Genomic DNA, 72089 nt, shown 5'->3' with positions numbered 1-72089 from the left:
GTTAAAAAAAAAAAAAAAAAAAACATTACAGTTACAAATAAAATATACTTAGATCATATATATTATATATATACCGTATATACTCGAGTATAAGACGAGTTTTTCAGCACATTTTTTGTGCTGAAAAACACTCACTCGTCTTATACTCGAGTGAGTGTCTGTATTATGGCAATTTTCATTGCCATAATACAGACTGGGGGGAGAGGGGGGCTGGCAGAGCTGTAACTTACCTTCACCGCAGCTCCTGTCAGCTCCCTTCTCTCTCCTCCGTCCGTGCAGCTCCCAGGTCAGCTTCCTCTGCAACTCTCGCGAGAGCCGCGGGGTCAGAGCGTTGCCACGGGTTACCGTGGCAACGCTCCGTGCGGCCGCGAGAGTTGCAGAGGAAGCTGACCTGGGAGCTGCACGGACGGAGGAGAGAGAAGGGAGCAGACAGGAGCTGCGGTGAAGGTAAGTTACAGCTTCCTGCCAGCCCCCCTCCTACAGCCCATCCACTGGACCACCAGGGAGTGAGAGCCCCCCTCCCTAGCCAGCTAACAGGCAGGGAGGGGGGACGAAAAAATAAAAATATTAATAAAACAAATAATAATAAAAAAAAATATTAAAATAATAATAACAAAAAAAAATAATACAATTAATAATAAAATAAAAAAATAATTACCTAAAAAAAAATAACAAAAAAAAATATTAAGATAATAATTAAATAATTAATAAAATGCCCAACCCCCACCAATGCTCTGCACACACACACACACACACACACACACACACACACACACACACACACACACACACTGCACTCACACACACTGCATTCATACACACACTGCACTGCATTCATTATATACACACTGCATTCATACACACTGCACTCATACACACACACTGCACTGCATTCATTATACACACACTGCAGACACACTGCACTCATACACACACACTGCACTGCATTCATTATACACACACTGCATACACACTGCACTCACACATACACACTGCATTCATCATTCATTATATACACACTGCACTCATATACACACTGCACTCATATACACACACTGCACTCATATACACACACTACACTCATACACACACTGCATACACACTGCACTCATACACACACTGCACTGCATTCATTATATACACACTGCATTCATACACACACTGCACTCATATATAATTAAATAATTAATAAAATGCCCAACCCCCACCAATGCTCTGCACACACACACACACACACACACACACACACACACACACTGCACTCACACACACTGCATTCATACACACACTGCACTGCATTCATTATATACACACTGCATTCATACACACTGCACTCATACACACACACTGCACTGCATTCATTATACACACACTGCAGACACACTGCACTCATACACACACACTGCACTGCATTCATTATACACACACTGCATACACACTGCACTCACACATACACACTGCATTCATCATTCATTATATACACACTGCACTCATATACACACTGCACTCATATACACACACTGCACTCATATACACACACTACACTCATACACACACTGCATACACACTGCACTCATACACACACTGCACTGCATTCATTATATACACACTGCATTCATACACACACTGCACTCATATACACACACTGCACTCAAACATACACACTGCACTCATACATACACTGCATTCATACACACACTGCATTCATACACACACTGCACTCATACACACACTGCACTGCATTCATTATACACACACTGCACTCATATACACACACTGCACTCCATTCATTATATACACACTGCACTCATACACACTGCATACACACACACTGCATTCATATACACACTGCATTCATTATATACACACGCTGTAAATAAATATTCAGTTAATATAATTTTTTTAGGATCTAATTTTATTTAGAAATTTACCAGTAGCTGCTTATACTCGAGTATATACGGTATATATATATATATATATATATATATATATATATATACCCACACACACACAAATTTACACATACACGAAGTGTATTTACATATTAATATATATAATTATATATATTAATATTAAAATACCGGTAAAAGGATATTGATTAATATATATATATATATATATATATATATATATGTAAATATATATATATATATATATATATATAATTATAATTATATATATTTATATATATTAAAAAATATGTAAATACGTAAAAAAATAAAAATTTAAAAATAATTAAAATAAATAATTAAAATATATATATATGTGTAATTTCGTTCTAACTGTATTTTGATAATATATATATTCATATCAAAATACACGTAGAACGAAATAATATATATATATCTATATACATGAGTATACAGTAGTAGAGAAGTAGAGGCTGCACTCACGGTCTTTAAATTCAAAATTGAAAAATAGGTTTTATTCCATGTGTCACAATCAACGTTTCGGTCCACACATGTCCTCACGTTTCGGTCCTCACTCTATCCTGAGGAAGGTCCCTGTGTGGACCGAAACGTTGATTTTTCAATTTTGAATTTAAAGACCGTGAGTGCAGCCTCTACTTCTCTACTACTGTATACAACTTCTTAATCCCTATAGGGACGGGCACCCGGCAATTTAACCCACTGGATACCAGTAAGGGATTCTACAAGCGTGAGTGCAAGGAAATTGTTTAATGTGGATATATACATAAGTATATATATATATATATATATATATATATATATATAATCACTATATGTATACCTATATATAAATAAGAATAATAAAAAAAAATTATATATACACATATACATACATATATATATATATATATATATATATATATATGTAATTTTACATATATATTTATATAATAATTTACCATAAATAGGTCCTTTTATTAATTACAATTTGCGCGACCTGCCTGACAACCGAGGCCGAAAGTATAGGGAATTAAATTTTCTAGCACTATATTTAATCCTATAACTTTCCATGACACCATAAAACCTGTACATGGGTGGTACTGTTTTACTCGGGAGACATCGCTGAACACACATATTTGTGTTTCAAAACTGTAAAATGTATTACAACGAAGATATCATCAGTAAAATTTAAGTTTTTTTGCATTTGTCACACATAAACGGCACTTACACTGACGATATTTGTGCTCAGCGAAGTCTCCCGAGTACAACAGTACCCTTCATTTACAGGTTTGATGGTGTTTTCAAAAGTTACAGTGTCAAATATAAGGCTTGTGTTTCATTTTTTTCACATTAAAATTCGCCAGATAGCTTACGTTGCCTTTGTGACCCTATGGTAGCCCAAGAATAAAAATTACCCCTATGATGGCATACCATTTGCAACAGTAGACAACCCAAGGTATTGCAAATGGGGTATGTCCAGTCTTTTTTAGTAGCCACTTAGTCACAAACACTGGCCAAAATTTGCGCTTTTTGCATTTTTCACACACAATCATACACTAACGCTAACTTTGGCCAGTGTTTGTGACCAAATGGCTACTAAAAAAGACTGGACATACCCGATTTGCAATACCTTGGGTTGTCTACTATTGCAAATGGTATGCCATTATGGGTGTAGATTTATTTCCTGGGCTACTATACAGTCTCAAAGGCAACGTAACCAATCTGGCGAATTTCAATTTCAAATGTAACACGCTATATTTGACCCTGTAACTTCCCAAAACACCATAAAACCTGTACATAGGGGGTACTGTTTTACACGTGAGACTTTGCTGAATACAAATATGTGTATTTTATTGCAGTAAAAGCAAACAGTATTATGACATTGACATTTAAAATGTCATGTAGAACTAAAAAAATAACAATTTCTTATTTTCTTCCATTTTTTTCATATTAAATTATGTTTCATAGCTAAATATTTGATATTAAATGAAAGCCCTGTTTCCCCTGAATAAAATGATATATAATAAGGGGGGGGGGGTGCATTTAATATGAAAGAGGTGAATTACGGTTGGACAGACATATAGCGCAAATGCCAGGTTTTGTTTACATTTTGTTTCGTTCACAACTTGTACATTTGGCTGCGGTGTTAAGGGGTTAAGGGGTTACATGTTCTAAAATCATACATTTATGAAAGGAAGCATTGCATTTTAGTAACATTTTTGATATATTGTTTTCTATAAAAAGAATAATTGGATGAGTCTGTTGTAATGCTTTTAATTCTTTCTTCACTTATCCAAACCTTTGAATCTCTGCAATTTGACTTTTAAATTGATACCGGAGAAACTGACGGAAGCCAAGCACAGAGAGATGGACACAGGTTTCTTCAGGAAGGAAGAGATTCTTTATTCGATTCACCGCCCGGGACTCAGAGGGACTAATGTCACCAAAAAACAGCAAAGTCTGAGCCCCGAACATACAGTGTAGGTCCCTTATATAGGCATATAACTCCTCCCATAATCAGCTCCACCCACACGTACTCTTACCCAATCAACCGAACAAAGACTAACTTCCTGTTTGACCACATGGCTTGCCCAGCACAATGGAGGAGGGGAAATACTCGTATATCCTGTATTCCTGCACATGCTCCGTACACTACTGATTGTATCATTGCCACGTGCAACCAACCGACCGATACATCAGTATATGCACGTACACATACCACGTGTTAATCTCGGCCTACTAAATTTATTTTTACCGAGATTCCACCACACTCCCCCCTTTGATGCTTCTGATATTTTCATAATTCCAGATGCATCACTTAATCTGAGTTTGCTTACACCTCAAGTTGCCATAAACCAGACTAGACTTTGCGACTCTCTAAAGATACAAATCCCTCAACATTCTTCTTCCTGTACTTGTTCTCCTTGATTTAGAACCTCATACCCATAAACAGCCATTATCTGTGCAGCGGCCTTTCTCTCTGCTATACTTTCTATAATGCTATGCACAGACCTAACTACCAAAGGAATCAGGCATGGCAGGAGAAGGCATAGCACCAAGATTAGCATGACTCCACCTACCAATGCCTTGAGTCCTCCAAGCTGCTCATACCAGTTACCAAACCAACTACTCGGATTATACCCTTTCCATACTTGAGTAGGCACATGTGCTAGTTTAACCATATGGCTAGTAAGCTCAGCTATTGCTTGCCCTTCATCATCTATTTGAAGACAACAATTGCTTAAATTAAATTTCCCACATACACCTCCCTCTACTGCCAATAGGTAATCCAAAGCTAATCTATTTTGGTAAACGGCTGTCCTCATCCTAGTGTTATGCTTTGCTAGGAGATTGAGCGCTTGCGATGTTTCATTGGTAATTATCTCAACCACTGCCTGTAACCTTATGATACGGTTGAGCATATATATTGGGGTTCTATATCCAAAAGTACCATCCTCCGCCCACGTAGCTGGCCCATAATAATCTATAATACGCTGGGGAGGCCACTCATTATCTTCCCAGGTACCTATCTCTAGAGGTCCTCTTTTCTTTCTATGATTTACATCATATACCTTAACTCCCAAAGTCTCTCCTGTTTCAATTGGCAACAAGAAGAAGGATGGTCTGAGCATACCTAATACACATGCCCCTTCCCAGTCCTGTGGTAACTCCTAATAGGCTTTCTTACCACAGATCCAGTACAATTTTGCCGGGGCTTTCCAACTAGATGTAGCAGATAAGTCAAACCACACATCCTTTAAATTTGTATAACTTGCAAACAGATTAGGTGGTTCTGAGACATTTGAAGCTGACCACCAAGTTGTATCTTTTGTATCATCATCATAAGCTTTTTGCCCTAGACAAGTCAATTCTCCTACAGATGTATTAAACATTATTCCTTTCCTTGCTATGCAAACATAACCTATAATGGAGGTCTTTAATCGCCACTCAGATTTACCTCTAACACTCATTTGATAATCAGTTTGAGAATCTATTAACTGTTCAATTGTCTCAGAACCGGAATACATTACCTCCTTTGCTTCCCAAGGCCATTGGTCTCCCATATTAGTACCTCCACACACATTGGTTACATTAAGACTACCAGCAATACTCTCGGCTAAATCAATAAATAAGTTCTTAGCATTATGGGGGATCTTATTTTCCACACTCATCTCCTCATAAAAGGAATGGAAAACCTGATGAGTTTGGGTGGCCACAGTATCAGTCTATATCCCTATAAATAATATTGTCCCAGGATCCAACCCTGTTCCATATATCTGGAACCCAAATAAGTATCCAAACCTATCTATAAATAGTTCTGGGTCATTGATAAGTATATGGACTGGGTTACACTCCATAGACTTACAATATAGTTTGGTAGGCAACTTAGTAACAATCATATCCTTATCTACTGTCTGTCCCCAGGTTGCCCACCCTACACAGGACCAATACGGATAATAATTATAATCTTTATTTGGGCATTTTGGATCTATGTATTTGTTCTTACTACTGGGGCAAATATACTTATCGTTAGACCCATATGTTCTCTCCCATTTAAGATCCCCACATACATTCCACGGTTTTCGACTAACTGATATCGCCTTACATGCATCAAATAGCAGAACACCTGAAGAATGTACGGTTTCTAGTATGGTCTTATTTATCAGGGTCCCCTGTGAGTCTCCATTCCGGATAGTCAACCAAATTGTACAGGGTTGATACTCTGGGCTAAAACACTTAGATTCTCATGCTCCTAAATGGCATACACTATAATCTATACCTAAGTATCTACACTTAGATACATGTCCTTTACACTCATATTGTGAATGCCAAATAAGGGTCTGAGAAATACGATTGCCTGTCTTCGTAGTCTTAATGCAAACCTCACAGCCTGGTGTGTCGGTACCTCTACCTTCCTGAATAATTAAAAACACAAATATACTCATTATAGAACACATAACTCCTGACATCTTTGTCCTAATTCTTCGACCGTGCGATGGCACCTCAGCTTCCAGGGTTTGAGGGCTGCAGGGAATGGAGTCCTTCCCGATCCTCACTTTCCTTCACAGAGATCCCTTCGGGACACTCTGACTATGTAACGTAGGTAGGTGGTCAGGCTTTATTATGGCCGTCAAAACACCTACTTGCTGATCTTTATGACTGCTCTAAAAGTCCCAATAGTTCCTCGTCACTCCGACTGAGTTGCACGCTTCAACCGGATCTTGCAGGGATTCTCAGGATCTGGTGTAACTTGCCAAGAATCTACTGCTGCTGGTTTAACCCTGGAGTGATGAATCCACGGAGTCACTTCGGCCACCTTTATAGCTTTTGGGGTAGACAAAAGAACAACATAAGGACCCCTCAATTTTGGCCCCAACGGTACACTGTTCCACTCCTTTATCCAAACTTGATCTCCTGGATGATAAGAATGGACAGGTGGATAAATATTCACAGGTAACCTATCTTGTACCCATTTCTGTACCTCCTCCATAGTTTTACTCAACTCTACAACCTGCTGCCGGGTAATTCCTTCTCCCAACTGACTTAAATCCCCCCTTAAGTTACCAAGTACGGGAGGTGGACGCCCATACATAATTTCAAAAGGTGAGAGACCCATCCTTCTGGTAGGTGTACTACGAATGCGCAACAGAGCTATTGGCAAAAGAACATTCCATTTAAGTTGAGTTTCTTGACACATCTTTGCCAATTGGTGCTTAATAGTTCTGTTCATTCTTTCCACTTTCCCAGAACTCTGAGGCCTATATGCCGTATGAAGTTTCCACTTAATACCGAGCATATGAGTCAGTTGTTGTAGGCACTGGTGAACAAAGGCTGGACCATTATCTGATCCTATAGAACAAGGTAGTCCATATCGGGGTATTATTTCCCGCAACAAAAATCGCACAACTTCTCCTGCTTTCTCTGTACGAGTAGGACATGCTTCTACCCATCCTGAGTAGGTACACACAACTACTAGTAGGTAACGATATCCACCGGATTTAGGCATTACCGTATAGTCTATTTGAAGATCGGACATAGGGAGTCCTCCCATATACTGGACCCCCGGTGGTTTCACTGGACCTTGCCTTGCATTGTTCTTGGCACACAACACACATCTTCGTACAATGGCTTGAGTCAAATTGGACAATCTTGGTATGTAGAAATGCTTCCTAAGAGATTCTTCCATACTATCTCTCCCGGAATGTGTCCAATTGTGATAATCCTGGACAATTTCTACGGCTAGCGATGCTGGAATAACTATCCTTCGTTCTTCTAACTGATACCACTTATTCTCCAAGTATTTTCCAGCTTCAGTCTTTAACCACTCTTCTTCTTGAGCTGTATAAATTGGAGTCCATTGGGACAGAGGGGTCGGTATGAGAGCAGCTATATGCTCCACATATTCCTGTAGTCCCGATTCAGCGGCACGCTTAGCTGCATTATCTGCCATCCGATTTCCTTTAACCACATCACCATCACCTTTCAGATGCGCTCGACAATGTATGATACCAACTTCTTTCGGTTCCCACACGGCTTCCAAGAGTTGTAATATCTCAGCTGCGTACTTGATTTCTTTACCCTCTGAGTTCAGTAGTCCTCTTTCTTTATACAAGGCTCCATGGGCATGAGTGGTTAAAAACGCATACTTTGAGTCCGTATAGATGCTCACCCTCAATCCTTCAGCCAATTGTAATGCTCATGTGAGTGCGATTAATTCTGCCTTCTGTGCCGATGTTCCTTTTGACAATGGGCGAGCTTCTATCACCTTGTCTATGGTTGTCACTGCATATCCTGCATAGCGAATCCCTTCTTTCACATAACTGCTGCCGTCCGTATAGTACTGGACATCGGGGTTCTGGATGGGAAAATCACGAAGGTCCGGTCTGCTTGAGAACACTTCATCCATCACCTCCAGGCAATCATGTTGACTCTCAGTAGGCTGTGGCAAAAGGGTAGCTGGATTCAAGGTATTGACAGTCTCAAGATGCACTCTCGGGTTCTCACATAACATAGCTTGGTACTTAGTCATGCGGCTATTGCTAAACCAGTGATTGCCTTTATAGTCTAGCAATGTCTGTACTGTGTGCGGGACTCGCACATAGAGTTCCTGACCCAGAGTGAGCTTATCAGCTTCAGCTACCAGCAGGGCGGCGGCAGCTACGGCTCTTAGACAAGGTGGAAGGCCACTGGCCACTGCATCCAGTTGTTTGGACATATATGCAACAGGTCGTTGCCATGATCCCAAGTACTGTGTCAGCACTCCCACAGCCATCCTTCTTTGCTCATGTACATATAAGTATAATGGACGTGTATGATCAGGTAGACCTAATGCTGGGGCGATCATCAATGCCTTCTTCACATCCTCAAATGCCTTCTGCTGTTCGATGGTCCACAGGAAGGGATCGTGTTCTGTGCCTTTTATAGCTGCATAAAGGGGTTTCGCCAATATCGCATAACTGGGAATCCATATCCTACAGAAGTCTGCTGCCCCCAAGAACTCTCGCACTTGTCTTCTGTTCTTGGGTGTTGGTATTTGGCATACAGCTTCTTTTCTCTCTGGCCCCATTATCCTTTGACCTTCAGAGATATGGAATCCCAGATACTTGACAGTTGGCTGACACAACTGGGCTTTCTTCCTGGACACCTTGTATCCTGCCTTCCAAAGAATGTGCAGTAAATCATGTGTTGCTTGCTGACATATCTCTCTTGTAACTGCCGCTATCAACAAATCATCTACGTATTGTAATAGTACACATTCTCCTGGGATGGACTTGAAATCTAGTAAGTCCTGACTTAATGCTGAACCAAATAGGGTAGGTGAATTCTTAAACCCTTGGGGCAATCTTGTCCAAGTCAGCTGGCGTTTCGAGCCCGTTACAGCATTTTACCATTGGAATGCGAAGATACACTGGCTTTCTGTAGCAATTCGAAGGCAAAAGAAGGCATCTTTGAGATCCAAAACAGTGAAATAAGTAGCCCCGTCTGGAATTAAAGCAAGCAGGTTATAGGGATTGGACACAACTGGATGTATACTTACTACCGCATCATTGACTGCTCTCAAGTCCTGCACAGGGCAATACTCACCTGTCCCGGGCTTTTGAACAGGCAACAATGGGGTGTTCCAGGGGGAAGTACAGAATTTTAGGATACCATACCTTATGAACTTATCCAAATAAGACTGTATGTTCTTCTTTGCCTTTTGTGGAATATGATATTGTCTTAAGCTCACTGGATAAACCCCAAGCTTTAGTTCAATCCGAATAGGTGGGATATTGCGAGCAAGTCCTGGTGGGTTATTCTCTGCCCATACTCCTGGTACATTAAACAAGGATTCATCACTCTTAGGGTTTTGGCTGGTCAACACTGTATAAAGTCGCCACTCTTCTTCCTTTGGTACTGATATTGTCATTATACCTGAGGGTCCATTAAACTTCAAGGACGTCGTTCCGTTAGGCAGAAATGTTATCTGTGCTTGTAACTTCGACAACAAATCTCGCCCTAGCAGTTGGACTGGATATTCAGGCATATAAAGGAACTGATGTTTTACTATGTGGCCTCCCAGTGTACAGAGTCGACTTTTAAGAACCGGTTTAGCGGCACTCCTTCCAGTTGCTCCTATTACGGTGATAGTTCTTCCTGAAGGAGGAGCGACTAGGTCAGTCACCACAGAATGTTCAGCACCAGTGTCGATCATAAAATAACTCCTTTTTCCCCCTATTGCTACATCGACCATAGGCTCCGCTCGGCCAAGGGGGATGGAGCCCGGTCAGTATCAATAGTCCTCCATGACAGTGTCAGCCAAACCCACAAAGTCCCTATCTTCTCTCTCTCTGGGTCTCTGCGCTGCTGGGTAATACCTATCTCCGCTAACCCTACCTTTGTTATTCCCATTATTTCCTCCAGGGCCTCCTCTCCCTCTCGCTCTGCCTCTATAATTATTGCTATACCCTGCCCTTGGTCTATCTCTCTCTCTCTCTCTCTCATGTTGTTCCCTCTGTGGACACTCACTTCTCCAATGCCCTTCTTCCCTACAATACGCGCATTGGTTCCTACTTAACGGCTCCCTATTCCACTTATTCTCACCTTTCTCGGTTCCCCTATACACTTCCTTTTCCCTTCTATCTACGCCTGCGATAGCTACTGCTAGCATATCTGCTTTCCTTCTCATCTTTCGCTCTTCTTCCTTTTTCGTCTCTGTCTCCCTATTCATATAAACCTTATTCGCTATCTCCATTAGTTGAGTAATAGACATCCCTACAAACCCTTCTAACTTTTGTAACTTCCTTTTTATATCTCCGTAGGCCTGGCTGACAAAGGCAGAGTTAACCATCCGGGAATTCTCAGGAGCCTCTGGATTAAAGGGGGTATACAACCGGTATGCCTCCAATAATCGATCATAAAAGGCACTGGGCGACTCATCACATTTCTGCAATACCTCAGCCGTCTTCGACATATTAATCGCCTTTTTCCCTCTGGCTTTCATGCCAGCAATAATAGCGTCCCTGTAAGCTTTTAAATGGGCCATGTCTGCGCCATTGACATTCCAATTCGGATCTGTATTTGGATAATGGGCAGCGGCCCATGCTGCCGGGTTGGCCTGATTCTGAGTACGGGCCACTTCTTCCAGTGCTTTAATTGCCGCCTGATTTATCCGTGTTCTTTCCTCGTTATTGAACAATGTCATAAGCAATTGCTGGCAATCAGCCCAAGTGGGATTATGTGTCTGGATAATGGAGGTAATCAAATCTGTCATGGCTTGAGGTTTATCGGTGTAGGAGGAATTATGGGTCTTCCAGTTAAATAGATCAGTTGTAGTGAAGGGAACATAAACAAATACGGGGTCAGCGTGTTGTAACTGGCCATCACCGTTAATATGTGTCGGGCCTGGTGTCAGTCGGAGTGGCATTTGATAATGTCGGGGTTGGAGGGTACCGGTCAGTCGTCGGGTTAGTATGGGGCTTCGTTGAGGGATGTCGGTTACGGGTTCCGGTCGAGGGGTAGTGAGACGAGGGGAAGGGGACACTTTCTCTTTACTGAAGGGGAGTTCAGTAAGTAGAATGTTCCGGGCTGGGCTGGGAGGAGCCTGACCAGGAACTAGGAATTATGTCAAATCCGGATAGGTGGGGTTAATAGGGGCAGGTACCGGAAGGGGAGGGTTTAAAACAAGAGGGCTAGGCTCTGAGCTAGAGGAGGGGTGGGTGGAGACAACGGGGCAAGGGGAGTAGTGTTACCAACAGCACCTCCTCTTCCTCTTCCTGTAGAGGAGGAGTAAGGGGGCGGCATAGGGATCTCTGTCTCAGGGGGCGTGTCCAGAATGGGCGTGGTCACGGCCTTAGTGGACAAACGAGTTCTGGCTACCATGAGGCAACATTGCTCCTCGTGGCATACCCGGATCCATTTTGGCAAGTCATTTACGGCCTGCTTCCAACAGTCAATATACGGAAACTGGTCGTAAAGTTCAGGCCTACCCGATACAGCCACGTGTACGCGCTGCACCAGATTAGGATCAAAGCTACCACGTGGCGGCCATGCAGCCACCAAAGTAGGCCATTCCCTACTACATAAAGTAGTCAGGCGTGTTGGAGACATCTTTACTCCAAAATCATACACATTATATCCCTTCTTAAAGTTTTTTAACATACATCCTAAGGGATCATTAATCTTTGAATCCGACGCACCCATACTTAACAACGGAGCATCGTTTCCAACAGAAGCAAAACAAACACACTTCCAACGGTCACACCCGTTCCCTTGGCAACAGCACCACGTGGTACAGTTACTAGGTGAAACGCACACAACAAAACATACAGGGAATTCCCGTACACACACAGCTGTTACACCAGTCACTGAATAACTATTACTGTGCCCTTTGGCGAAACTATACAGTCACCCACGCTATAATTCTCAATATTTAAATTACCCGTCTATAACACACCCCAGTAACATCGTCTTTACAAACAGTAGTTATAGTACGGTTAGCATTGGTTAGAGTACAACTTAAAGTCACAGTTCAATTTGTAGTGGTTATGGTGTTAACATACAACATAAACGACAGTTATTAGTAGTTATTTACAGTATCAGTAATTATAATACATGGTTATGGTACCGTGCGCTATGATACAGTTACACACTATTCACACTCTCGCTAGACGGCAGAGCTCACGCTATCTAACAAGATATACACTCTACTACAATCTTTAACACATTTACAATTTCCCAACTAATCTTTTGGCCAGTACCTAGATGGACTTCCTTAAACTATTTACATCCGTTTTGGTTAGACATCTCTGCCCAAGCACGACATATAGCGAACTAGAGGGCAGAATTTACAACAAAACCATTTTAGTCTATATACTCTATCAATAGTCTAGTGGGTTCCAAATTTACACGCCTTCCCACTTAGCCAAGATAGGTTGAGATCTAGTGAACCGAATTTACACAGGCGCCGCTTAGTCTCCCGGTCCCTCCGACCTAGAGAACGTAATATACACCCTAGAACGCTAGTCTAGACAAGACACCGGTGTCCGGCTTGGGCTATTTACACAGGACCCAGCCTGACTCCAATACCAAAATTAAACGGGCTGACTACAGGGCGTTTAATTACGAGCGGTGCGCCTTCGCTCCTTCCCTCCACTGGAGGGGGCCAATTCTATACACATATAACCCCTTATGGGCCTACCGCACAATCGGTATCCAATACCCCTAGTGGGTCCACCGTCTAAAACAGTAGTCGTCTTACCTCCTCGTTCCTGAACCTGAGTTCACACTCATCGACGGGGACACCCCAGCACTTACTACGTAGAGGCCGATGATCTCCTGGACAACAGACCAGTGGCGCCGAGACGAAAGGAGGTCCACGCAGAAGTTCAGGGGTGCAGCCGTAGGGAGCGTGGGCAAAGACAGACCGTCTCACGCCTCTGCTTCTCAGCTACCGTTGAACGATGAGCTTCCCGGCCAATGAACCAAATGATACCGGAGAAACTGATGGAAGCCAAGCACAGAGAGATGGACACAGGTTTCTTCAGGAAGGAAGAGATTCTTTATTCGATTCACCGACCGGGACTCAGAGGGACTAATGTCACCAAAAAACAGCAAAGTCTGAGCCCCGAACATACAGTGTAGGTCCCTTATATAGGCATATAACTCCTCCCATAATCAGCTCCACCCACACGTACTCTTACCCAATCAACCGAACAAAGACTAACTTTCTGTTTGACCACATGGCTTGCCCAGCACAATGGAGGAGGGGAAATACTCGTATATCCTGTATTCCTGCACATGCTCCGTACACTACTGATTGTATCATTGCCACGTGCAACCAACCGACCGATACATCAGTATATGCACGTACACATACCATGTGGTAATCTCGGCCTACTAAATTTATTTTTACCGAGATTCCACCACAAAATCATGCTGCCAGATCACTTTGATATTGACTTTTTTTTGTTAAGAAAAAGTAAATTAACCCCTTATGGGTGTGATAGAATTTATCTTGATTCCAAGGCTCAAGCTTATAGGTGTCATATAATGATATCCTATATTAAAATTGGCTAACTTGGAATTAGGATTGATTGCCTGATGCTTGAACAACACTTAAGACCATATATGTCTAAGTCCCGGGAGCAGAGAGCCCCCACCCAAGATGTCTCTACTCTAATCTTGTTGTTCTCTCTTACCCAGAAACTTATTTGTTATGTATACATGGCGCTCATCCCTATGTCTTATCTGTATTCCCTTGCTATTTTTGTTCTAAGAGTATTTGCACGTAAGCACTTACTTTTTAATGTATAAAACCCAGCTGATGAATAAAAAACGTCAGAGGCTTATTTTGAATACCAACAGGTGTCTGGTGTCTAATTTTATAACATGACAGGAGGCTTCGTATTTGCTTAAGTCTCTCTTTACTAGAACTCCACAGCAGCACAGAAAACAACCAATCAGAAAAAAGTTAGGTACTATAAAACTCCCCTCCCCATGCATCATTTCCTCTTTCTTTGCTGCTCCGCACCAGTACAGGTCAGAGTACCACTGCCTCCTGCTTATAGTGGGTGGCTTTGGGGTTTTTATTGCTTATTTTCAGTATTTTTTATTCTATACTGTAGTTTGCCTTTGTGGGATTTAGCTATATTTGTATATATATAGTCAGTAATTTATTTATCTTTCCCTTGTGAGATTTTTTCTTATGTTTCAGTTTGTCTATGCCCTTGTGTAATTTCATTCTATCAATGTATTTTTCCCTATATTTGTGGGGGTCTTTGGGGTCCTTACTGTGTTTTCTTTGGACTTGTGCCCCCTGTCCGTTTCCCTTTTCTGGGTTCATGCGTTTTCCATGCTATTTTGCTTTCCGCTTTTCCCGCGGTGTGCCTGCCGCTCTGGGACTTCAGGAGGCTGACTCTTCTGCCTCTTTCATCCCCCGAGCTCCGGGTCCGTGGAGTTCCACTCCGGCGGTCCCACGTGCCTTTTCGGTCGCGGGGTACTCGCGTGCGCCCAAGTACCCGGCGGCCGGATCTTTTTCTCCACGTGGCCGCCTCGCCGCGGACGCCTCCGTCCGTGGACGGCGTGTGTCCGACCGGGCGGGGGAGAGTGCGACCGGGGGTGGGTGCGACCGCCCGCGGCCCCCTCCCTCGTCAGTACGCTACTCTTTGGAGGTCTGCCTCCACCCAGCTCAGTGCTTACCTTCTGCACTTGGAGCTGTATACAGGCTTTTGACTGCATGTCAGTTTAGTTCCACTATAGTGACCGATTTGAGCTATGTCTGTGCCCATAAGGACAGCCGACTATGTCTGTGCCCTTTAGAACGGCCTGCTAGGTCTGAATGGCCCGCTATGTCGGTGCCTACTTGAATGGCCTGCTATGTCTGTGACTATTTGCTAGACTAACCGTTCTGTGTCCATTCGTTTGGCCTGCTGGGCCTGCGCCCTACTGACGGGCCTACACTATTGGTACCGAACCCCCTCTTGGCCGCAGGCCAGGGGTAATATCACTGAGGGAATCCCAGTGCCCACCGGTGACATGGAGATAGGCAGGTCTCCAGACAAACACCATTGCCATGGTGTTCAAGAGGACACCAGTATACGGCCATCTGAATATGGTGGGAAGAGTGAAGGCCCTTAACCTCATGCCTGAAGGACAGAGTTTCTTATGAAGACCCCGGACACATCCACGGTTTACTCCAAACCGGCGACGGCACATCTCCAAGGAGAACTTCGCACAGGCAAGGACCGGTACTCAGTGTGTTTCCCTTGTCTTTGCCAGCTACTCCGTATCTGCCGCCCGGAACCTTATAGGTTCAGTTGTTTTTTCCTGCGTCGGGTTGGCTCCTGGCCCTGTCCGGTGGGACTTACTTTTTCTTACCTCCCGGCCTGCTGTTTGCCTTCTATCCGGATAGAATTGGTGTATTTTTCCCTTATCTACATTGATTGTTGCCTTTTGTTTTTCAGGACTTCCTTTTCCTTCGCTCGGGTCGTCGTGAGGCCTGACTTGACCTCCTCCGGCCTCCTGGGCACTTGTGGATCGCGGAGAACGTCTCCAGCTTTCCTCAGACTACCAATGGTCTACCTGGACCCCGCGCGCGCGCACGGGATCCAGTTAGTCGGTTGATAGTTTTTCCATCGTTGTTTCCGAAGATTGCCCTCAGCCTTATGCTGACATTACTATTCGGTGCGCCCTACGGTTTGGTCACCCTGAATCTCTAGGGACTCTAGTTTGCACCACGGGAGGGTGCGGCCCCCCATCTCCTCTATCCGAGTATGTATTTATTTTCAGGAACATGGGGCGATCCCTCTCATGCAGAGCCGGATAATGATTTATTATTAGAGGGCGCAACCCCTCACTCGTCCTCAACCAGATACTGGGCTGGATGCAGAGGACAGATTGGGAGGACCCATTCTCATAGAGGGAACCGATATCGGAGGTAGACTCTGCTGTTGGTTGCTAACGGGCTCGGCCCGCTCAGGCTAGCAACCGGACGCTCTCACGGTATGCGATCACAGTAGTAGAGAGCGCGGCTCTCTCATACACTCGACGCTCTTCAGTACCGGCCATCTGTTCATCGCACAGGCTTGTACCTGTGCAGGACATTAATGACTACATAGAGGGGCGTCCCTCCTGCGTTCAATTGGAGCTGACATCCACGCTACTGACTTCGTCCTAGAGGACTGCCTGGTCATGCAAGAATTGCATGTTTAGACTAGAGACCTCTATTCTATCTCCTGTTATGGATCTACTGGATTTGGACCGCTGTAACACGTACAAAATACTCAGAGGTATAACGGGGGGAGTCTCCCACTTATTGACACGCACTCCTGGAGAGGGTGCGGCTAACGGATGGCCCTCCGGTATTCTGACGGTGCAGGTTTGGCATATTCTCCACCATCTAATACAGGGACTGCTTTCTGTTTTTGGATATCCAGACCATTACGAACAAACTGCGCAGACAGTTTCTCCCATGTCAAGACGTCAGGAGTTACGGTGACCTTCATGGAGAAAACGAGCACTGCCTTGCTCGGGTAACTGGATTCTGGAAGGCCTATTACCCGGTCTGAAGGTAAAACCGTACGTATGGATCACATGGTAAGACCAGAAACCCCGGTTGCCTTGACTTCCCCGATCATTAGGACCTTGGGATTGATGGCAGGCTGCCCCGTCTCCTCGGAGCGCGTGCCGGGTGTACATGGTTCGGAGATAGAGGTCCCTCCGTTTAGGCTCTACTTATCCCTCACGGGAGCCGTTTTGCTGGATTCGCGCTAACCTATTTTTCAACTACCGTTGAGGTGACCTACGAGACTTTATGGAGGAGCTTGGTGTGCCCCGACTCCTACACAGCCATCTCTCACTCTTGGACGGAGGCATCTCTGGACGGAAACCTGCGTTCCGGCTTGCCTTTTCCATTCCTTCGAAGATTCTGGGATTCACTATTCCCAGAGTAGTCGACCACCGTTTCCTCCACACCAGTTCAGTTCGGAACCTTGAAGGGACGTCCTTTGGAGTTTTTTTCTCTACTGCGTCCGAGGATTACACGGTCCATTTGGAATATTGGTATCACTTAGAGTACGGCCGGTTTGGCCACACTCTTGCCTGCATTATGGATTTATCCTCGGATGAGACATCTCACCGGGTAGGACAGGAAGGAACGGAAGACCCTCCTCGGTTTTTTCTTTTGCGATTTTGGTGGCGGTCTTAGGTGCATTCCTTGAGATTGGAGATCTACCTGCAAGGCCGCATCGCCGAATGGGCCTGGCACGATTGGAGGAGCCGCCTTACGGATCAGGTATTGAGACTTGGTGTAGGTTTCCTTCTCGCTACTCTAAGTCCTAGATCGGATTTCGAATTTATACAACTGCAAGAATGTGGCTAATAGGTCAGCTTGCCAGCTCATGGGCCGATTTCTAGGAAACAGGTCGCAACACCTCGTACAATGGATTTACCGACGGATGGTGTTTTTTCCGGATTTGAGATGCTTTGTCGGTTGGCATCTTCTTTGACCCGTCGGCTGTCATTTATCGTATTTGGAATGTCCAATTAGGATTACTCTGATACTTCCTGGAATAGATACCAGCGACACAAACAGCGTTGGATTGGTGATCTGAGCGTTGAAACAGCAAATACGAAGCCTCCTGTCATGTTATAAAATTGTAGATTATGCTAGCTTTAGTGTACCTATAATCTTAATTTTATTAATGACAGGAGGCGAGTATTTCCCACCCATTCTTGTCCCTCCCTTGTTTAATGTTATAGTTTAGATTATCAGGTACGTATGCAACTCTGTTTGTTGTCTCTGCTACCTGTCGATTGTTTCTTATGTCTGTGTTTTTTCCATAAGTAGGGTTGGGATATTTACATATTAGGTTAATTTGGTTGCTACATTGGGTACCTACATGTTTATTCAAAGTTCATTTCATTGGATAATCAACCTGTTCGATTCTGTTTTTCTCTCGTTTCAGTTTACAGTCCATCTACACTATCTAGTTTGACGGTTACTCTCGGATGGTGGACATCGTTATATTCATCGTATCTAGGACTTTGTTTCTTCCCCATGATGTTCTCTGCCTTTTATTCTGTTTTTGTCGCAGCTTGAAAGAGGAAATGATGCATGGGGAGGGGAGTTTTATAGTACCTAACTTTTTTCTGATTGGTTGTTTTCTGTGCTGCTGTGGAGTTCTAGTAAAGAGAGACTTAAGCAAATACTCGCCTCCTGTCATTAATAAAATTAAGATTATAGGTACACTAAAGCTAGCATAATCTACAATTCTCGCTTCTCCAAGTGCACTTGTAACAACAATTTGGGTTTCCTCTGAATATAACAAAGATCAACATTCTGATCCACAACATGGGCAGAGTTCTAATCAAAACAAAGCCTAGACTTTAAACTATATGTCTGTTCAATCATAATTTACCTTTTATTATATTAAATGCACCTACACTTATTAAATATCATTGTGTTAGAAAAAATAGGACTTTCATTTAACATTAAATATTTATATATGGAACTCAATTTAATATGAATAAAATCTAAAAATGTTTGAGTAATTAAGAAATGATTTATAGTCCAAGTTCTGCATGCCATTTTAAAGGACCACTATAGTGCCAGGAAAACAAACTTGTTTTCCTGGCACTATAGGGTTTTTAGGTCCCCCCCACCCTCATGGTCCCACTCCTGCTGAGCTGAAGGGGTTAAAACTGAGAAATTTTACATGCAAAAAAGACAATGAAATCTTAGGTTTGAAGTCCTTATTAAAATATGGAAAAAATATCAGGTTTTTGATGAGCAGCCCTATTTTTGATAATGAAGATCTCTCTACAATAGATCCAGTAATTAGTATTATAAACAATTGGAAAATGAATCTTGAAATCGAGATCCAATTATTGGACTGGTATTGTCAGGATCCCGCGGGCGGCTGCGAGGGGAGGCTGCAGTCCGCTCGCGGCACTCACCCTCCAGCCGTCCGCGGTCCCCTTCTCGTCGTACGCTCGGCGAGCGGCATCCTCCCAGCCTCGGATGCCGCCCGCGTCTTCCTCTTCGTCCCCCAGCGGCAGCATGCATGACGCTGCACACTGGGAGACCGCCCATTTTTGTAAATGCCGGGGTCAGCCACCTGATCCGGCGTTAAAGGCACAGTGCCTCAATCACAGTGGGAGGTATAGATATCTCCCACGTGTGATTGTTAATTCTGATTGGAAATTATCCAATCAGAATTAATCAATGGGTTTAAATACTTACCTTTCCTATCGCTCTCTGCCCTGTTGTGGTATTTGCTTTCTAGTATTGCTGTTCTACTTGTGTTTCTCTCTGGTTACGTGGTTCTGTCTTCTGGTTCTCCTTACTCGGCTTGTCTCCTGACTATTCTTTGTATAATATGGTGTAGTATTCTGCTAAAATGAAAAAAAAAAAAGACAATCACTTTCTTGCCTTGCTGCACTTTTAGCACCCCTTCATTGTATAACCATTTCTTTACTCTTAACATAATGTTTATTCACCTTCATGCCTATTGCCTTACTCTTTCAGCAAAAAAAATTAAATAAAAATTAAAGATTGCTAGGCCTAGACCCACTGGCTTACATCAACTTATGTTGAGCTGGAGCAGCTACATATGGATCGAAATCTGTCTCGTCACTGTTGAACCAACCAAACTTCAATCCATCTGGTCAGCTCAACATGCCAGTCTTGACCTGCAGACCGGGAACATCCCAAAGAAACTTCAGTTTGGGAGATGCTCTGCTAGCACTACACAGCCAGCCCACTGAGCCCAGTACTACTCCAGTCAGTCCTGACTCCTACCTTTTTTTTCACCGGCTGTCCCGGACCCGATCACAGCAGTCAGCAGGCTAGGTTTTCTCCTCCAGGTCCTCCTAGGTTTTCCTCCTGCAGCGTCACCACTGGCTCCCTCTCTCCTCTCTGGCCTGTGTCACCTGCCGCCGCTGCCAGCTTCTTCTTGCTGCTGCCTGGGCTGGTCTGGTGTGGTTCTCTCCCGCGCTCAGCGCTGCGCTGGGCGGCCGCTGCACTGTCCCTCCCCCAGATAGTCCCTCGCTCTCTCTTCGCACCCACCGCACCGCACGCCTGGCACCCCCCCTCCACAGTCGGCGGCGACCCAGCGGCTCGGATCGGATTCGCACAGCCAGCACTGCAGAGAGAGTGAGTGAGCCAGGCAGGGGCAGAGAGCTGCGAGTGCGAGCGCGCCCCCCAGTGGTGTATCCTGGTTTTGTGCTGCCCTAGGCAGGACAAAACTCAGGCGCCCCCCTCCCGCCAGCGCCACCCCCACCCAACCCTTCCCCCGCCACCCCCACCCAACCCTTCCCCCACCTTCTAAATACACACACACACACACATTCGATGACAGATACGCATACACTAGCTAACAGAAACACACACACTAACAGACACACACGCACTGACACACACACTAACAGACACACACACTAACAGGCACACACTAACAGACACACACACACACACACACTAACAGACACACACACACACACACTAGCAGACACACACACACACTAACAGACACACACACTAACAGACACACACACACACTAACAGACACATACACACATACATACACACACACACACACACTAACAGACACATACACACTAGCAGACACACACACACTAACAGATACACACACTAACAGACATACATACACACACTAACAGACACATACACACACTAACAGACATACATGCACACACACACTAACAGACATACACACACACTCACATTTTTAACACATATTTTTTTTTTAATGTAACTCCCCCCAGCACCCTTACCTTTGGAAATGCTGGGGGGGAGGGGGTTCTCTAACCTCCCCGGATGTCCAGTGGCTGCTGGGCGGGCGGCATTGGCGTGCAGCAGGCTGGTGAGGGAGCACTTCCCCTGAGCTGTCTGCTCAGCTCCCTTGCGCGTCGCAGAGTGAGGCTGGGAGCCGGAATATGACGTCATATTCCGGCTCCCAGCCTCACTCTGCGGCGCGCGAGGGAGCTGAGCAGACAGCTCAGAGGAAGTGCTCCCTCGCCGGCCGCCCACCAATGCCGCCCGCCCAGCCTAGCAGCCCGCCGGCATGTCTGTTAGCCGCAAGGCTAACAAGACATTTGCCTTGGGCATTTGGGGGCGGCTTTTTTTGCCGCCCCCTGGAAAATGCCACCCAAGGCAAATGCCTTGTTTGCCTCGCGGCTAATATGCCCCTGGCGCCCCCCCAGATGTTGCCCCCCCTGCACCCCCCACGCTACGCCTCTGCCTGTTCCTGCTCATGTAGTGCATATGACGCCACCACAGCGTTATAGTGGTGATCCGGCATTATGTCGTGGTTTCCTCAATCAAATTGATATCCATTTGGTGATGAATCCTCGTTCCTATCCCACTGATAGAACTAAGATTGCTTTCCTTATTAACCATCTATCCGGGAAAGCTTTAGCATGGGCTAATCCCATATGGGAAAATACGTCCCCTACATCCTTTGCTGAGTTTTTGACAGCCTTTAAACGTACTTTTGATCTACCCGGTAGGGTTGCTTCTGCTGGCAAAGCTCTGCTTAGGGTTCAACAAGGGAACAGATCGGTAGCGGATTACACTATTGAATTCCGCACTTTAGCAGCTGAAGTGGTTTGGAATAATGACGCTCTCGTAACAGCATTCCAGGAGGGTTTGGCCGCTTACATCCTGGATGAAATAGCGTCCAGGGAATTGCCTGTCCTTCTGGATGATCTTATTGATTATATCATCCGTATTGATAATCGTATTAGAGAGAGACGTAGTCAGAGGCGTATGAATACACAGATGTTACCTGCTTTGCCCAATACTGCGCTACTAGCATTACCCCCTTCTAGCCAACCTCCCCCTGCACCCATGTAATTGGGTGCTACTGGGCAAACTGAGGTTGAAAAATCATATTGAAGAAGGGAAGGCTTATGCTTTTACTGTGGGAAAAGGGGACATCTTCTGAGAACCTGCCCTGAATTGCAGGGAAACTTCAGCACCTAAGGCCTAAAGAGGGGTCGGCCTCGGGTGTTATGTCCTTTTCCCCTCATGTCCCCATTGCTAGACCGTTTATTACGGTTACCCTTTTAGTTAGGAATACTACTGTGACTACCAAAGCCTTGATAGATTCAGGGGCTGCTGACAATCTTATGGATGAGAGTTTTGCTAAAACCGCATCTTTGACTCTGATCCAAAAGGTTACTCCCTTGGCCGTGGAGGCCATAGACGGTAGACCACTGGAAAAACCTCTGGTGACCCATGAGACCCAAGAACTGGTTATGTCTGTGGGTGCCTTGCACAAGGAAAGGTTGTCCTTTCAAATAATCGACTCTCCTACAGCCTCTATCGTTTTGGGCTTCCCCTGGTTGATTAAACACAACCCAATACTTGATTGGGTTGTTTGGAGATTCTCTCCTGGGGAAAATCTTGTCAAAGAGATTGTATGACCCGTGTTTGTCCTGTTAGCTTGCTTAATGTGCCCACAGCCAAACCACTTTCTGTTTCTGTGCCTCCTGTGTATGCAGACTTAGCAAAGGTTTTTGAAAAAAGGGAGGCAGATAAACTGCCTCCACACCGTGAATATGACTGTGCCATAAACCTCTTACCGGGTACTATGCCACCTAGGGGTAAGGTATATCCTCTTTCCGAAAAAGAGAACCAAGTCATGGAGGAGTACATACAGGATGCCTTAAGTAAAGGTTTTATCAGAAGGTCCTCCTCTCCTGCTGGGGCTGGTTTCTTTTTCGTTGCCAAAAAGGAGGGTGACCTAAGGCCATGTATAGACTACAGGGGTCTGAACAATATAACGGTTACAAATGCTTACCCTATCCCCCTCATCACTGAGTTGTTCGATCGTGTTAAAGGGTCTAAGTACTTACTAAATTAGACCTCAGCGGGGCTTATAACCTTGTCCGTATCAAGGAGAATGACGAATGGAAGACTGCGTTTAATACGCGTAGTGGGCATTACTAATATCTGGTCATGCCTTTTGGACTGTGTAACGCTCCTGCTGTGTTTCAGGACCTCATAAATGATGTCCTTAGGGATATATTGCATGTCTGTGCCGTGGTGTACCTTGACGACATACTTGTATATTCTCCTGATTTGAAGTCACACCATAATCATGTTAGGATGGTGCTTGAAAAATTATTACAGAACGGACTTTATTGTAAGTTAGAAAAATGTTTGTTCAATCAGACCTCTGTGCAATTCCTAGGATATATAATTTCCGAACATTGTTTCAGTATGGATCCTTCTAAATTGGAAGCCATACTGTCCTGGCCACTTCCCCAAGGACTTAAGGCTATCCAACGTTTTATAGGATTTGCCAACTATTATAGGAAATTCATAAAAAAACTTTTCACCACTTATCTCCCCTATTATGAAGCTGACTAAAAAAGGTCTACACCCCAGGGTTTGGACTCCTGAAGCCCTTAAGGCCTTTGAAACTCTCAAGAAGGCATTTGCCTCTGCCCCAGTGCTACACCATCCTAATCCTTCTCTTCCCTTCGTTATGGAAGTAGACACTTCTGAATCAGGTGTGGGAGCAGTACTGTCACAGAGGTTATCGTATGACGAACCCCTCCATTCCTGTTGTTACTTTTCAAAAAGGTTGTCTGATTCAGAAAAGAATTACGATGTTGGGAACAGGGAACTATTAGCTATTGTGTTAGCTTTTAAGGAATGGAGGTACTTATTAGAGGGTTCTAGACACAAAATTATGGTTATAACAGATCATAAGAACCTCTCCTATATAGCTGGTGCTAGAAGGTTGTCCGCCCGGCAGGCTAGATGGTCTCTATTTCTTTCGCGCTTCCAATACGTTATTACATATAGACCTGGTTGCCGTAATGCCAAAGCTGACGCTATCTCTCGACAGTATGAACCTTTAGAATCTGTTAACCCCACTCCTGAACCTATTGTACCTGCGTCTCAGATAATAGCCGCTACCTGTTTGGTTATTTTGTCTCCTTTCCTTGATAGTATTAAGACATACCAAAGCCAAGCATCCCCTGAGACGCCTGTTAGTAAACTATACGTTAAAGTAAATGACAGAAAAAAGTTGTTAACTTTATTTCACACCGCCCAAACTGCTGGTCATCCGGGGGTTACCAAGACTTATAAGGGCCTCCTTCAACAGTTCTGGTGGCCTTCACTTAAGCGAGACGTGGTGGATTTTGTACAGGCTTGTCGGGTCTGTACGCAGTGTAAGTCTCCTAATGTGAGACCCTGATGCCTCTATCTGTACCCAAGAAACCATGGACCCACTTATCCATGGATTTTATTGTAGACCTTCCTCCTTCTGATGGGCAGACAGTGATATTGACTGTGACGGATAGGTTCTCCGAAATGGCGCACTTTATTCAGCTTAAGAAACTGCCTTCTGCGGTTCAGCTTGCTCAGGTGTTTGCCAAGGAAGTGTTCCGCTTACATGGGGTACCTCGGGATATCGTATCTGGAGGGGCTTTTGTGCTGAGATGGGGGTCTCTTTGTCGTTCACTTCCTCCTATCACCCGCAATCTAATGGTGCAGCCGAACGTGCTAATCAGTCTGTGGAATTGTATTTGCGCTGCTTCACTAATACGCACCAGGACGACTGGTCTCACCTCCTTCCGTGGGCTGAATTTGACAGGAATACAGTGTCTCATTCGTCTACTGGCTTAAGTCCTTTTGTGGTTGCTTATGGGTTTCATCCTTCTGTCCTTCCCAGTGCATTCTCCGACAAGGGAATGCCCGCCTTGGACCTGCACCTCGCTTCTTTGTGGGAGATGTGGGATCAGGTCCATGTTGCGCTGTCTCGTTGTCAGGGTACCTGAGGCCTCTACCTCTAAGGGAGGTAGAGACTTGGTGGTGTATCCGTCCAGGCGAGCTGTCTCCTCCGTTCCTCGCGGTTCATCCAGTCACTTAAACACCGGCCGCGAGGAATCCACGTCCTTTTCTAGCAGGACGCTCAATACGTGACGTCATGACGCTAGCACGAGCAATCTGTCACTCAAGTGTCCGATATCCAATCGGTACTTTTCAGAGGCGTGATTTCCATCCAGAACCAGGGTATTTAAGCTTACTCCTTACTTCAGCTCATTGCCCTGTCGTGGTTCTAGCTTGTCTAGTCACTCAGTGCTCTGGTATTCTAGTTTGCTCTTTTGGTTTTGACTCGGCTCGTTGTACTTCCCTGTTTCTCCGTTATCCCTTGACCCGGCTTGTCTCTCGCCTATCTGTCTTCTCGTTCCCTCGACCTCGGCTTGCCTCTGACTATTCTTTACTCTCGGTACGTTAGTCCGGCCATTCTAAGGCCCGGTATACGTACCTTTCCACTCTTTGTACTCTGCGTGTTGGATCCCTGTCCCGATCCTGACACTCGTTCAGCAGCTGCACAGAAGAAGTTTGCTGATCGCCGTAGGGGTGCGGCCCCTTCTTATGCTCCGGGTGATAGGGTTTGGTTGTCCTCCAGGAACCTACGTCTCAAGGTTCCCTCAATGAAGTTTCCTCCCCGATTTTTTGGTCCCTACAAGGTGTTACGTAGGATTAACCCCGTTTCATACTCCCTGGACTTGCCTCCCTCCATGTGTATTCCGAACACATTTCACGCCTCACTTTTGAAGCCCTTGCTGTGTAACCGGTTCTCTCGTCCCCTCGGACGGCCCATTTCCCCGCGCACTGTCTCTGGTGACGTGTACGAAGTGGCTGCCCTCCTCAACTCTTGTGTTTCTAGGGGTTGGCTGCAATATCGGGTGGATTGGAAGGGGTACGGACCTGAGGAGCGGTCTTGGGTTTCGAGCTCTGATTTGCACGCTCCCTCTTTGGTCCGCTCCTTTCATATCCGGTTTCCTTTGATGCCTTCTGCTTCCCGCCCTCTGGGCGGTCTTCGAGGGCGGGTTAATGTCAGGATCCCGCGGGCGGCTGCGAGGGGAGGTTGCAGTACGCTCGCGGCACTCACCCTCCAGCCATCTGCGGTCCCCTTCTCGTTGTATGCTCGGCGAGCGGCATCCTCCCAGCCTCGGATGCCGCCCGCGTCTTCCTCTTCATCCCCCAGCAGCAGCATGCATGACGCTGCACTATTGGACACCGCCCATTTTTGTAAACGCCGGGGTCAGCCATCTGACCCGGCGTTAAAGGCACAGTACCTCAATCACAGTGGGAGGTATAGATATCTCCCACGTGTGATTGTTAATTCTGATTGGAAATTATCCAATATGAATTAATTAATGGGTTTAAATACTTACCTTTCCTGTCTCTCTCTGCCCTGTTGTGGTCTTTGCTTTCTAGTATTGCTGTTCTACTTGTGTTTCTCTCTGGTTACGTACTCTCTGGCTTGTTTATCTGACCTTGCGACTTTCTTCTACCCTTTGACCTCGGCCTGTCTCTCGTTATTCTCCTTACTCGGCTTGTCTCCTGACTATTCTTTGTGTGCTTAGCCCGGCCACTCTAAGGTCCGGTACTGCACCTTTTCTGTGTGTGTGTGTTAGCGTATTTGGTTCCCAGAATCGTGACAGGTTTAAGATTATGCCGATAGTCAAGAAATCTATACATTGTCTCAATCTTATAGAATTACAATATAAGATTTTGACTAAATGGCATTTGGTTCCTAAGAAAATTAATAAGATGTTCCCCACTTACTCCTCTTTGTGCTGGCATTGTAGCCAACAAGAAGGTTCTTACATCCATATTTGGTGGAATTGTCAAAAATTAAAGCCCTTTTGGGAACTAACATATAATATATTGAAAATCTTGACAGGCATCCATATGATATTTTCCCCTCAAATCGCATTATTACACCATGACTGGCCTAAATTGTAAAAAAAAAAAAAAAAAAATGGATATATAGTTACTCATATTCTAATGGCTGCAAAAAATGTATTGTAAACATCTGGAAGCAGAAGGAATCCCTAACGTGGATAATACTTAAAACACAAATCTCTTTCCAATTGAGAATGGAGAGAGAACCCCTGCCTATAACTAAATATGGTTGGAATATATGGAATAACTTTATTCAAGAGGATTAGTTTATATATATAAAATTGGATGAGAATTCCCTGAATAGGTAGATGATATTCATCACCTCGGGAAGTGCTCCTTCCGTCCCTCTGTCCCTCCTTCTTCCCATGGGATTATCCTGGGGGCCCATGATGTGAATAGGGTATTATATATGTAGAATTAAAATAGGAACCTCCTTCTGGGTTTCTCAATTGTATTTTAATGTATGAGACCATCATGTTTTTGTTTTTGTTATGTTTTTTATGTAAGGTAGTATGTTAAGGTCTCTGAGGAATTGGATTTAACCCCTTAAGGACCAAACTTCTGGAATAAAAGGGAATCATGACATGTCACACATGTCATGTGTCCTTAAGGGTACAGATTTACCAATGTGTGTTTTGCATAATCAGGAAATGGGATAAATGGGTATTGGGAGATTATGTATGAATGTATTGTATTTTGGTGACCTGTGATTGTATGTCTTATTTGAATATATGTAAAATATTAAATAAATATTTATAAATGTAAAAAAAAAACTGGGGCTGCGGTGGGTGAGGGGATGTGGAGGGGGTAGGATGAGAGGAGCAGTGACGGGGGGGAGGACCAGGGATAGGTATTCTGTCTTGTTTGGTTTTGTTTGTCGTGGAGAGTAATTCCTCCCAGTTCATGTTTTTAGCCTTGCATTTGGCTTTGCGTAACAGACAGGGGCTATATCGCTTGTCCAGGAATTTCTGTGAGAACTCTGTAAGGCGTGTGTCAATAGTGATATCGTCATTGACAATGCGGCGAACTCACTGGTTGTATGGAATTGAACAGATTTGTTTAGGTGAATGAAAACTATGTATATGTTATAAGCTGTTTGAATCAGTTGGTTTGGTGTACAGATCAGTGCCTAAGAATCCATCCTTTTTATTGATCTGTACATCCAAAAAATTCACTGAGTCAGTACTCACAACAGTGGTAAATCTGATGTCCTTATGGTACTGATTGAGGTAGGTAAGAAATACTTAAAAGTCAGCCCTAGTGTCCTGCCAGAGCATAAAGCAGTCATGTATAAAGCGTAGCCATTCGGTAGTGTGTCTCTGAAACAACTTATGTTTGTAAACAAAATTCTCTTCAAAGTCTGTCATAAATAGGTTGGAGTATGAGTGTGCCATATTAGCACTCATCGCAGTTCCCTTGGTTTGTTCGTAAAAGATAGACATATACCTGAATAGAGCATTTACAAATAAGCACATTTTATCATCTGTATGCACACTAGACAGTCTCTTAAGCACCAGACCCTCATGATGAGGGATAGATGTATATAAATTAGATACATCTAATGTCACTAGTAAGCCCAAAAGGCCTTACCTGTAGATTTCTAATGTTTACTAGAAAATCTTTAGTATCCTGAATATAGAATTTTTCAGAGGTGTCTAAGGGCTGTTGGAATTGGTCTACAAAGATGGCCAAGGGCTGGAAGATGGAGTCTGTATCTGTCACAATATGGCAACCTGGCAGATGAACATTATCTTTGTGGACTTTTGGCAAAGTATAGACCACATGAGTTCTGGTGAATCTTTTAAGGAGAAAATAGAACTGAGAATTAGTGACTACTTCATCTTTAATGGCCCTCTCAAGTACAGTCTGGATCATTTTAAAAACATGTGGTGTAGGATCACTCTTGAGGACCCTATAGTTATTCCTATCCATTAATTGCCTCATAATCTCCTCATGGTAGTATTTTTTTTGTTTTACTACAATCTCTGGATTCTGGGAGATCTGTTTGAGGGTTAAACTTTCTTGTGATGTTTGATTATGTGTGATATCTTGTTGATTCCAGAGTGTTTTTTCTACTTGGGAACTCACGACATTGCAAAATGTCTGAACCAAGTGATTATAATTGCCCAATCAAGTTCTGTTCATTGGAAACCCAGAAATATATTTTCTCTTTCAGCTACCAGGTAAGGTGTAACTCCACTGATGGTGACTTTGTCAGTGGCCGGCTCCAATTCATCTTTCTCTTGTTGAACTGAGATAGGAAGGACCTTTCAGGAATCCTGAGATGCCTTTGAGACCATCTGACAAGTCTGATGGTGGAAGCCAGGATTCCTAGTAGTTGCATCTACTTTCTTGCTGTTTCCAAGTGAAAATGAAGAAACTGGAAGAGAAAACTTCCACAATCTGTAAATTTGTTCCTGAGATAGGGGATCCTCCACCCAGAAAGGTCATCCTATGAGCTGGCATGAGACTGCTTTTGTTGGTATTTGTCAAGTAGCCAAACTTTATGCTTTCTGAAAGAACTATATCCCTCTGTGCACCTGCCTTATGTGGGTCTGAGGCTACCATAAGTAGATCATCCAGATAATGGAACCAGGTGGTGTCCAGGACTCTCAATATCCCTATAAGCACACATAAGGTTCTTGGGGCTGCAGTTAGGCCAAATGGTAGGGTACTAAATTGGAAGATCTCTAGGACTTCCAATTTAGGACTTCCAATTGGAAGATCTCTAGGACTTCCAATTTATTCCATCCCGAAGGCTCTGTCATTCAGCCTTTTGTTGGCCCTTCTTAGGTCCAGTATAGGCTTCCATGTGCCTTTACTTTTAGCACCAGAAGAGAGGCGAACATTGTCCCAGGAACAGCTCTTGTTAAGGATTCACATCTTCATTCAGAAGGTCTCATACATATTCCTTCAGTGCTATACCTTTGATTCATCTGTATGAATTCTCTTGTTGGTATAGAGACTTCCGTGTCTGAAGAAAAATTCCAATCTATATCAATCTGGGCTTTGGATACCACCCAAGTCTCCAGAATGTGATGAGCCCAGGTATATTTGATCAGAAATAATAAGTACTGGAGAACAGACACAAGTTCATTGCTGAAGAGCAACATTACTGCTTCATAGCTCTATTAGAACCTTGAAAGGCAGGTTAACAACTGCCATGAGTTACCTCTGAGTATACCCAGCAGGGTCAGTAATTCCATGTATCTCAGAAATGCTGGTCACTGGAGGTTCTCCTGTCTGACCCTGAGGTCTCTTGCCGACCTCAGCTGCCTTTTTAATGGATTCATCAAAAGCTTTCCCAAACAGCAGCTCCCCTTCAAAAATAATGGCATAGAGGGCAGCCATGGAGGATGAGTCATCATCCCAGAAGCAGAACCATAATGCTTACCTAGCTGCTATAGATAAAGCCATTTGAACAACAAAAAAAAAGAGTTAGCGTTAATTAACAGATGGGCAGCAACTCTAGAAGGGAGATCCCTCCAAACCCTTTGGAAACAAAGATAGCGAGAAAAATAGAATTAAGGGCTGTGCCAATTCTTATAACAAAATATAATGGGCAGTGAAAATCACAACATAAAATAAGTAAAAATCTCAAGACATAAAATAAGTAAAAAATCCAAATATCAATAAAAAAAATCCAATAAAATGGATCTTACTCAGATCAAATATAGAATAAAGTGCTTAACGGGATTAATATCCTCAGTGTATTATCCAGATGAATCCACACATATGAAAGACAAAAAACAGATAAAAAGAACCAATAGTGCAATATACATGGTCCAATATGTACAGTTGCAAGAAAAAGTATGTGAACCCTTTGGAATGATATGGAGTTCTGCATAAATTGGTCATAAAATGTGATCTGATCATCATCTAAGTCACAACAATAGACAATCACAGTCTGCTTAAACTAATAACACACAAAGAATGAAATGTTGCCATGTTTTTATTGAACACACCATGTAAACATTCACAGTGCAAGTGAAAAAAGTATGTGAACCCCTAGACTAATGACATCTCCAAGAGCTAATTGGAGTGAGATGTCAGCCAACTGGAGTCCAATCAATGAGATGAGATTGGAGGTGTTGGTTACAGCTGCCCTGCCCTATAAAAAACACACACCCGTTCTGGCTTTGCTTTTCACAAGAAGCATTGCCTGATGTGAATGATGCCTCGCACAAAAGAGCTGTCAGAAGACCTACGATTAAGAATTATTGACTTGCATAAAGCTGGAAAGGGTTATAAAAGTATCTCCAAAAGCCTTGCTGTTCATCAGTCCACGGTAAGACAAATTGTCTATGAATGGAGAAAGTTCAGCACTGCTGCTACTCTCCCTAGGAGTAGCCATCCTGTAAAGATGACTGCAAGAGCACAGCACAGACTGCTCAATGAGGTGAAGAAGAATCCTAGAGTGTCAGCTAAAGACTTACAAAAGTCACTGGCAAATGCTAACATCCCTGTTAGCGAATCTACAATACGTAAAACACTAAACAAGAATGGATTTCATGGGGGGATACCACAGAAGAAGCCACTGCTGTCCAAACAAAACATGCTGCACGTTTACAGTTTGCACAAGAGCACCTGGATGTTCCACAGCAGTACTGGCAAAATATTCTGTGGACAGATGAAACCAAAGTTGAGTTGTTTGGAAGAAACACACAACACTATGTGAGGCAAAAAAGAGGCACAGCACATCAACATCAAAACCTCATCCCAACTGTGAAGTATGGTTGTGGGGGCATCATGGTTTGGGGCTGCTTTGCTGCGTCAGGGCCTGGACGGATTGCTATCATTGAAGGAAAAATGAATTCCCAAGTTTATCAAGACATTTTGCAGGAGAACTTAAGGCCATCTGTCTACCAGCTGAAGCTCAACAGAAGATGAGTGTTGCAACAGGACAATGACCCAAAGCATAGAAGTAAATCAACAACAGAATGGCATAAACAGAAGAAAATACGCCTTCTGAAGTGGCCCAGTAAGAGTCCTGACCTCAACCCGATTGAGATGCTGTGGCATGACCTAAAAAAAAAGTGATTCACACCAGACATCCCAAGAATATTGCTGAACTGAAACAGTTCTGTAAAGAGGAATGGTCAAGAAATACTCCTGACCGTTGTGCACGTCTGATCTGCAACTACAGGAAACGTTTGGTTGAAGTTATTGCTGCCAAAGGAGGTTCAACCAGTTATTAAATCCAAGGGTTCACATACTTTTTCCACCTGCACTGTGAATGTTTACATAGTGTGTTCAGTAAAAACATGGTAACATTTCATTCTTTGTGTGTTATTAGTTTAAGCAGACTGTGATTGTCTATTGTTGTGACTTAGATGATGATCAGATCACATTTTATGACCAATTTGTCCAGAAATCCATATCATTCCAAAGGGTTCACATACGTTTTCTTCCAACTGTATATAGATGAAATAAACGGGAATAAACTCACCTTTAGTAGAGCTATAGCTAGCTCTAGTGTGAAGGGCGTACAGCGGTATAATCCCCGCTAATGGGATATGTTGTGGGTTTCTTCCGTCTAGGGTATGGTCCACACTCAGGAAAGAGGGTAAAAAGAGACAACTAATAGTGCACACTGAATAAAAACAACAGTATATATAATAACTAAAATTGTACTCACAAGCAAGCAAGTGTAGCCCGGCAGTGTAGAGCAGAGCATCAGAAGCCTTCAGGCAGGGGTCGAAGCATTATAATATATTATAATATATTATACATATATAGGAAATAAAAGTGCGTGTGTGTGTATATGTTTATATATATATATATATATATTATGTATATATATATATATACAGTCATTTCCCGGTTTACGAACTCCCGCTTTACGTTTTCCCGCCTTTTAGAAACGTTTTTCGGATGCGCGCGCCATTTTATTTCCACCGTCATTTTGATTCGGCGATCTGTGGATGCGGACCGCGGAGCGTGTTTGGAGGCACTGGAAAAGGAATTTGAGGCCAGCAGAGTGAACAGGAGTGAAAGGTAAGTTTAAAATCTGTATAATTAGCTTTGTCTTTATTTTCAATTTGAGTATTTTTCTGTTTAGAGCAGGATGTAACAGAAACTGAATGGATGGCACAGTGTACAGTACATGAGTGATAGTATTTGATGTACTGTACTATAATTGTATTAACACCTGCATAGAATTTTGATAGAGAGTTTATGAAACACTATGTAAAGGTACAGACCTGGAGTTCCATTTCTAATTTATGTATGTCTATGTAAGTAATTTGTCAGAGATATTAATATGAAGTTTCTTGTATATTCCCTATTTTTTAATAAATAAAACAACTTTTTCCAGATAAAAAATAAATAAAATATGATTAGGGTTTCCATATTTGATGTGTGAAGATATAACAGTGCATCTAATTGTTTGTCCAAATAACGTTTCTTCTTCATTTTAATGTTCTTATATGCTTTTTCTAATTGTATGGTTTTTGTGTGTGTGCCTGAGATTGATGTGAGTGTGTTTAGGAGAGTGAACAGGAGTGAAAGGTAAGGTAAAAAATGTGTTTATGTGTGTGTGTGCCTGAGATTGATGTGAGTGTGCTTAGCAGAGTGAACAGCAGTGAAAGGTAAGGTAAAAAACATGTTTGTGTGTGTGTGCCTGAGATTGATCCCTAATCCTCCCCTCCTCCCCCCTTCCTGTAGACAGACAAATAAAAGTTGTGAAATGTGAGTCAGGTGTCTGTAATTTTAGCTGTTTATCCATATAAAGTTTGCGTGTGTGTGACATTGTGCCATATTTTGGCAGGTAGCATAGCAAGGAGCAGGAGGAGGGCTGAAGAGCCTGAAGAAAGGGGAGAAGGAGTAGAGCTTGAAGGCTCTAAAAATACTGTTTAAAAAAAAAAAAAAAAAAAAAAAGGAGCGCTAAAAAATAAAAGGAGTAGAGATTGAAAGCTTTAAAAATAAAAGGAGGAAAAAAGTGATAAAGGAGAGGTGCAAGCCTGAAAGTAAGAGAGGAGGTGTGAAATTAAAGAAGGAAAAGGAAAGTGATAAAGGAGAGAGGGACGTTGAGAAAGAAGAAGGAGGAAGGCTTAAGAGACGTGTGTAAGTAAAGATGGAAAAGGAAAGTGATAAAGGAGAGAGGGAAGTTGAGAAAGAAGAAGGAGGAAGGCTTAAGAGTAGCGATGTCGCGAACACTAAATTTTCCGTTCGCAAACGGCGAACGAGAACTTCCGCAAATGTTCGCGAATGGGCGAACCTGGCGAACCACCATAGACTTCAATAGGCAGGCGAATTTTAAAACCCACAGGGACTCTTTCTGGCCACAATAGTGATGTAAAAGTTGTTTCAAGGGGATTAACACCTGGACTGTGGCATGTCGGAGGGGGATCCATGGCAAAACTCCCATGGAAAATTACATAGTTGATGCAGAGTCTGGTTTTAATTCATAAAGGGCATAAATCACCTAGCATTCCTAAATTGTTTGGAATAACGTGCTTTAAAACATCAGGTATGATGCTGTATTGATCAGGTAGTGTAAGGGTTACGCCCGCTTCACAGTGACAGACCAAACTCCCCGTTTAACGCACCGCAAACAACCGCAAACAGTCCATTTGCACAACCGCAAACTCCCCATTTGCACAAGGTTGGATACAAAGCTAGCCATGTCCCGTTCCTTGTCCTCACTGATGTCATTGAAGGTCTCTTCCTCCACCCAGCCACGTACAACACCAAGGGTCCCCGAAAGCTGACAACAAGCCCCCTGTATTTTTTTTTTTTTTAATGTACACTACTGTTACACCAGATATGAGTTGCACTGGTGTGACACTGTGCCCTGGCAGGCCCTGAAACGCACACGTGTGAAGGAAACTGACTGCTATTATTTCACAGTCAAATTTCTAGTTTTTTTTTTTTTTAATGTACACTACTGTTACACCAGATATGAGTTGCACTGGTGTGACACTGTGCCCTGGCAGGCCCTGAAACGCACACGTGTGAAGGAAACTGACTGCTATTATATTACAGTCAAAAAAGTTTTTTTTTTTTTTAAATGCAAGCTATTGTGACACCATATATGAGTGGTGGCACTGGGACCACCTTAAAAATATTGGATATCGCTAAAAATCATGATCACTATATACTTTCTCTACAAACCTCTAAAACGAACCAAACTACTCATCCATCCGCTATACCACTTTATCCAACCTAGAACTAGTGCCCAGTTAAAATACTTGACTCTTACTTACCCACACTCAGTCATGCCACACACATTTCACCACTACTCTCACTGAATCCCTCTGACTACGGCTAAATTAATCTTCTACATCAGAACACTACTCCTAAGATTGGGTTGTATCCATGTCTCGGGTCTTTCATTTAGAATAGGGGCAACTTCGGTCTCCTTCAACACTGACACTCCAGTGCATATTATTAAAAGATTGGGAAGATGGAAATCCTCAGTCTACAACCGATATATTCCTCATCCCGAGAAAGAAATGAGGAAAGCTTTTAAAAGTTTGGCTTTGTAAATTTGATGCAATAAGTGTGGTTTTTCTTTAATACCTTTTCACCCTCTTTGCATGAACCCAATTTACATTACTAATATGTTTCTGAACATATATATTATATTATTCACTAACTCACTCACTCACTCTCTGGGCCGGCCTAAGACATCATGCTGCCTAGGTCCAACGATAAATGACTATGGGGGATAATGTATAATAAACACAGGTTACTGGCTATGGGGGGGTAATGTATAATAAACACATGTTACTGGCTATGGGGGGGATAATGTATAATAAACACAGGTTACTGGCTATGGGGGAGATAATGTATAATAAACACAGGTTACTGGCTATGGGGGGATAATGTATAATAAACACAGGTTACTGGCTATGGGGGATAATGTATAATAAACACAGGTTACTGGCTATGGGGGAGATAATGTATAATAAGCACAGGTTACTGGCTATAGGGGGGATAATGTATAATAAACACAGGTTACTGGCTATGGGAGGATAATGTATAATAAACACAGGTTACTGGCTATGGGGGATAATGTATAATAAACACAGGTTACTGGCTATGGGAGGATAATGTATAATAAACACAGGTTACTGGTTGTGGGGGGATAATGTATAATAAACACAGGTTACTGGTTGTGGGGGGATAATGTATAATAAACACAGGTTACTGGCTATGTTATTCTGCTTGTCTGGGTGCCTGGAGTGTCACTTTAATGTTCCTACAACATATATGTATTTGTTATGCCTATATTTTGTATTTGTACTTAATAATTTAGATTTTTCTATAGTAAAATTTCTTGGTCAGGAATGGAACCTATGCTTATTACATTGCAGTCTATGGGAAATTAGTTCTCACTTTATGAACTCTCACTTTATGAACTAGGCTTCAGAACCAATTAGTTTGTAAAGTCGGGAACTACCTGTATATATATATATATATATATATATAATACAAATTGAAAAAAAAAACATTTATCAAAAACAAATAAAAACACTAACTTTGGCCAGTGTTTGTGAGTGGCAACTACAAAAGACTGGAAATAACCCATTTTGAATACCCTGGGTTGTCTAATGGACACATGGGGGCATTGAGACCCTATGGGATACTGGGAGACCTCGGGACACAGACACTTGGGGACACTGGGAAACATGGGGACGCTGAGACACATGGGGATGCTGTGAGACATAGGGACATTGGGAGACACTGAGACATTGGGACAAGGAGACACTAGGGGCACAGTGTCCCCTTTTCTCCCAGTGTCCCCATGACCCCCAGCCAGTGTCCCTAGTGTCTCAGTGTCCCCATGGCTCCCAGTTTCCCCTAGTCTCCCAGTGTCCGCTAGTCTCCCAGTGTCCCCTAGTCTCCCAGTGTCCCCAAATGTCTCAGTGTCCCCATGTCTCCCATCCAGTGTCCTTAGTGTCTCAGTGTCCCCATGTCTTCCAGTGTCCCTATGTCTCCCAGCCAGTGTCCCTGGTGTCTCAGTGTCCACATATCTCCCAGTGTCCCCAAGTCTCCCAGTGTCTGTGTCCCCATGTATCTCAGTATCCCTAGTGTCTATATCTCCCAGTGTCCCCAAATGTCTCAGTGTCCCCATGTCTCCAAGTGTCCCCAAGTATATGTGTCCCCGTGTCTCCCAGCCAGTGTCCATAGTGTATCAGTGTCCCCTAGTCTCCCAGTGCCCCCTAGTCTCCCAGTGTCTGTGTTTCCATGTCTCTGTGTCCCTAGTGTCTCAGTGTCCCCATTTTCCCAGTGTCCCCAAATGTCTCAGTGTCCCCATGTCTCCCAGTGTCCCCATGTCTGTATCCACAAGTGCCCCATGTCTGTATCCACAAGTGCCCCCATGTCTCCCAGTGTCCCCAAGTGTCTCAGTGCCCTCATGTATCCTAGTGTCCCCAAGTGTCTCAGTGTCCCTGGGTCTCTCAGTGTCCCCATGTCTCACTGTGTCCCCTAGTATACTAGTGACATGGGGCACACTGAGACATGGGGACACTGGGAGAAATAAGGACACTGAGACACTGGGAGACTAGGGGGCTGGGTGACATGGAGATACTGACACCATGATACATAGGGGCACTGAGACACTGGGTGACTTGGGAGACAGGGGGACACTGGGAGTAATCCACCTATACAGCAGAATCAAACTGAGTAGTTTGTTGGTGATTTTACAGAATGTTATCTTATGCCACTCCTTGTGATTTACATCATGTGATGGCACACATAAAAAAGGTGGCAACCCTAACTACTCTTCACATACTCTTGCTTAAACGAACACTATAGGGTCAGGGACACAATCATGTATTTCTGACCCTATTATGTTAAAATCACCATCTAGCCCCCCTGGCCCCATCTTGTATTCTAATCTGAAGCTACTGGCTCTGCCCCTATCTGCCTCTGAACTGACTCTGTCTGCTGACATCATCAGAAGTGTTCTTATGAGATTAATCCACTTACTTGGGAAATAAACCCCCATTATTTTTTGACTAGGTGAGGTGTTTTTAAATAAAACTATTACAATCTCTAAGATTGAAATCATTGTTTAGTGAATAAGCTAGTGCGCTGGATTCTGTATTTTGTATATTTTGGCCCCAGCAGCACCCTATAATGTATGCATGTTCAGGTGGTTTCTTTTTTATATTTGGGAGTCTAGGCCAATTCCTTGGTTTTGCACCCCTCCCTGTTACAAATGCCTCATTCCAGGACCCTATTTAGCCTTGACTTGCAGAGAGTCCCAGTAAGGAAGTATTTCCCAAGTAAGTGGATTAATCTCATAAGAGCAAGCATTAGGCTGCTAGAGTAGGACCTGCCAAGAATGGGGTACATTGACGTTGTGGCAGGCTTATGCAATATATGATCATATAATGTAACTAAATCCACATAATTGTTTGTCTATGTGAGGTGTTTAGTGAATAAGCGAGTGCGCTAGATTCTGTATTTTGTATATTTTGGCCCCGGCAGAACCCTATAATGCAGTGCTCCCCAACCTTTTTATCGCCGCGGACCGGTAAACGTTTGATAATTTTTCCGTGGCCCGCTTGTTTTGATTTAGTAAGACAAAAAAAAAAAAAAAAACAGTCACATATATTAAAAAAAACACGCAGACACATACATAGTCAGAAAATCACAAACACAGTCACATAAAGACATAGACTCAAAATTGTGTGTATGTGTGTGTGAGCGGTGCAGTGTGTATGTGAGGGTGGCAGTGTGTGTGAGAGTTGCAGTGTGTGTGTGGGGGGCAGTGTTTGTGGGGCAGTGTGTGTAGTGTGTGTATGGGGGAAATGTTTGTGGGGCAGTGTGTGTATGGGGGCAATGTTTGTGGGGCAGTGTTTGTGGGGCAGTGTGTGTATGGGGGCAGTGTTTGTGGGGCAGTGTGTGTAGTTTGTGTATGGGGCAGTGTGTGTAGTGTGTGTATGGGGCAGTGTGTGTATGGGGCAGTGTGTGTATGGGGCAATGTGTGTAGTGTGTTTATGGGGCAGTGTTTGTGGGGCAGTGTGTGCAGTCTGTGTATGGGGCAGTGTTTGTGGGGCAGTGTTTGTAGTGTGTGTATGGGGCAATGTGTGTAGTGTGTGTATGGGGCAGTGTTTGTGGGGCAGTGTGTGTATGGGGACAGTGTTTGTGGGGCAGTGTGTGTAGTGTGTGTATGGGGCAATGTGTGTAGTGTGTGTATGGGGCAGTGTTTGTGGGGCAGTGTGTGTAGTGTGTGCATGGGGGCAGTGTTTGTGGGGCAGTGTGTGTAGTGTGTGTATGGGGCAATGTGTGTAGTGTGTATGGGGCAGTGTTTGTGGGGCAATGTGTGTAGTGTGTGTATGGGGCAGTGTGTAGTGTGTGCATGGGGCAGTGTTTGTAGTGTGTGTGTAGTGTGTTTATGGGGCAATGTGTGTAGTATGTGTGTGTGGGGGCAGTGTGTGTAGTGTGTGTATGGGGCAGTGTGTGTATGGGGGGTAAGGAGGCTTTTTTAAAATGTATTTAATTAAAATTAATATATTCATGTCCCCCCTCCCTTCTTACCTTTACTGGGAGGAGGGGGGACATTTCTTAGTCCCTGGTGGTCCGGTGGGGAATCCCTGGTGGTCCCAGCGGTGGTGAGGTGAACTCTAGCCCAGTTACAGGGCTAGAGTTCACTCTCGCGAGATTTGGAGCGTTGCCGTGGTTACCGCGGCAACGCTCCAAATCTCGCGAGAGGAGGACCCGGAGGAGCTGCAGGTAAGAGCTCCCGGGTCCTCTCTCACTCCCTCCCCTGCCGGCTGTCAGCAATGTCCCTGCAGACCATGGAGGGAGATCTCTGATCTCCCCTCCGGTCCGCAGGCACATTGCAGGGCTGGCACTTGGGCAATGCCAGCCCTGCATTAGCCGGCAGGCTCGCACACCCCACACCCCTGGGCGGCCCGGTACCGTTTGATCCACGGACCGGTACCGGTCCGCGGCCCGGGGGTTGGGGAACACTGCTATAATGTATGCATGTTCAGGTGAGTGCAGCCCTCTTGGAGTAAGTAAGGTGGCTCCCAGCAGGACATGATCGTTAGGGCATACAATAACGCCCTAGTAACATTTAAATATACAGATGTATTAATTTAAGTAAGCGTGTTCAATGCAAAATTTGTAATCATGTTTTTTTGTTTTATATTTACCTTTATCTTATTCATATTTACTCTATTCTACTGACAATCCTTTAGAACATGTTGCAATGCCCATATGAAGAATGTACTCTAAAGTCTATAATATAGGCAATTGAGATTCTCTTTCTTTTATATATGTGTTCATGTCATATATTTCACTGTCCAGTTATTATGCTCAAGCAGTCTTACCTTACATTAGAGTATACTATTCCATTGAATTAGTATGCCTCTCAACAATTTGCTGTAAATATTATTCATCCCACACTTCTATAATGCAAACAGTTTGTTGTAGAAAAAGATGTGAAGCGAGATGCATTAATATATGCCATTCATCATGTAGTTGTCATTTCAAAAGTAAATGCATTGCATCCCGATAGCCATCAATCTGCAATTCATGAAATAGGGACCTTCATTATATGTATTTACTTATTTACGTATTCATTTATTTAATAATACATGTTGTTATAGTCAAACACTATTATTAATATGCTCTTTTTTGCTGTAGAATACTTAGGTTTTCTTATGAGCAGTGCAGTTTAAATATCAAAATTATACAAAAAAAAAGTATTTGATGTAATTCAGCCTTTGTAAATAGCACAACTATTAAAAATATATGTTGAGGCCTGGAGCTAAATACCATTTGTCATAAGCAACACGAAAGATGCATTGTGCATTAGAATTGACTACTGCCCCAAAATAATACATCACATTGATTATAGCAGATTGTTGAAGGTGTACATATTGTTGAGTTTTTTTTTGTGTGTTTTTCTTCCTATAAAATTTGCATTTTCTTAACCCATTAGTGAAATAAGATGTAACATTACATCATGGTTTAATGTGCAGTATAGACATAACAAATGTATTGCAGTTTTAGCGCCAGCAAGGGCTAGATGCATAGTGACAATAAGTCTATCACTCAATACCTGGGGAAAAGCTCTGCCAGCTGTGTCAGGTTTTGTGGCCCAGAACTCACCAATTAGCTATGTGCAGCACTCAAACTAAGCACTGCCTTTGGCCATTTAAATTCCATTCCTTTAACTTCTATATATAGCCACAGACTGGTGACGTTATTAACAATATCAGTGGTGATTCTTCAGGGGCGAAGATGCTGCTCAAGGCTTATCTTGGCAGAGAGAATATGAGACTCATATCCTGGCAGCTCGTCATAATATGTTTCAGCAGCAGAGAGTAAGACTTTGCAACTGTTGCAGTGATTACAAAGTACAGACAATTACTGAGAGCTCGATACTGTGTAACCATGGGAACTCCCAACTGCTTCCAGTGTGCCAGGATTTTCAGCCGGGCAAATGATGTCTGGGAGAGATGGGAGTTGCAGTGTGCCTTTAATTAAAATTACTTGTGAAGGAGAATGCAATTCACATTACTCTCAGACAAGATGTTCATGGCTGTAAGTCATGGGCATTACTGCCCTTATTTTATTTAATTAAAAAGCTTGTTATAATCACAATGTGCACTGCAACTCCTATAATTCTCAGATAGAGTTTTCCTTGTTGAGATCATGAGAATGGAACGCAAATTGCAATGTTGTTGGGAGTTCAAAGAGAATACAAAATTAATTTCAAATTTAAGATCAAAATAGCTAAAGTAGAAAATCTCTCCCATCACCAGGAGCGTAAGACTTTATGTAGGCCCCCAATTATTCTTATGTTTAGTCACCTTGTGCCCATTATAGGTGCAGGGTGTTTATAATGTGATTGTTTATTGTTTTGTGTGCCAACCTGTCCTGCTGATGCTTTCAACAAACTAGGTGGATTTGGCTGTGGAGATTATTAGTTTTGAAAATCTTGTAACAACTAACAGCAATTAATAGCAAGGCTTATTAATTTGCATTTTCAGGTAGATTTGCCAGACGAGCCAGGTCGGGCGAAACGCGCGCCTCAGGGGTTCTTTATACGCTGTCTCTGATCATAGGGGTTCTTTATACGCTGTCTCTGATCATGGTGTGACAGCACGAGACTCTTTAATTTTATGTCCTATCTATAGCCATTTGATGTTATTTATATCTATTTACCTGAGATTTTGATTAATTATCTCTCCAGAGGCTCTCCAGATGCTGTCTCTGAACATGGTTTGTTTTTTAATGTTATTTCTGAAACCATTTGGCGTTACTTCTATTTAGCTACCAGAGTTTTTGTTTACTCCACTTATGGGAATCTATAGGAGCCCTTGAAGCCACGGGGGTTGGTGGCTAGTCTAGAAATTGTATATCTGTTAATAAGCACCTGGTCTGCTAGCTATTTAACTTTTGGAGTATCTCCCAAGCCGAGGCAATTAGCCACGTTAGCTAGACAGAATAGCACTATAGCTAAACTCTGTTGCATTCACTGACAGTGCACAGCACTAGCAGTTTTGTATTTAGATTACCTATTATCTTGACTGGTCCATCCTGATCTACCATACATGCTATTAGCATGCGGTATTCAAACGCTATGACCGTCTTTGGATTAGAATAGCTGTTAAACATGCAACTGTTCAACTAGCTATTTAGCACTAGCAGATTCGAACCTATTAGACTTACCATGAATATTGTTATATCCTGCTCTATTCTGCATAAGTAGTCTGTACAAAATCACCATTTACAGCTATTTATATAACGTGTGGAATTCATATACTATTATTGCCTTACCGCAGCAGACATAGAGACATACAATAGAGCGTTACTATTATCGACCTTGTATTTCTCACCGCACTGATTATAGTTAAATGCGGCACCTAGAAGCTGTGATGCTAGTGTCAGACTAGATGTATTCTATTCTCAATTTTTGTCTACAACTTAGTACATCTTACTCAAGAGTATTCTATATATTATATACTTAGTCTATCATACTTATTACATAGTTTGTAGTATTCCAATGCTGCTATGATACTGAGTGACTCATTATCTATACATGAGATTAGTCTTTGGACAAGGTATGCATGATCTATATACGTGCTAACATACTTTATTAATATATCATACTTTGCTGAGCTGCCACCCTCCCCATTCATCTAGCACAGATGTGTGTTTATTTGGACTGCATTTATATATTTTATCATTTGTAGTGTTTTCACTTTTTAATTTTTTTTAATTTTCTTGTGTGCTTAGCACTCAGGGTTTTGTGTGGGGTTATTGCTGATAGCAAATTTTAGCATCGTATTACAATTAATAAACATTTTTTTATTTTTTGGACCATTAGGTCTCTCTTTTTATTAGAGTATTGCATTCTACTTCATCTTGAGGTATCTCTAACAAGACTTATCATTCAACTCAGTATTCATACTTGGTACTCTTATTCTATTCTATGGTCTATTTCTACTAGGGGTTATCCCCCTCACCCTAGTGTACCACATTAGACTGATTTCCGTTCGTTTTCAGGTAGATTTGCATATTCTGAATTCTACAGGCAACTGTAGATATTTATTGTTAGTTATTTTCTTCCATATCCCTTTATGAATATGTTAATGTGTTATTATGAGTTCCTGTATGTTTCCCCATATGATTTGGTTATTTATATTTTATTCAGTTTCTCACCACAAGTTAAATGTAATGCAGATATGAGCTAGTACTGAGAGAAAAATAACATTTTGTTTTTAAGTTCCATTGGGAACTGTGTTTGTCCTGGTTGATTTATTCAGGGATCCTAGTAACATAGTCTTCGGATCTGTCGGCTGGCTGTTTTGTCCCTTAATTCCCAGGACAAGTTAAAAGAGCTAGGCCTGAAAGCCACAAGTGCTAAAGAGTCAAATGCAGAGAGGAAAATACCTTCATGGAAGGAGAGAGCTGTAGCTTGGTCCACAGTTGAAGAAGTCATCAGCTACCCAAATCAAGCTTCCATGACTAGGACTGAAGCATTCCAGGGTCCCTAATAGCAGCTAGGGAAATTTGATAGTTTCCAGCCTGTGCCCATAAAAATTATCTACCCCCGTCACTACCGGTGAAGAGACCGCACTGGAAGGGTGCCAAATCAGCAGTAGGTTGTGGCACAGCACAAAGATGATAATTTTCGATACAGCTGTGAACTGAAGCATTAAAATTACAATATGTGCAAACTACCCATTGATGTTATGAGAATGTATTCTCCAGTAAGATGTCTTTATTTGATAGCCTGTTGTAATTTTATATATTGTGTGCTTTTACTGTTTTTATTGTACATTTTACATGTTTTTGTGTGTATTTGGAGTGAACACATAGGGGATAGTAGCACCGATTGCAATATCCTTCAGTAATCCCTTCATTTATTGTATACTAATTTTCTGTATTTACATTTTTTAATGTTCTTTTAGTAAATGTATCTCATATTCCATGTACATATAGCTATTAATATTGTGGGTGATAGCATAATAAACTTTTTTAACTGTACACAACAAATGTCTGATTTACCCACCCCATCTTTTTCTAATCCTTGACCTTCAGTAAATACCTTCATTTAACGGAACAGAATTTTCATTTCTCTCCAGATGTCTGCTTCAGTTCACTACACCATCAAAAGAAAAAGGGAAACTACATTTTCCTCTCAACCAGCAAACATATGTACAACACTCCTCTTCATTTCTTCTACCCTTTGTCACCATATTATTTGTTACTGTAACATTGTTGCCATCTTTTCATAGTGTGGGAGATGGAGATTTGGCAAAATGCAGACTGTGTGGCAAGGTGGCGATTCCCCTATTTACCACTATAACGTCTTAAAGCATAGAATTTAGCAGGGTAACCATTCAGATATCTTAGCTATAATATTATATAGTTAATATTTAAAATCTATAAATAATTGAGAATACAATACAAATAGGGATTGTTTTGGAAGCAATAACATTTTGTCTTTTAACCCCTTAAGGACGCGGGACGGTTCAGGACCGTCATCGGCATTTTCCCATTGCCGACCGACGACGGTCCTGAACCGTCCTTAATTTAAAATGTACTTACCCGATCTCCGTCGTTCCCCCGGCGGCGATCGGCGGTGCTCCCGTTGTGGGGAGACTGCCTGCAGCCCAGACAGTCTCCCCATGGCGGTTTAGGACCCCTGTGGCCATGTGATCGCCCAACAGGGCGACCACATGGTCACAATAGGTGTCCTAGTCTCTGCCTGCAGGGGGACTGTCTGTGCTGACAGGCAGTCTCCCTGCTGCTGTAAAATCATTAAAAAAATGTAAAGTTAAAGTTAATAAAAAAAAAATATTATTATATATGTGTATATATATATATGATATATAGACATATATTATACCTATATAATATATGTCTATATATCATATATATAATGTCATGCTAAGTGTATTTTTATATTAATATGTACATATATTAATATAAAAATACACTTATAATTAAATTACACACGTATATATATAATATATATAATAACTATATATATTGTATATATATATATATATTATTATAAAATACAAATAATAAGTAAATTAAATTAAATAAAATAAAATAAAAATAATAATAAAAAATAAAAAAAAATTATATATCTATACGAAATTTTATTCTAACTGTATTTTGATATTAATATATATATATATATATATATATCAAAATACACTTAGAATGAAATTGTATATATATCTATGTATATATAAATAAATAAAAAGAATACAAACTATTCATATGTCCATATAAAAAATTACATAAATAATAATATAAATATACACGTAGACTTCAAATATATAAATATGCATATATATTTAAATTCTACGTGCGTATTTATGTAATATTTTTACATAATTAAGTTATTTTATTGATTGCAATTTAAGGGACCTGCCTGCCAACCCAGGCCGAAAGTTCAGAGAATTTAATTTGCTATCACTGTATTTTACCCTGTAACGTTCTACGACACCCTAAAACCTGTACATGGGGGGTACTGTTTTACTCGGGAGACTTCGCTGAACACAAATATTAGTGATTCAAAACAGTAAAACATATCACAGCGATGATTTTGTCAGTGAAAGTGACTTTTTTTGCATTTTTCACACACAAACAGCACTTTTACTGATGATATAATTGTTGTGATACATTTTCCAGTTTTGAAACACTAATATTTGTGTTCAGCAAAGTCTCCTGAGTATAACAGTACCCCCCATGTACAGGTTTTATAGCGTTATAGAAAGTTACAGGGTCAAATATATGGGTCAAATATTTTTACATTGAAAATGGCCAGGTTGGTTACGTGCCTTTGAGAGCGTATGGTAGCCCAGGAATGAGAATTACCCCCATGATGGCATACCATTTGCAAAAGAAGACAACCCAAGGTATTGCAAATGGGGTATGTCCAGTCTTTTTTAGTAACCACTTAGTCACAAACACTGGCCAAAATTAGTGTTCAATTTAGTTTTTTACTTTTTTCACACACAAACAAATATGAACGCTAACTTTGGCCAGTGTTTGCGACTAACTGGCTACTAAAAAAGTCTGGACATACCCCATATTGAATACCCTGGGTTGTCTACTTTAAAAAAAATATGTACATGTGGGATGTTATTCAGAGATTTATGACAGATAATAGTGTTACAATGTCACTATTGATACATTTTAAAAATGTATGTTTTGAAACCGCAATATCCTACTTGTACTTATAGCCCTATAACATGCAAAAAAAATAGCAAAAAGCATGTAAACACTGGGTATTTTTAAACTCAGGACAAAATTTTGAATCTATTTAGCAGTTTTTTTCATTCGCTTTTGTAGATGAGTAAAAGATTTTTCACATAAAAGTCAAAAAACATGTATTTTTTTCAATTTTTCATCAGATTTTTTCATTTTTAAAAAATTAAATTACATGAGATTATATAAATAATGGTATGTAAAGAAAGCCCCTTTTGTCCTGAAAAAAAACAATATATAATTTGTATGGGAACAGTAAATGAGAGAGCGTAAAATTACAGCTAAACACAAACACCACAAAAGTGTAAAAAGATGCCTGGTCGCAAATGTACAACATCGCAAAAACAGTCCGGTCCTTAAGGGGTTAAATATTTTATTATATAAAAATATAAATGTAGACATATAAAAATGTCATAGTCCATAACAATAATTTATAAGAGTTTATAAGATTAAAGTATATGCAAAATAGACTACCCAATAGGCAAAAATAGAAGCTTCTTTTTTCAAGAACTGCATTCTCACGGTCCCCTGGCACAAGTCTGGCCAAATGTTTCTAAAACACAAACAGCACCATTGCCACACTGAGAGTTTGGGCATCAATTAGTCAAACCAGATGTTTATCCCCTCTATCCCTCTCCACTATACCTGCTCACAGATAAGTAAAGCATATCAAATGTACCAGACAAATCTTACCTCATGCTCCAAGATGTTGTACAAGGGGTCAGGTTGAAACCTTTGACTAAGCTCCTCTCAGCACAACCCCTCCACAGGTACACAACATCTCCAATATACACAATTGACACACTTCATCCAAGGCACTAAACTCGTACCGGACAGTATTAGAGACCTAACGAAATTTGAGCAACTATGTCTATCACCTCCTTGAAAATGGAAACTTCTCTTCATTATGTATGCGCTCTTACAAAAATCACAAACACAAGATCTCACACACTTCACGGTGAAGTGATCAGATGAATTACAATCCAACATCACACAAAGTAAGTGGCACACAAGACATCCACAAATCTTGTCACACAAGAAAACAACTATAAACACCTCACTCGCTGACACTATACCCCAGAGAAATTTCATAAACTGCACAATAATGCTATAAATGCTTGCTGGAGATGCCAAGTGCCTAACGTGCACTCAGCATACATTTGGTGGCAATATCCTACAATAGCTAAATTCTGGAAATGCATACACACCGCAATAAAACTCCTGTTCTCACCAGAACACATTATTTCTTTCACCTCCACCTTAACAAAAGACACATGGGTCTGTCCTGATCACTCATCTACTTATGGCAGCAAAACAACTCATCCCGGTCCATCGGAAACAGATAAATCCCCCTTCTGTCAGGGACTGGATCCAAAGGGTGGAAAATGTAAAACAGTTGGAAGAGATTACCTATGCCTTTTCCAAAAACTATACGAATTCACATGAATTTGGAGACCATGGAACGGCTTCATATGGGCGGAATCCCAAACCCAATGAACCTTAGCAAGTTTTGTTTCAGCTAGAGGACACACCTTAAGTGGCTCACTTGACGTGCTCATCTGCTTTATTCATAGCGGGTTTGTGAAGATATTTATGGCGTGATAAATATTAAATAATATTTTCATAACAATTATCAAAAATGAATTTAATTTTTATTATATCAAAAATTTATATCTTGGCACTGTTCCCTGATTAATAAAGCTTAGAATTACTCACTATTTTAAATTCTCTTAGATCCAAGAGGAAGTTTCACCAGAAGATTTTTACTTCATACATTAATCACAAATTAATTATAAAAATATAATTTATTTTGCCAATAATAATAAAAATAATAGTAATATGTAACATGCGTGACAATTAGTGAATAATTATTATATATATAATATATAATATTATACAATATGGCAGTGGTTTAACACAATATAGACAGCTAAATAGCGACAGTTGTATGCAATTTAACAAGATTTACGACAGGACACTACTTTGCTTAGAAACCAAATTCACAGAAAAGACAAAACCTCACAGAACACAGCAGTGCTGGCTACAATCCTAATAGGCAAGATCATTCACCATTCCTAGGACCATCCAATAAGAATAATTCTAACCAGATTTTACGTATGCCGAATTTTAACTTTCCTAATTAAGATTCACTATCTTATATCAGAACAAGTCAATACGTCTGGATAAAAATTTGGTATGCTAACATTTGGCAGATTTACATTTTAATATATCGTTATATTTAGTCCACCTGCTGGAATGGAATTTTTATAACCATATATTCCTTAGCTAATTATGATTTCTAATAATTGAAATCTGCCCAAGATTTATCCAGATATATATTCCTGCTATTAATACAATTAATAATTGAATTTAATTAATTAAAATAAAACCTGCATAATTACCAGTTAGGTTGTAGATTTTCTATCAGATGTGTAGATATGTCCCAGGAATTTCGAATGTAAGTATGATTAGAATTGTGAAAAATTGAAAAGTTTTCAGAGTAAAGTTGTGTTAGTTGGAAAATATAAAGAATTAGATGTGTCCAAGAGAGTGTTTGAAAGTCTGGAAGTGGGAGCCTTGAGTCCAGTCCAAGAGTCAGAATCTGTAAGTCCCCGAGAGTTTGAAAGTATCCGAGAGCCAGAATCTCTTCTCTTCTCTTTGTCCTTACTTTTTAACTGGGAAAATTCTCTGCACGTCACCAGTTGATATAACCAATAGGGAACTGTAGGTGTGTCTTCCCTACAGACTATCATCTAGATTTTGGTCAGTAGGTGGAGCAATTACATCACCAAAAATTCTTGTCATGGGGTCCATTTACCTTTTTGTATAATAGGTTAACTGATTTGGTGATCCATTTGACGTAATTTTGTTATCTTTTATAGCTACTATATATCAATGAACCTGTCAATTTCAAAGCGTTTTCCCAGTCTCGGTGTCTGTAATTTCGGTCGTAATTTTAGAATTGGCACATGTAGCCTTGATTCACCCTTTCTCTTACAATGCAACTTTGTAAGATTCCGTTAGTTTTATTTTTTTTGCCAAAGTAGACAAGGGAGGATGGGCATTTTAGACACCACAGAAAATACAAGTACATATCTGTACAGATAGAATAGCCCCAAAATAACAACACATCTCAGCTTTATATGGGTGTTATTTGAATACATGTTGTAAAAGGTGTATATATAGTTAATACTAAACTTTTGACAATTATTACATAATCATTTAAATAAATATTATACAAAAGCATATGATGAATATGTAGAAGCACGTAAAAAAATATATATAGTCTTAAAACGTATTGAACATACTAAATTGGGAATGTGATCAAAAAGGGGTTTAGCAGCTGGGGATAAATATAATACTAAAAGGACTTTATAAACATAGATGGGCATTGTTGTGTTTTATAAAAAAAATTGTGCAGATCGAAATCTACATTGAGACCTTGGGGAGCTAGGGTCTGCAGATTAAAAATCCATTCCATTCCTGATCTGCCTAAAATATTTTTTATATTTCCCCCTCTCCAAGGAATCTTAAATTGTTTGATTCCAATACATTTAAGAAACATATGGTCCTGGTTATGATTAATAAAATGCTTTTATATGGAATGATTTTGGTATACATTTTGATATTCCTGCAGTGTTCTCCTAATCTCGTTTTTACTGCTACTTTTCTCCCCATTCTTTGTGTGGCTCTCACACAGATATTATATGCATGTTGCCCAGCACCCATAATGGCTATGTGAGAATCACACAGTCATGACTCTCACCAGCAAAACTGGCAGGCCTCAACCCCCCTCCTCCCCCTCCCCCCCCCCCCCCATCACCACTCAAGTAAAGAAATAAAGCAAATGTAATTACATGCTTGCTCTATGTTTGCTGGTGACATCACAAGCAGTGTCCCTCACATTTGTTTTCAATCATATAAGTCCATACAAGTAGCCTCCAACACACAAGATGGGGACTGAGGTGGGTTATGGGGAGATGGGGCTGAGGTGGGTGCTGGGTGGGATAGAGTCTGAGGTTGGTACTGGGTTAGATAGGAGCTCAGGAGGTTGGAATAGGGGCACAGAGGGAAAGTTGCTAATGGCAGTTGGACAGGGTAACTCCCAAACAGAGTCTCAGACATGGATCATAGTCGGTGGGCAGGAGGTCAGCTTCCACACTCCTCCAGGAGATAATGGCAAACGTCAGTGTAAAAGAGCGTTTTTCACACTGATGATCTCAATCACAGAGGTGGGTGCTGTGGGAGATAGGGACTCAGGGTGGGATAGGGTCTGAGGTGGGTGCTAGGGGAGATGTGAGCTGAGATGGATGCTGGGTGGGATATTGTAACGGACCGTTTCACTTACAAGAGGATAAAACCCAGTTTAGGCGATATCCCCCTTTTCCATAGACCAGCAGCTACAGCAATCACCAATCTCCCGAACTGCAAACTGTACGAATTCTGGAAACTCCCGAACTGGAAACACACGAACCCTGGAATCAGCCAAACAGGAAAAGCATACAATCCGCTTACACTCCTGGCAGTCAGCATACAATCCAATCCCCCCCAAAAACGAGACGACACATCGGTTTGAGGGTCAAGCAGAATCTGAGGTCCTGGCACACCCAGCCTGGTTTTTATTATGGTTGTGCATACAGGACACACCCAGGGGGAGACATAAAATAACCAATCAAGTAACAGTACAACCCACACATCCCCTCCCCTCAGATAAGCAGTTAACATAATTTATTACATACAGTAAAAATAGAGTTTCCACACATACTCTGTAACTTTAAGACCATACATCACATTCACATAAAAATACATATCCACAATCAATCCATTCAGGGGAACAACATATTAAAGAAATGGCATGAATCAGACCAGGGGTTCAAAAGTTAGTAAAAGTATCTTTTGTTCCCCCTGGCTGGCAGTATTTTAATCTGGCTCAAACAGTAAAAGTAAAACATCCCCACAATGCATCCTGGCTTCCTCCCTTCTGCCCTGGAGATAATTGGAGAAGTAATCCAATTATCTCCCAGGTCAAAGACAAAACTCCATTACACATGTGGGGACCTAAATACAGGATTATGTTTTAAAATATATAAAGTTACTTTTTATACATTAAACACAGACATGTAACATATCCCCAGATAGCTCAGGTCTGCGTGCACATTATTAGGTGAATGGCACGCAGACCACACAAATACAGTTTAATTGCCATGGAGCCAAAGTCTTTTCCATAGTCTTTCATTATATGAATAGGCTCCATGGCATAGCTATCTGGGGGTATCACTGCTCACACAGGGCAAGTACCGAATGGCCCCACTGTGTTTAAAGGGCCAGAATGAGTGACATGCACTCTGTTAGGGCCGAATACATTTTGTAAACGGGCCCAATCTCCCAGGGCCATAGTCCAAAGGCAAGAGGAGGGCAAGCAGCCCCCTCCAAGGACAAGTGGCGAGGTCGGTTTCGCCACAGATATAGACTGAGGTGGGTGATGGGGGGAGATGGGGGCTGAGGTGGGTGCTGGGGGAGATGGGGCTGAGGTTGGTACTGGGGTAGATGGGGGCTCAAGATAGGAATAGGGGCTGAGGAGGGTGCTGAGAGAGATGTGGGCTGAGATGGGTGCTCATGGTGGAATAGGGGCTGAGGTGGTTGCCGGGTGAGATGGTGCTGAGGTGAATGTTTGGGAGCATGGGGGTTATACATGCATGCTGTTTCTGCCAGGCTGCTCATTGTAGATTCAAGAGGAGAGGAGGGGGCAGGAAGTGATGTCAGAATGGAGGAGACCTGACAAGAGCAGGATTGCTGTCAGGTCTCACTCAGAAGGTGATGGGAAATTTTAGTTATGGGGCAACCTATCATGTGCAATATTGCCTCTCTGACTGGGGAGTTCTCTGATCTTCCCAGCCAGAAAGAGAGTACATGGCAGTTCAGCTGGCCAGGCCCCTGACTGCCTCGGGCCCTCAGCCCATGACCGATCTGCCAGAGTGGTCAGTCCACCCCTGATGACAAAACATCACAAAAACATACAATAGCCCTCACACCAAACAGCCCTGATCTGAGCTCCCAAGTTGTCAAAATAGCGCTCAGATCCATGCAGTATAGGGGAAATGCCACAGTGGAAAATTTCTGACCTATGAGAAAATAGTTCCAGAGCAATGTGTGCTTTGCCGGTCAACTTTCGTAAGCTCCTGTGGCCGAAATACAGGGTGCTCTGGGAGGATTTGTTCCTCTTAGTATTAGATATCTTCCCTTCAAAAAGCTCTCTCTTTGTGGTTCGCAAAGTGGTTCAAAACCCAGGACCAAGTTGCCAGGGAACCGCAAGGTCACCTACCCAAAAACAGCTCCATAACATTCGCGGCTAAGTACCGCTGAGGTGACCAGTAACCACAAAGTCCTCATGCTGAAATTAGTTCCATAGAAGTTGCTGCTAAGTTCTGCTGAGAACCGTTCATGGGTTTTTTTATGCGAATGGCAACCAGGGATCTAGCGTTCGTTTCCAGTTGTGAGAAGGCAAAGTGCCGAACCAGGGGCACAGAGGAAAAGTTGCTAATGGCAGTTGGGCAGGGTAACTCCCGAATGGAGTCTCAGACATGGATCATAGCCGGTGGGCAGGAGATCAGCTTCCACACTCCTCCAGGAGTTCTTGGCAAACGTCAGTGTAAACTAGCGTTTTTTACACTGATGATCTCAACCCCAGAGGCGGAGCCAACTGTGGCATAGGAGAAAAGGTGAAAAAAATCACTTGGCATCTAATGCTGCATTCGAGCATTATAGTTTCAGGACTACATGTTTTTATTGCTGACACTATAGTGTTTCTTTAACTTTGAATGCTACCATAGAAACGTCAGTGTAAAATAGCGTTTTTTACACTGATGATCTCAACCACAGAGGCGGAGCCAACTGTGGCATAGGAGAAAAGGTGAAAACAATCACTTGGCATCTATAGCGTTTTTTACACTGATGATCTCAACCACAGAGGTGGAGCCAACTGTGGCATAGGAGAAAAGGTGAAAACAATCACTTGGCATCTAATGCTGCATTCCAGCATTATAGTTTCAGGACTACATGTTTTTATTGCTGACACTATAGTGTTTCTTTAACTTTAAATGCTACCATAGAAATGTCAAAATCTATTAATGGAAAAAGCAATTTGACCTGTCTGTTTGAAACTCTTTAAATGATTTTACTTGGCACTTAAAAAAATTACAGAGCATCTGAATGCATATAATTACAATAATATTACTCATTAAATGAGCACTGAATATCTTCCCAGAGTCATATTAATTATAGTTTCATCATAATTATGTATCTGATTGTCATTTGAACCTATCAATTCTTCCTTTTTATAGCCCATCCTCAAAATTATTACTTCATTCCTTCCCATATTATGTATCAGAACATGGATGCTAAGTATCAATATTGCAAAATATGAGAACTGGAGGTGGTCACGAGCCCAGATAGGCTCAGGAGCACCAAGAATAGATTCTGTTAGTCTACCCTTGCTGGACAAAAATAAAAAACACCTTTATTATAGGGTATATATATGTTCCCCAGAAAAATAAAGGAAACTTATAAGAAATACTAACACATCTAATAAAGAAAATAATAAATAATAAAAGTGGGGGAGATAGTAGTGTATGTATGAGATAGGAGTGAGCAGTTTAATCCTTATAACCATACAGCTAAAGGTTCCTTTAAATCTCCATATGATCTATGTGAGGCGTGAACTGTGCCTACTAGTAATGATGTGGACTAGGAACGTTATATGGAATAAGGCTAAGTAATATCAGAAAACAGAAATAGCATCTGGAACGTGATATCTATCTTGGATAGGTCACTCGACAAAAAAACTGTAGCGTAGCCTTAAAACAGGTAGTAGATAGTAGGTTTAAACAGGATATCAAAGACGTGCTGTCTAGAAAGGGGCTATTTGCCCCAGAGAAGCTTTAAACCTGTAGTCTATTGCTGCTTACTAATTGAAGGCTTACATGACAATAATAATTAGGTCTAAGAGGTATGTCTAACCACAATAGAACACCCCAAGCGTTTCTGTAGCGTAGCTTCAAGGCAGGTTGCAATTCTGGTAACCACGGATACTATTATTGCTAGCACTGTAGCTTGTAACCTGTAGTCTATTACTGCTTGCTAACTGAAGGCTTGCATAACAGAAATAATATCTAGGATGTGTGTCTAACCACGATAGATCACTCCAAGCGTTTCTGTAGCATAGCTTCAAGGTAAGTTTCAATTATGTTAGCCCTGGATACTATTGTTGCCACCACTGTTCAAAAGTAGCTGCTAACAGTGTTACAGAGTGGCTGGGTAAAGCTATCCCAACAGTACTGACAGTTCGACACTAATAGCTCCAAACTGATAATGCATCAACTCCTATAAATCTCATCTACCTCCCCCCACCAAGTGAACACACAAAGTGCCGGTGATCAATTTAAAAGCATAACCTAACGCACGTTTTGGCGCTATGCAAGCGCCTTTCTCAAAGGTAAAAGTGACACTGCCGCTGACTTGGTTAAGTATCCTGTTACCTTCGTCAGGTATCCAATCGCAGGGCACATCCCATTAGCATTTCGCGCGCCAAAATTTTGGTGAGTGGTCCAGGTCTCTTAGCTCCGCCCTTCCACGTCATCTTGGGGGTGTGTGTTAACGCGAGCGCATATTTCGGTAGTGACTTGAGTCCAAATGTGATGGCCGGAAAATACCAGGGATTACAGACGGCTTTATTGTTTACAATGTATCTATACGTATGATTTATTGGACGCAATGTATTAAATAGATCCTGAGGAACCACCATATGCTTATTTAATGTCACTGAAAGACGTGATGTGTTTCTAAAGCATAGAGTAATGGAAATTACCTTATTAAAGGGATACATGTATACAGTTAGTCCAGTTTAAAAAGATACAGTGCTATATATGTATAATAGATATTATTAAAGGGGATGGTATCAACAAATAGTAATAGAGCACTGGGCAGTGCCTAATATTATTGCACTCTTATTTTACCCTTGCCTTCTTATCAAAAAGATAGTCACTACTATATGTGGATCCCCATCATAGCCTCTATAATCTATGTACCCTGTAGTGGTGTCGCGATGTGTCACAATTTATGTTAGCATTATGTTAATAATATATCCCTCTTATATTACTGGTGTCAAGTAAAAGAATAATAAATCCCAGGTAGACAAAACTCTTATATATTTACATATTTACACGGATTACCTTGAATCACTCACCCAATGAAGGGAGTGAATGTAAACCTCTCTATCTATCTATTCTATCACTTTATACTTATTTGTAAGTATCAATATTACCAATAGCTTGGTATATGAATTAAATATGTTTTGCAAGTCCAAAAGGTCCCAAATTCATGGCAAGCATGTATTTTTGGCAATTATTGCTAATAAAGTCCAAAATACAAATAATTCTGGTACTAAACACTTTATTGTTTTTATACTATACTGAATAAATGTGTGGATAATAAATACAGAGATGGTTACAATATAAAATACTAAAAAATGCACAATAGGTGGAGCTAAAACATATAAAAAATATCTCCCTTTCTTCTTAAAATATCAATATTTGCTGAAATATAAAAGAGGAATATACAATAGTGCAGATTAAACTTTAGATGATGATAAGTATATATCATGTGATAAGAGTACACATTGTCACCTGGGTCTAGTGTGTATCTCCTTAGGATGCTTAGCTAAATCCAAACCCCAATTCAAGTTGGGGGAAGGTGGTCAGTATGGTATCCCCTCAAATGATGAAATAGATGGTTCCAATTTAAAATATCCAATTTAGTAAATCAAATCAAAATATAAACTAAGATGAAAAGTCAACTGATTTGACTTTTGATCTTATTTTAAATTTTGATTTGAAGAGGACACACTCTACACATATAACTTGAAGAGCACACTCTACACATATAAAGCACTTCAGCCATCTGGATATGCAACCTTTGGCACCCCAGATGCTGTGGACTACATCCCCCATAATGATCTTACACCCATAATCCTGGCAAAGCGTCATGGGATGTGTAGTCCAAAACATCTGGAGTCCCGAAGGTTGGCTATGCCTGGTTTAGAGCATCCTTTAACAGAACTGAAAAATGTACTAAATTCTGACTATAAAATTGTGCCCCAAATCCTATATTTAAGGATAAATGGTGTGGCAAGCGAGTTAATAAGCACATGGCAAACATGTGCAGTTAGGAATCATAGCATGGGAAATATATTTTTTAATAGATAAAAAAAAAATTACAGTTTGTTTAGTTTGTAATAGGTAGATGTAAAAAAAAAATACAGTTTGTATCTTGTAGGTGTGGATCAAAATAAAGCTTTTGATAGAGTCCATCACGATTTCTTGTTTCAAACCATGTTGAAATATGGAATACATTTATATTTTTGTTAAGTGGCTCCCCGTTGTGTATTATGGAGTCTATTGTACGCCATTAATAAATTGTCATTTGGGTTGTGCATTTAGAGTAACAGGCATAAAACAAGGTCGCCCAACCTTTTACTTTATATATTTAGTTTGGAACCTCTATTGAGCACATATTCAACATAACCACCATTCTAATTCAGCAGATCTGACCAAATCAAGTGGTTGTATAACTATGTTGATGATGTAACTATGTTTCTAAATACTAAGCAAAATAATTATTAATTGCGAGGGGGAAAGCTTGTTTCTCATACGTTTCTAATTCATCGATTGATAACAATAATAGTGAAGCTTCATGGATTGGTGGTAAGGGTAAGCCATCCCCACTCCTTTTAAAATAAAATTTAAATATGATCATTCTTTGTGTAATATTTAGCAAAAATTCAAATCAAAACCAAAGCGTGAAAACAGATCAAAACTTGTTCTGCTAAGAAAATAAAAATGGTCATAAACATATTCTGATTCCTTTGTTGGCATATGTTTTTACAGGATGCTCTTCCTGAAAAATATGTTTGTAAAATTATATGATTATTTTGCAGTATTTATGGGGTCATAATTTAAAGGGAAACTACCCCATAGGAAAGCATTGTACAGATCTTTGCAAACTTTGTTAGAACTGTAAACGTTGAAAAAGTAAAAAAAGAAAGTGATTTTTGTTTAACCCTTGTAGTGCTGATCAAATCATTAACCATTTGATAAGCCTGATTAGGGTATTTAGTGCCTTGGCACTGTTCCTATTTTTTTGCGTAAAAAAAAAATTTTGTTTGACCCTATTAAACCCTTTCCTGCTGCGTGATTACTGTACTCTACACTGTACAGTACTGTATCAGTGATAAGTGTGATCAGAGGGCTATCTAATCAAGCTGACATTGTTGGGGGTTTATTTCTATAAAGAAAGAAATAACCCTTTTAGTACTGGTCGCAGCTGTCTGAATTGCGATTAGTAATTTATTCCAATTTTTGGGTTGCGTGTTTAGGTTTTTGTGGGTGGAAGTCGGTGGGTAATTGAGGAATTGGTAATGCGTGTTAGGAAAATCACCTTTTAGTTATCACATAGAATTAGAATGGCATGCTACTATACGGCGGAGGAGGTAGACATAATTATGGCAGACAGTGATAGTGTCACACTGGAAGACAGTGATAGTATCACAGACTTTAAAATTGAGTCAATGAGTGAGTCCTCAAGTGATGGTGCCTTACCATAATCTACAAGAGGAAGCTTAGGAAGCCCTGTGCCAAAGAAAAACTGGGTACCACAAGCCTAATGGCTCCAGAAATACCCCTATTCACTGTAAAAGTGGATGCCAATATATAAAGTCTTAACTAGTAAACCGGAAAAGTAGGACCTTGTGATGAAGCTCCCAACTCCGCTTCCTAGCTGCTTGCAGAGACCCTGGAATGCTTCTGCCCCTGTCACCGAAGCTTGACTGGGGTCCTTCTGGAGGTTTTGCACCCAACCAGGCAGCAGCTCTTCTTCCAGGCAGGTAGTTTCTCCTCTGCCTATTTTGCTGCAGCCCCATTTCCAGACAGGTATCATCCCCTCTGCCTATTCTGCTGCAGCTCTGCTTACAGGAATTATAGTTATTGCCTTTACAAAAGCAATTGTGGCTCTTGATTTATCCCAGGGCTAGATGGATACTGCAACCAGCAAACAGGTCCGAAGACTGTCACTAGGATCCCTAAAAATCCACAAAGGACACAAGTTCCAAAAGGAACAGACATATAAACTTTATTTTTCTCGAGACTAGCCCATAGACTCTGCACATGTAGATTGCTGTGACAACTTAAATCAAATGCAAGTAACCAATTCATAACTGACAACATACAGCAACTTGTTATAAAACAATGACATATTTACAAGGGGGTGGGGAACATAATAATTAACACACAATACACAATATCTCTCCTGTCTGCAGAATTTGCTATATGCAAATCAACCCAAATATGCAAATTAGCCAGCCTTGTCCTTGTAAATCAGTTAGTGCATATAGTTGTTGCTGTAATCAACAGAGGGCGCTATAAAGGCTCCATAGCCAAATTCTCCTAGTTGATTGCAAGAATCAGCAGGACAGGAGAGCACTCAAACAATTAACAATAAATACATAATCCACAAACATTACACACACCCTGCACCTACAATGGGCACAGGGTGATTTAAACATAGGAGTCATCCAGGGATCTAATTGAAGTGTCCATCTTATGTTCCCAGTGATGGTGACTAGAGATGTCCCGAATAATTTGCTGGCGAATAGTTCCTGGCAAACATAGCTTGTTCGCGTTCACCATGGCGGGCGAACATATGCAATGTTCGGTCCGCCCCCTATTCGTCATCATTGAGTAAACTTTGACCCTGTACCTCACAGTCAGCAGACACATTCCAGCCAATCAGCAGCAGACCCTCCCTCCCAGACCCTCCCACCTCCTGGACAGCATCCATTTTAGATTCATTCGGAAGCTGCATTCTTAGTGAGAGGAGGGACAGTGTAGCTGCTGTTGATTTAATAGGGAAATCGATAGCTAGGCTAGTGTATTCAGTGTCCACTACAGTCCTGAAGGACTCATCTGATCTCTGCTTCTTTTTCTGTGTAATCTAATTGCAGTTGCCTGCCTGCCAGCGTGTGTGTCAGGCTCACAGCGTATACTGTGCCCACTTGCCCAGTGCCACCACTCATCTCTGGTGTCACAATAGCTTGCATTTAAAAAAAACAAAAACTTTTTTGACTGTAATATAATAGCAGTCAGTTTCCTTCACACGTGTGCGTTTCAGGGCCTGCCAGGGCACAGTGTCACACCAGTGCAACTCATATCTGGTGTAACAGTAGTGTACATTTAAAAATAAAAAACTAGAAATTTGACTGTGAAATAATAGCAGTCAGTTTCCTTCACACGTGTACATTTCAGGGCCTGCCAGGGCACAGTGTCACACCAGTGCAACTCATATCTGGTGTAACAGTAGTGTACATTTAAAAAAAAGAAAAAATACAATTTCGACTGTAATAGATTGAATAGCAGTTAGTTGTCTGCAAGCGTGTGTGTCAGGCCTACAGCGTCTACTCTGCCAACTTCTGCCAGTGCACATTGCCACTGATATCTGTTGTCACAGTAGCTTGCACGCATAGTACCACTAATCGAAAAACAAAATGACAGGCAGAGGCAGGCCAACCTGCAGGGGCCGTCATGGTCATGGTGCTGTGATTCCCTTTGGCCCTAGAATAATGCCCAGTGTTCAGAGGCCACGTACCCTGAACTCGAAAAGTTCTGAGGACATAGTTGACTGGCTAACACAGGACACCCAATCTTCTACAGCTTCCGCTCGGAACCTTGACGCACCATCCTCCTCCAGCTTAGCTTCGGGCACCTCTCAAGTTACCACTCGCCCGCCTGCCGCCACCACCAACACTAGCACCACAGCCGCTTCACCTGATCTGTCAGAGGAGTTATTTACACATCAGTTGGAAGAAATGAGTGATGCGCAATCATTATTGCCAGAGGATGTAGATGACAGGGATATGTCTCAGTCAGGCAGCATTACAAACATGGACATACGGTGTAATGATGATGATGTTGTACCCGCTGCTGCTTCCTTTGCTGAGTTGTCAGATACAAGTGAAGCGGTTGATGATGACGATGCATCCGTGGATGTCACGTGGGTGCCTGCTAGAAGAGAAGAAGAACAGGGGGAAAGTTCAGATGGGGAGACAGAGAGAAGGAGGAGACGAGTTGGAAGCAGGGGGAGGTCGTCGCAAGGAGCTAGTGGCACAGTCAGACAGCATGCATTGGCACCCGGGGTAAGCCAGACAGCACGTCAATCAACGCATGCTGTTACCACCACCAGAATGCCGTCATTGCAGAGCTCAGCAGTGTGGCATTTTTTTGTGTGTCTGCCTCTGACAACAGCGATGCCATTTGCAACCTGTGCCAAAAGAAACTGAGTCATGGGAAGTCCAACACCCACCTAGGTACAACTGCTTTGCGAAGGCACATGATCGCACATCACAAACACCTATGGGATCAACACATGAGTACAAGCAGCACACAAACTCAAAACCGCCATCCTCCTCCTGGTCCAGCATCTTCAGCCACGTCAACCACTGCTGTCCTCCTTGCCCCCTCTCAACCATCCGCCACTTCGTCTCTCGCCTTGAGCAGTTCCTGCTCATCTGCCCACAGTCAGGTGTCTGTCAAGGACATGTTTGAGCGTAAGAAGTCAATGTCACAAAGTCACCCCCTTGCCCGGCATCAGACAGCTGGCTTGTCTGAACTCTTAGCCCGCCAGCTTTTACCATACAAGCTGGTGGAGTCTGAGGCATTTCAAAAATTTGTAGCTATTGGGACACCGCAGTGGAAGGTACCCGGCCGAAATTTCTTTGCACAAAAGGCAATCCCCAACCTGTACTCGATTGTGCAAAAGGAAGTAATGGCATGTCTGGCACACAGTGTTGGGGCAAGGGTCCACCTGACCACTGATACCTGGTCTGCAAAGCATGGTCAGGGCAGGTATATCTCCTACACTGCGCATTGCGTAAACCTGCTGACGGCTGCCAAGCATGGAATGCGTGGCTCTGCAGAGGAGTTGGTGACACCCCCACGACTTGCAGGCAGGCCTGCTGCCACCTTCTCTACTCTTCCTACTCCATCCTCTTCCCTAACCTCCTCGGCTGAGTCCTCTTCTGCTGCTGCATCTTGCTCCACATCAACGGCACCCCCCAGCTCCCCAGGTACTATTCCACATCCGGGATACGGCAGTATCACGCCGTCTTGGGGTTGACTTGCCTGAAAGCAGAGAGTCACACCGGACCAGCACTCCTGTCCGCCCTGAACGCACAGGTGGATCAGTGGCTGATTCCGCACCAACTGGAGATCGGCAAAGTGGTTTGTGACAACAGAAGAAATTTGTTGGCGGCATTGAATTTGGGCAAGTTGACACATGTGCCGTGCATGGCACATGTGTGTAATCTGATCGTACAACGCTTTGTGCATAAGTACCCAGGCTTACAGGACGTCCTAAAGCAGGCCAGGAAGGTGTGTGGCCATTTCAGGCATTCCTACCCGGCCATGGCGCACTTTTCAGATATCCAGCGGCGAAACAACATGCCAGTGAGGCGCTTGATTTGCGACAGCCCGACACTTTGGAATTCAACACTCCTAATGTTCGACCGCCTGCTCCAACAAGAAAAAGCCGTTAACGACTATTTGTATGACCGGGGTGCTAGGACAGACTCTGCGGAGCTGGGAATTGTTTTGCCACGTTACTGGACGCTCACGCGCAATGCCTGTAGGCTCATGCGTCCTTTTGAGGAGTCGACAAACCTAGTCAGTCGCACCGAAGGCACCATCAGCGATATCATACCATTTGTTTTCTTCCTGGAGCGTGCCCTTCGAAGAGTGCTGGATCAGCCCGTAGATGAGCGTTAAGAGGAAGAGGAAGAGTTGTGGTCACTATCACCACCAGAAACAGCCTTATCATCATCGCTTGCTGAACCTGCGGCAACGCTGGAAGAGGATTGTGAGGAGGAGGAGTCAGAGGAGGAATGTGGCTTTGAGGAGGAGGAGGAAGACCAACCACAACAGGCATCCCAGGGTGCTCGTTGTCACCTATCTGGTACCCGTGGTGTTCCACGTGGCTGGGGGGAAGAACATACCTTCATTGACATCAGTGTGGAGGAGGAACGGGAAATGAGTAGCTCGGCCTCCAACCTTGTGCAAATGGGGTCTTTCATGCTGTCGTGCCTGTTGAGGGACTCTTGTATAAAAAGGCTGAAGGAGAACGACCTGTACTGGGTGTCCACGCTACTAGACCCCCGGTATAAGCAGAAAGTGCCTGAAATGTTACCGAATTAACGCAAGTCGGAAAGGATGCAGCAGTTCCAAAATAAATGAAAAAGTATGCTATACAATGCGTATAAGGCTACTGGGTGTGCAAGCTTGACCTGTGGCCTGAGCTATCCCAATTTGCGAAAGGACCTTCAGTGCAGCAGGAGGTATTGTCACTGAGAAGAGAAGTCGCCTAGGTCAAAAAAGTCTAGATTACCTCACCTTTATTAAAATGAATGAGGGATAGATCCCGAAGGGACTGATAGTGGGCGATACATTCGACTAAAAAAGGCCTCATGAGGGGGACGTAACAGGGATTAAACTGATAAGAATAGTACTACTTAACACACCACTCCTATCTGGTGGCACATTAGATTACACGCGCAGTGCCCCAAATTTGAAGTAGGAGGACCAACCAAGCATCTTTTTCCATCTCCCGGTTCCTAAAATCAATGCCATGTACACGTCCCCTGATAGGGGACGTAACAGGCATTAAACTGATAGGAATAGTACTACTTAACACACCTTATAATAACACAGAGAGAGGCAATGCAGATAGAGGAGTCTGAAGAAGAGGAGTCAGAGGAGGAAGGTGGCTTTGAGGAGGTGGAAGACCAAACACAGCAGGCATCCCAGGGGGCTTGTTGTCACCTTTCGGGGACCCTTGGTGTTGTACGTGGTTGGGTGGAGGAAGAGACCTTCAATGACATCAGTGAGGACAAGGAACAGGACATGGCTAGCTTGGTATCCAACCTTGTGCAAATGGGGAGTTTGCGGTTTTGCAAATGGACTGTTTGCGGTTGTTTGCGGTGCGTTAAACGGGGAGTTTGGTCTGTCACTGTGAAGCGGGCGTAACCCTTACACTACCTGATCGATACAACATCATACCTGATGTTATAAAGCACGTTATTCCAAACTATTCAGGAATGTTAGGTGAATTATGCCCTTTATGGATTAAAACCGACTCTGCATAAACTATGTAATTTTCCATGGGAGTTTTGCCATGGATCCCCCTCCGGCATGCCACAGTCCAGGTGTTAGTCCCCATGAAACAAGTTTTCCATCACTATTGTGGCCAGAAAGAGTCCCTGTGGGTTTTAAAATTTGCCTCCCTATTGAAGTCTATGGCGGTTCGCCCGGTTTGCCCTTTCGCAAACATTTGCGGAAATTCGCGTTCGCCGTTCGCGAACGGAACATTTTATGTTTACGACATCTCTAATGGTGACTACCATCACAGACCTGGTGCAAAAAAATCTACCTATGACAGATTTCAATTTTAAATTCCTATGTACTTTACAACAAAGAAGCCATAGGTAGGCCATACCCATTTTTAGATGTTATGTTAAAAAGTTTGTTTTATATTTTATTTGCCCAGTCCCCCAATTCTTCCCCTTTGGAGTGAGATGCCCAAATACTTTTTGACAAACATATTCCTTTTTGAATCCCCCCACATGCTGTAAAAAATAATCCTAGAGAAAGAGCCATGTTTTCTGGAAGAAAGTCCTTCTGCTCTTCCCAACCATCTCTACATGGCCCTCTGCATAACAAACTGTTACAAAGTCTACCAGACAGAGTTGAACTATTAAATCACTCTGTATGGGACTTTATCAGTTTGTTTATTTGTTTTTTCTGGATTTCTGACCTCAACTTGTCTTGACTACTTTTTGTTAGCTGCCTGTACCGACTTATTATCTTGTTTTACCGATTATTCTGACTTCTGGAATTCTCTGACTGTGGCCTGTACCTGTTAACGTTAGGCCCAGACATTTATAAAGTGGTTACACCAAGCAAATCAAAATACTACATTTTGAAAACTTGTTAAAATTGTAGGCTATCATGGGGGCAATTTTCTTTCTTAGTGTGCCCTGTTCTCTAAAAGGTGACATAGACAGAGAAAATGAATGTGTCAATTAATCAATTTGAAAAATACATCTACTACATTTGGCCCTGTGACTTACAAAAAAAACCTAAAAAATTATATGTGAGGATACTCTTATATGTGTGAGACAGTGTGTAATAAAAATACTGAGGCTTTATTGCACCAACTCATTGCAGGATTATGAAACTCCCTGTGAAAATGTAATTCATGTGCCCGAAAAAACACAAACGAAAATGTAACCAATAAATGAGGTCAACATTTGTGGTAAATTGGCTTTAGCAAACAATTCATATTATGTCATTTGGAATTACCTGGGTTTCCTACTTTTTAAAATGATTTGCCACCATGGGGGTAATGTTGTTTCCTTGGCTACCATATTGTCTCAAAGGCAGTGTAGACCCAGAAATTCACTTTGTCAATTTTACAGGTTGAAAAGGGCATCTAATATATTTTGTCTTGTTACTTCCCTAACCTGGAAAACATGGGGGGGGGGGGGGGGGCTTGTTGGTGAGACAATCCTAAGAAAGAATATTGCAGCTTTATTACACTAATGCACATCAGGATTATGAAATGTGAAAAGTTCATGTGTGTGAAAAAGCACCAATACAAATATTAACACTATATGGGCCCTGCATGTATTATAAATCTTAATACCCAGGCTGTAATGCTCTCTTGGGCCTAGAAAATCACTTAATCACATTTTCAGGTTTGAAGACCATAAATACCCCCAGGGCAGGACACAAGCCACTAAACCCTCAATCTGGTTCCCTTGAGAAAGGTATCCATTTGTGTGACGAAACGTTGGGTGTTTAGTGACATGTGTCTTACCCTGATATGCCATTGATGGTAACAGTATTACTTTTTGTATATAGATTCTAGTCTTCTAATGGAATGCCATAATGGGGTAATTATAGTTATTGGGCTGTAATACGGTTTCAAAGGCAACATAGGCCAAGAAAACTAATCGGACAATTTCAATGTGTAAAAACTGAAATGGGCAACATCTATATTTGACCTTTTAACTTTCCAAAATCCCACAAAACCTTTACATGGGGGAACTGTGGTACATGTGAGACATCCCTGAACACAAATATGAGTGTGTTAGCACATTTATACTACATACTTACAGTCTTGGGTTTTTCAATCCTCCAATTAGGTTGCATACAGTTTTTGCCAGTTATTCTATCCTCCAATCAAATGTCTAGTCCTCCACATCCACGCTAATGATGTGTTCCACCTTAGAATGCAGCAATCCGGTTATTGCCATCTTAAAAACAAAATTATTTTCCATTTGAGACAACCAAAAATGTAACAATAAATAAAAATAAATGAAACCTTCTCCATATACCCAGTTGTAAGTCACTGACATAGTACAATACATAAATATATTCCACTGTGGAATGCAGACATCAGACAATGTGCTCACACTCCATAATGGAACCCAGGTGCAAGGACCAAATATAAGATAACTTCCCACACTGACGTCACCATTGTTCCTCAGGGGAAAATATGTAGTATTTTGTAATTAGTATTTATTTCCAACATGCCTGTTAACTTTGGATTCTATCATCATGAAGACAGGACACTGGATAAGGATGAGGATTAGTTATATTATAATGAACTTCCCTTTGTTGGTTAGTTTTTATTCCTAAGTTTTTATTCCTATTTTTTTTTGTGTGCATGAGATAAAAGCTTGCTATGTCACAATAACAATAGCAGGCACGTAAAAAAACAAGCATTATCAAGGCATATAGAAAGAAGTGCACATTTTATATTAAAGTAAACAGTATTATTAAGCTAGTCGGATATGTCTAACTAAGAGATGAGATAAAGGCTAAACACAAGTCAATCAAGCAATTATGTCTAAGTTAGTACACCAACAAAGCTTGTTAGATATAGACTTGTTTATAAAGACTCAATTATAAAGAGTATGAAAAATGCAAGACTAGTATGACTTTGTATAAAACAAAATGGGGCTGTTGCTACTTAGAATTAAAAAGCATAATGTGAGACTATATTACCAATGGGGTTAAACAAACGGTATGGTAATTGAAGACCCTGAGGCTAATTAGAGCATGAGACACAGCGTGGGAGCATAGTCCTCTGCATAGCAGGCATCAAAATGTTACCGAATAGGTCACCCAATGTCACATATAATCAATATTCAAGCGATCAGTTCTTTGCAAGGGCCAATATACCTCCCCACCACCAATATAACGTACAGACTCATCAGGATAGCAAACTGCATAAGATGTGGCAGGTCATCCAGTTGGGAGGGGAGGTTGGTGCCATGTGTCCAGAAATCCATCATCTCCAGGAGGCAACATTTTGAGGCAGCTGGGTCCCCAGGACTTGGTTGTCCCAAGGGTATATGGACGGCTGCTGGGTCTGTTTTCTATGAAGGCCCCCAACCCAGAGGTGGAACGGGGCGAAGGAGTGGCTGTGTTGGTCACTCCTTCGCCCCGTTCCACCTCTGGGTTGGCCCTGATGGGTCTCCAGCACAGTAGAGGGGCTGTGAGCTGGGTCAGCAGTGTGCTGTAGCGAGGTAACTGTTGTAGCAGAGATGCTTGCGTTGCTTTGTATGTGGCGCTAGAACACCCTGCATATGGCATCAAACTTTGCCTCAAACTGTTCTCTCCACGTCTGGCCATCAGTCTGCTTGTGCAGGCAGTTTTCTGAGCGTGGTGGGCATTTTGGCTCCACCACGTGATTACTAGTTGCATTGTATTCGGCTCAAAGTTGGCAGAGATGCTAACTGCCCCATTGGGGACTGGGATATCCCCCCACAATCCAGAAGGGAGGGAAGGGTAACGGGGCTGCCACAAGCTGAATGAGGTGCAGTCTTTAGGCCAGGGGATCGGCCGATCCCTCAGCCCTTAATACCGCTCTCTCTATAGGCCTCAGAGCCAGACAAGGTGAGTACGCAGGGAATAACTGCAATCTGGGTAAAGATCTGAGCTAGTCGATGAGTTGGATTGTTACCTGCTCTGTGCCCCTGTGAACAAGATTTTGGGCACTGTATATGAAATCAAAGGGACACTATAGTCACCAGAACAACTACAGCTTATTGAATGTGTTCTGATGAGTAGAATCATTACCTTCAGGCTTTTTGCTGTAAGCCCTGTCTTTTCAGAGAAAATGCATTGTTTACATTACAGCCCAGTGATAACTTCACTGGCCATTCCTCAGATGGCTGTTAGAGATCCTTCCTGGGTCATTGCTGCCTAAAATGCATCACAACATTCAGTATCTCTGCCCTCTGCTTGCAGGCACTGAACTTTCCTCATAGAGATTCATTGATTCAATTCATCTCTATGTGGGGCTAAATTGTGCTGGCTCTGCCCTTGATCTGCCTTCTTGTCAGTCTCAGCCAATCCTATGGGGAAGCATTGTGATTGGATCAGGCCACCACTTCTGATGATGTCAGTAGGCAGCTTACTGTTCGGAGGCAAATAGCACGCAGAGCTACAGCTTCAGGCTTGAATACAAGTAAGATTTTGCTATATTTAGGGAGGCATGGGAAGGGGGTTAGATGGCGGTTTTAACACTATAGGGTCAGGAATACATGTATGTGTTCCTGACCCTATTGTGTTCCTTTAAGGCTCAATGCAGCCAGAGCTAACAAGAGGTATGTCTGGACATCTTCCCTGTCGGGCCCCACTCTTTTGTAATTTTGTTTAATGCTATTTAAATTGTTTTGTCAGGTCATGTTTTATCCCTTGACAGGCTTTCACCCAAAAGGCTTATACTGCTTGCCTTCATGTTAAATATCTAAGGTAATACTGTGTGACCAGCTGCATAAAATATAGTTGTATGATTATCTTATTATTTCCTGAGTTTTAGTTGATTTATATTTTCATTTTGGTTCCCTTTTTCGGTTTGTTTTTTATATATATATATATGACATATATTGTATGTGAAACCTCTTTTGTTTTAATGAAGAACTTGCTTCATAATGAGTTTGAATAAACATTTATGACATTCCAGTCATCATGTTGTTCTTTGATAGCTACCTTTAATCTGGTCCTTTTGAACTTGTGTGCATCATACGCATCCTCATGTGTGTCTGCTTCTCTTGAAGGTGTGAAATTAACAGGTTGAGTGACAGCAGAGACCTTGGACTTCATGCAAAGTGAGCTGGACAACCTTATACAGAAATTTGGTAGGGACAAATTCACAGGATGTGCCAACCGCATAGAATAGATTATTCACATAAAGGTTATTAATTACTATATATACTCCAGCATGTCTAAAGTTAAACAAAACCCTAGAGAAGGGGTTCCCAACCTGGTCCTCAAGTACCCCCTAACAGTCCATGATTTAGGGATTACCTTGTTGTGTCTAAGGTGTTTTAGAAAAAACAAAATAGACGCAACAGGGTAATACCTAAATCCTGGACTGGAACAAGGTACTTGAGGACTGGGTTGGGAAAACCCCTGCCCTAGAGGTATAAAATTTACATTAAACTGACTTTTTTGCCATAATAAACCAGACTTTCTGGCTCTATGGAAAAGGTACTCAATGAACACAGACTTCACTTTATCGCTCTCTTAGTGGAGGGTATTTAGGAAGAGCTTGTGAATATAAAAAGAGACATTAACATCAAACAGCAGCTAAAGGAATGAAAGCCCAGCGAAAAGGTTTGTAAATTACTTGCTGATATTAATGTTGGACTAGAGAAGTTTGACTCTGAAATTTTGAACCCGAAATTGAATAAATTAAGACAACTTGACTACCTGCATGACCAAGTTTATACTTGTAAGGAAAATCATAGAAGTCTAAAGAGAAATACTAGGGGGACAGACAAGACTGTTATTACTGACCACTCTAATACATACTGTACCAATAGTGGAACTATAGAGCTCAGGATAGTGAGACTCATTTTTAAGGCATAAAACTAAGTGGAGGAGGAAGCGCTGTTGCTAGTTCCCTAAATTCCAGACTATCCCAACAATAAGAGCCAAATACAAGATTTTACGGATCAAATGAGAACCCAGATAAAATAAAGGATTTCTCCTTTACTTACTTTTTATACTCTTCCTAAAATACACAGGAGTCTTCTGACGTATCCCCTGGTAGGCCTACAGTAGCTGGGACAGATTGTGTTCTGCAACTGGTTTAAAAATATTTGGATTGCATTCTGCAACCAATGTTTTTTTTAAATTACGTAGTTTGTTAAACACACTATGGATTTTTGCAATAAATTATAATAATTTACCATCTTTGGGAATATCAGATTTGTGTATATAATGGATGCCAACAGCCTGTATGCCTCCATTCTTCATAAAGGGGATATCTCAGCTGTTAATGAGCACTTATAGGATGCCCATTTGATCCCAGCTCAGTCCCCATTTGGCTGGATTTGCTACACCTGTTTCTAAAAGAGGGGTATTATTTTTATTACAAACAGAACTATAACCCCTTTAGGACCGCGGACGTATGAGGCACGTCCGACAAAAAACGGTCCTTAAGGACCGCCGACATACCTCATACGTTCACGTTAAATTTGAGGGCTGGAAGCAATCGTGATCGCTTCCAGCCAATCTATGGGTATTTCACAATGCCTCGATATCGAGGCATCCTGGAATACCCCCCACCCCACCCACAATGTGGGGCACCCAAGCTATCGCTCACCCCCGAAACAATCACTTGGTGCAAGAGCATCGGAAGCCTTCAGTTATATTATATATAACGTTATACTAAGTGTATTTTTTTATTAATATTAATAGTAAAATTACACGGGTATATATAATATATAAAATAACTATATATATATATATATATATATATATATATATATATATATATTTTTTTTGTGTGTGTGTATATATATATATATATATATATATATATTATAATTATAAAAAATACATAATAATTAATTAATAATAAATAAAAAACTAAAAATATATTTTTTAAAAATTATATATGTGTGTATAATTATATATGTGTGTATGTAATTTTTATTTCAAAATACACTTAGAATTCAATATTATATATATGTATATGCCCTTAATTACTGTGGACTTACTAAGGACAAAAAATGGTCATTAAGAACTACGGATTTATCTAGTATGTCCACGGCAAATAGGAGCCCTGGACTTACCTGGACCAGCGATCAGCAGTGATCACTTTCGTGGGGAACTGCCGGAGACCCCATCAGTACCCCTGCAGCAGCTCTGGCCACCCCAGTTCTCCAGGTCAATGTGATCACCATGATCACATGGCCGCAATAGGACTCTAAGAGCTGCCAGCAGGGGGAGCTGTCAGGCAGTCCCCCAGGCTGCTTAAAAGTAAAACATAAATAACCTATTTACATAAAAGAAGTGTTTAAGCATCTGTGGAAATCATAAATCCTTGAAAATTACTATCAAGTGTTGTAAATATATATCACATAGCTTGCAACCTCCACATTATGCCAACCACTAGGGGAGTAGCACAACATTAATTTAAAGTGCACATGAAGAATAATATAAAGTGACAAAACAAATGCAGAAAACATAATGTAAATATAAAGCGCATAATGTAAATATAAAGTGCATGAAGTGTATCAATATTATGCATCTATGATTCAAAAAATGTTTGAAGTATCATTAGTATCAAAAATAATA

The sequence above is a fragment of the Pelobates fuscus genome, chromosome 4 (assembly GCF_036172605.1).
Source record: "Pelobates fuscus isolate aPelFus1 chromosome 4, aPelFus1.pri, whole genome shotgun sequence".
In the NCBI taxonomy this organism is placed as follows: Eukaryota; Metazoa; Chordata; class Amphibia; order Anura; family Pelobatidae; genus Pelobates; species Pelobates fuscus.
This window is presented reverse-complemented; position numbering follows the sequence as displayed.